General features: G+C 38.4%; 3 protein-coding genes across 3 annotated transcripts in view; 1 reads left to right on the top strand and 2 right to left on the bottom strand.

The window, feature by feature from the left end:
• LOC109040162 (complex I assembly factor ACAD9, mitochondrial) overlaps positions 1-1,978 on the bottom strand; it is a 16,356-nt gene extending 14,378 nt beyond the window's left edge. The window contains exon 1 of the mRNA XM_019055976.2: positions 1,360-1,978. Within this exon, the coding sequence (XP_018911521.2) occupies positions 1,360-1,654 (295 nt within the window). The 5' untranslated portion in view covers positions 1,655-1,978. The remainder of the gene's footprint in view (positions 1-1,359) is intronic.
• Positions 1,979-2,228: 250 nt separating this feature from the next.
• Positions 2,229-23,798, top strand: LOC109040161 (ATP-binding cassette sub-family F member 3). Its single transcript, XM_019055975.2, has 13 exons — positions 2,229-2,508; positions 4,043-4,148; positions 6,850-7,018; positions 8,413-8,627; positions 10,023-10,127; positions 10,637-10,795; positions 11,859-12,059; positions 15,195-15,360; positions 16,576-16,766; positions 18,082-18,256; positions 18,914-19,094; positions 20,798-21,018; positions 22,037-23,798. Exons 1-13 carry the CDS (start codon positions 2,436-2,438, stop codon positions 22,190-22,192), a joined length of 2,118 nt encoding a protein of 705 aa, XP_018911520.1. The 5' UTR covers positions 2,229-2,435; the 3' UTR covers positions 22,193-23,798.
• A 2,441-nt stretch (positions 23,799-26,239) lies between these two features.
• Positions 26,240-52,068, bottom strand: LOC109040163 (uncharacterized). The gene is made up of 3 exons (XM_019055977.2): positions 51,682-52,068; positions 30,339-30,472; positions 26,240-29,787 (listed from the first exon to the last, which is right to left on the bottom strand). Exons 1-3 carry the CDS (start codon positions 51,892-51,894, stop codon positions 29,661-29,663), a joined length of 474 nt encoding a protein of 157 aa, XP_018911522.1. The 5' UTR covers positions 51,895-52,068; the 3' UTR covers positions 26,240-29,660.
• Between the last annotated feature and the right edge of the window lie 20,021 nt (positions 52,069-72,089).

The raw sequence follows: 72,089 nt of genomic DNA, 5'->3' as shown, positions 1-72,089 counted from the left end.
CATAATGCAGAGTTTTAGAAAGTTAGCAAAAATTAGTCACGACTCACAATCTGAGTCTCAAGAGTCCTCTCACTGGCAAGAGGGTAAAAAATACAGGACAAGTCACAAAAGTTAGAAAATCATCTCCAATGCTGAGGAAAAGGGTTTCCATCAAAGATTTACCTCCTGCTACACTTTATCATTTTTAGCACTACTAAACAGGAGCTCATTCATCATACATGTTAAGACAAAGGTCCAATTATATCTACATCGACGCTCATTAGTGGTGCCATCTGAATGCATGTACCAACCTTTTGCTGCTCTGAGTGCTGATTTGGGGCTTATTAGAGCTTGAAATTCAATTTTTTCTGATGAGTCTAAATGGAAATTCTTCCTTGAGGGTTTGAAGGACTCTAAGTACAGGTAAGTATGGATTCTACATGGATGCATCATACTCCATATTGATACTTCCATTAAGGAGCCTTTTCAGAATGGGACAGTCAAACTGGATCTATTATAGATATTTCCAGGTGAAATTAATTCCACTGTTTGAAAAAGTATGGAGCCCATACTGAAAATGCATCTATGTAGAAAATCCATATTGATTCAATAACACTAACACTAACACTAAGTATGATGCTTGGGAATAAGAAATTAAGAATATTATTGAAAAACTTAAGGGCGCAAGTGGTGCGAATTCAATAAATTAACACTTTATGACAAATGTATAATCGATTTTAAAAGTAGAAAATTTTCACTGCGCAGGTTGGTTATTTAAAAATCCGTTCCCTCCATCAAAGATGAGTCGAAAGGTTTGTGATTTTGCTGATAGTTTTCCATTTCTCTTAGTTATCACTGCTTAACTAAGTAGGTATCACTGAATTTGGCTAGCTTACAGTGTTGCCTACAAGAATGGAGAGACTGTAACTGCGTTCCTGTGACGTCACTCTAGTAGGTGAAACGCGGCCGTGGTTTAACATGGGCTTTTGTGGGAGAACGCCTGATGTGTGTTCCTTTCATGCTGATATCTTCTCAGGGGTTGATCTGATACAAAAATTCTAAAGAACCTTTTTAAAAGAGGATACTATTTCACCTCAGAAAACTAACTGACCCATGTACAACATTGTCTGATAATTGAGGAAATGAGATCTTAAACCGAAAAATTGTTACTCCACTCAGATTCAAATGTGCTGCTCACGCAACTTTGGCTGATTGAGGGCCACTCTGATTGGTCCACGCAGCATCTGCCTCATTCATCAATGCACGATGACCCGGAGATGCTGGTTGTAAACTTTAATTACCTACTAGCTTGACGTAACAAAACTGACTAGTTACAGCCTCTCCATTCTCGTAGGCAACGCTTAAATGTCAGGCACATACCTTCTTTCGAAAAAAATCCCTCGACAGAAGGAAGAATCCCTTGAAGAGCCTGGTATCTCTCAGTTTCACCAACTTCTGGATAGTACAGGAATTCTGCATCAAAGTTACCCAGGAACACGTTTTTGAGGAAAGGAGGTTTCCGTGGTTTTTTACTTATCGCTGATATAGGATGATCTCTAAAGTCCTTCAGGATAAGCTTGTTAGGAACTGATTTCTGAGTCCGACTGATGGTGACACACACTCCATTTTGGCACTGGGAGGCACATCTGGATGTTATCAATTTTAAACTGAACATTGTTGTACAATCAGTAATAACTATACTGATATAAAATTATACTATGAAATGAACATAATTGAAACTTGATGGCTTGCAATGAGACGAAAAACTCATGGTACGACACCCCTGATTTACACTTTCGTTTCCTCTCCGTAAACAATTCTTGGGCAAAACATTAAATAAGTAAAACAAAATTCCGGCAAAAAATACACAAATTTAGACGCAACCAAAACTTATTTCTTAGTTACTTGACGCTTAAAAGTCGTCGGTCGGCGCGAGGCATGTGCGGATGCGAATCAAGGATGCGAAGGGTTAGGTTAGGGTGATGATGTTGTGCCCCTGCCCCTGCCACTCTGCCGACGCTGGTCCAGCAATGCATTGCAATGTTACAGTATTTCTTCTAAAATACTAAATTATTTTGAGGGAGAAAAAACTTGCATATGTTGGTTTGATTAAAGAAAAGAGTTTAAATTGCAAGTAAAAGGATTTATTTCGAAATACGACGTTTATTACTTCACTTCTTCAATTCTTTAATTTGCAAAATTCATATTTTACGTGGAAACAAGGCAACAGTGAATAGAATTGTTTTCTTTTAATATCTAGATTTTGAGGTTAGCTCCCATAACTCTCACACAAACACACTCCGTGCGCTACTAATATTTTTTTAAATAATTATTCTTATCTCCTCACTCTAATTTATATTAATACTCTGTGATTATCTAGGAAATTCATTTCGTCCTCAGTAGTTTTTTTCTGTGTCCATTTATTTATCCAGTTCAGTGTTCGATCGCTCAGCAGCATGGCAAACTGTGCAGAAATCATAAAATCTGAATTTCCACGCATTGATGATGATGTCTTCCAGTACATTGACGGTAAGATTGAATCATTTGTGACATATTATACCAGAAGTATGAGCATCTGCTTTAAGATGCTGTTTTAAGCACTGCCAGAGGAAATCACCAATCCTGATTCTGGGCTCCCACGCATCTACAGACTGCGAGTCGCAAGTTCTTAGAATTGATGGCAATTTAGTTGACTAATATATTAGATTTATGGTAGTTGTCTTTCCAATTTGAGGGTCACTTTACGGATGTCAAAGTCTTTTGAAATTTGAAGAAAGTAAGACCTGTGGAAGTAAGGTTCATAATGGTCAAATTTAATAGAAGCAAATCAAGGATTGCCGAGAGTATGGCATGGTTGAGCTGACCATGAGCAAGATAGAACCTATATGCTTCTCTTTTAAATGCTGATGAGTAGTGAGATGCAAAACCTTGTCAGATATGTTCCATTTCCTATCTTCATGAAATAGATGCTCAAGAAGAGAATGCGAAGTCTGATGGTAAAACTCAACAATGGAACAACCAGACCACATAGCTCAGTTAAAAAACACCGCAGACTTCTTGTCATACTTTATCTTTCAAATGGAGAACTATTCCATGTCAATTTTGAAAACTTCCGTGATTTTTCTTCTCAGTGTACGTAAAAAAAACTCTGTGGAAACGTCAATAAATGATATTGATTTGTTTTCCTTCAAGAGAATTTAATGGGAGTTGAGTCTTTCAAACATCGCATGTGAGCTAAATGGTCTGGCAGTTTCACCGCGGAATTGCATTTTGGGTTAGTGTGGTTTTGAGGCTCATGTTGCCGCAAACTTATGCAGTCACTCCTGAAGAACTAGTACTAGTGGTCATATGAGGTACAACGCTCCCCCAACCCCAAGTAGGATTTTTTTGCACTTAAATCTACCAATAATTATTTTCTAGGCTTTTCAAATTAGTGAACTGACGTATCTGCTCAGACTTAAATCATGATCCAACTTTTTCAGAACAATACAGCCACTTTTACAGGGAAACAGCTCATGTGGTAATTTTATTTGGCAAGTTCAACGAGTGAGCCGCCCCTCTTGGCAATTAATTTTCAAAATAATGATAATCAGAAGACAGCATCTTTGCCACTTTTGGCTTGCCACGGCGGCCATCCTGGATTTTGGAATTTTGATAATCTGACAAAAAATTCGAGTTTCTCGTCAAAAAGTACCCTTTGACACCAATTTTCACTAAAATCCGTCCAGAAATACTCCTAATACCTGAAATTTCTTGATTAATGCCAGGACGTCACACAACACGATCGAACCTTTTCAGCATGGTGTGCATAAACAACCTCGCATCCCCAATGCATTACTATAGGGAGAAACAACTCTTCTCCTTTTTGGGCTTCAACGGCATTTTTTTCTAAATTTGATTTTTTAGACATTTTTGGGTGGTTCTTAGCTTCGTTCTTGCCAAGTTTGAAGGAAATCGCTTTGACAGTTTTTTTGTAAAATGTTGATAAAATCTTAGTACGGTAGCTTTACATATTTAATAAGGGCCTATTCTTCTAAAATTAAACTCTGTTTTTGTTGAGCAGGCATACTGAGTAACTCAGATGATATTGATGATGGAGAGGAACTATATGATGCAATTGGTGCAGTTCTCCATGAAATTGCCGTAGAGAAATCAGAACAAGATATAAAGTAAGTGGCTCTCTTTTGACTCCCAGAATAGGTGAAAAATAGTTGTTTTTAAATTAATTGGGACTGCAACGAGTCCAGCCTGTTTTTAATGCTTTTTTTGTGTGGACAGAATGCAGGTCTGCAGGACTTCTGATGTACAAACTTTTTTATGTATGCCAAAGAACTTTTTGCATCTTTTGAGAAACTTTATTTAAATGTTTTAATCATTTCAGTTTCCTTATATTTCTTTAAGTGACTCTTATTGTCCGGTGCATATTTAACTGTTCAATAATTTTGATGATTTGTAATTGGTGTTTTACTCTCATATTTCCTTTCCATTAACTGTCCTATAATTCTCTTTTGAAGAATTTTATAGAAAAGCTCTTGAACGATTAATTCCCTCTTTCACTCCTCCTATGAATTTTCAAACCAAGGAGACTTAAAGTCCGAGGGAAAGTTCAGAGAGGTTGGCTGCGGTTCCGAGTCTGAGGCTTGGTCTGTCAAAACAAAGTGTACTCTTTAGAGTAATTACTGAGTATAATTAGGGCCGAATTTAGTGGGTAGCTACATGGACTGTGGCCCATGGCGGCAAATTTTGAAATTTTTTCAAATGTAGGTATCAAAAAAAAAAAAAAAAAAAAAATCGGATGTAGAAAAAAAATTTCAAACGAGGAAAGGCAACAAAATCTCTCATTTCCTGGGCGTTAAAGTATAATAATTTCTAATTTTTTCGTCTTTCGGTGATACAAGAGACAGCACCTTTCATTAGTCTAATTGAGAGAGAAACCAAAAACGCAATTTGGCCTGGAGCGACGCGGCGCAGAAAGCAATGATGACGAGGACTTGAGATGGAAAGGAGAAGCCCTCAGCGCGCCGGTCAGCATGAAACACTTATTAGCGCCTACAAGACTCCATGAATACTTCACGCATTGCGTGAAACGTAGTGCTGTCAGCAGCGGTTAGCGTGAAACGTAGTGCTGTCAGCAGCGGTTGGCGTAAAACGCATAGCGCCTACAAGACTACATGAATACTTCACGTATTGCGTCAAAAACAGTGCGGTCAGCAGCGGTCGGCGTGAAACGCATGCCTACATGACTGTAGGGACACTTCACGCATTGCGCCAAACGCAGCGCGGTCTGCGCGGTGGCAGAAATTAAAATTATTTAAACTCATTCATGTTTATCCTTTCATAATTTTTGCGTTCATTTCTCATGTATGAAAAGCCTTGTCCTCGCAGAGATAGGTTTACGGAACTTAACTTTCACGAGAAGTTCCGTGAAATTTTGCTAGTTTTGACCGGGCTTTCACAAAAAATGTGTCAAACACGAGTTAACACGTCTTATGCACCGCCCCTCCTCCTCCGGCACGTTCACTTAATGGTTTTTATTGTTGTTTCAAAACGAATAAAATGGGGGCGGCAAAATACATGCGGCAAGTAGGTAAATCCGGCCCTGAGTATAATTAGCTAAACAGTGAAAATTTTAACTCTAAAATGTAAATGTTTAAAGTAAAAAGTTAAAAGTAAAAAATCTCTCTCCTTCTGTCGGTATGTTGTAATATTTTCAAGTATTTCTGAAATAGATAATCTAAAAGTATAAGTAGGTACTGAAATTTTTCTCTCTGAAACAGCAATGGAAGGGTTTTTGCAAGCCTTAGAATGTATGTATTAAAAGGTATGTTAAAAAAAACCAGCTATTTTCTTTTTGTTTTTCTTGTTCTTGTAAAAACTATTTTATTCTTTCGTAAAAACTAGTCCAATTTTCATCTTTTTAATACGCTTACATTTGCCACGAGCATAGCTTACAATTAGCTTATTCAGGTGAAAATTTTGTGATCTTGTATGTTCTTATTCATTCGCTAGAAAATTTGCGTATGGACCACGATATTGAGGTAAATGATGCATAACTTTTAATGAGTTTACAAAACCGCTGCAAAAATCGCGTTTTTGCCGCGATATTATTACGGTCATTATCCCGGAATCGTGCACTTACTGCGCCACCGAGATGAAAGCCGCTTAATTTCCTTGGATTTCGAATCAGCCGGGAAATTCGCGCAATTTTCGCGATATTCAGATGAAATTCGCGTAATCCCTCACTTTTTAACAGCTGGGAATCAAGCGAGCAACTATTCGAACTCCGGAGTCGGTATGTGGTATCACGCGAAATTGAAGGAGAATCTTAGGTTTTCGCCTATCTCAAATTTCTGGCGCCGCCTTTACATGAATAGTATGTTCGCGTCGACGTAAAAGTCGCGTATTTCCCGCGATATTCAGGTGAAAATTGCGTGGTCCTTTCTGTTCTCGTATTCAACCGCCGGAAAATGTGCTTATAGACCGCGATATTGATGGGAATGACGCATGATTTTTAACGATTTCACAAAACCGCTGGAAAAATCGCGTTTTTTCTGCGATATTGCGGTCATTATCGCGGATTTCTATGATTCTTTTGATAAATCGCTGGAAAAATCGCGCATTTACTGCCGAATTTACCGTAATGAACAGCGCGTAATTTCTTTGGATTTAAAGTATCAACCGGGAAAATCGCGTAATTTTTGCAATGTTCAGATGAAATTCTGGCTAAGCTTTCGGCCAGTGTACCAGTGTAATTTTTTTTTAAGTTTTTGTAATCACCTGTAGATGACTAGATAAATAAATAAATAATAAATTTATGTGTTGCAAAATGTATTATTTTGGCTAATTTCTTTGTATGCTTTTATCTTCCAGAGACATTTGTGATAAGCTGTTGAATATCTTAAAACCAGAAATGTCTTTAAAAAATGGCACCAACAAAGTGCTCAATGCTCCTGTTCATCTGGGAACTATGGCTGCCAATCTCGAAACGAACATGGACGATATCAAAAGTATATGGGTCATGCAAAGGGATGATGTTCTGGTCAGTTATCATTGCTGTCATAATTAACATCAAGTAATACCAAATAAGAAACTAATGGTTGACCTTGGTGACTGGAAAAAAAGCACTAATGCTGAAGAATGGAGACTTTTGTTCAGGCTGATCAGTATAATGCTGAAACAGCTATCAAATCTACCTTAAGCCAATTTATTGGTCTTACTTACTTGTATCAGAATTTCCTCTTTTGAATTTTTTTATCCATTGTGATTGAAGCAAATGTATGTGCTTCAATGAAACGTTTTTTAAATTGTTTCTATGATTATGCGATGCTCTAATTGAAGAATTTAAAAAAAATTGACCCATAGTTTCCTCTCTGGAACATATATTAGCCATCAGAAATTTTAATACAAGTAAAGTCTAGTTAAATATAGTAGTTTGATAACTGATTGAAAATTATACATTCAAAGCCCGATAGAATGCTTATGTAAACTGAAAATCAAAAAATCCAACCTATTTATATAATTCCTGTTGCAAGAAACCAGTTTTCATTATTTTCTGTAAAATTTTATCCATCCATGAGGTAGGGTGTAAAACCTTGGGTTTTTCTTCTTCTTTTTTGTAGGCTAGAGGTTTTTAAAAAACTTATTTGATTGTTACAGGATGGTTCTCTTAAATTTTGAGTTGATTTATATCTCTTGAATGACATCAAACAAATGGATTTGTGCAAGATCCAGGAATTACCTTTGACATAGGTGCACATAGGAAAAATTTTAGCAAGAAATCCGTTTCTGAGTTTTAAAAAGCTTAAAACAACTTTCTTGGCTGAGGAAACAAAGTTTAAAGTTGAAGTTCATAAAAGAACGTCTCTAATTGAAGCCTATGTCAAATGGGATGACAACTCATGTTTTCAACCACCTTGAATGTAATGCAACATGGCCGCCGCACAATCAAAATCACTAACAAACGATCTCATTTCAAGAAAGACGCAAGATTTACTCCCAACAGTCATAATATTGCGAGCATGGTTAAGACATATAACCTCTTGTCACAATTGTGACCCAAAATAATTAAACACATGCGGGTGAAATGATACATGGCGGCCAAATTCTTCTTGTGATGAAACAAGTTTTTTGGTGTGATATTTTCCTGTTTGAAATGGGATTGGAGTTTTTGCAACTTTGAAAAGATGTTTCGCATCTAAATTTTGATAGAATTAAAAACAGAAAAATGCAGGCATTCTTATTTCTTATGCTCTTTCCAAAAATGAATTAAAAGAGAAAATTGGTGCTGCAGCTCTATTCTCATCCATTGACATAATTGTGTCCTCAAAGAAAAAAATTCATCCTCTACTTCAAGCAGTTGAATGGCAGTAGATTTTTCAGTCTACTTGCTTCACCTACCTCAAATTTCAATCATGTCTCCTCTTTAACTTCCAGAAAGTAGACGCCAAAAAATTAGAAAAAGCTGAGGCTAAGTTACAACAGAAACAAGGCAAACGGGATCAGGTGAAACCGACTATCATTCCAGTCAGAACAAATTCAGCAACAGCGTCTCAGGTGACAAACAAAAAGGAAGCACGAATGGAAGCAAGAGGCACCAATAGAGCAGCTGATATTCGAATTGAAAACTTTGATGTGGCTTTTGGTGATAGGTATTATATATTTCAATCGTAAGATTACTTAAGGAAACTGACAATGGAACTTCGATGGATGTAAAAAATTTGGAAGTAATCTAGGGAGTACAGATTAAGTTCCATTCAAAGGTAGCAAAGTTTCTTTCACCTACCTTTTATTTCTTACTCGCTCTCAACATCATTTTTATTTTTAATATTTTCTTTTTATTTTCATTTATTTTTTAGTGAAATAAAACAGATGACACCATTAGGCTGTTATCTTGTTCTCCTGCAACCACATGGTTTAAAGAGGTTAATTGGACTGCGCTTAGCAAAAAGGAATCAAGTCACATCAGCTATTGCCAAAAACTGGGCAATTTAATTTTTTGAAAGAGAATGTTTGTGCCGATTCCTTTCCTTTGAAAATTTTAAGGATTTGCTTCATACTATACAGAACATAACTATTTGCACAAAAATCCGCACAACTGTTTTCATGTAATTATTAGCAGTTAAATTGCTCGATTAAATTTTGCAATAGCTGATGTGGATTGCTTAATTTCTGCTCAACCTGGTTAAATTGAGACATCTTTAGCAGCTAGGACCGTCAATTGTTATGGTGTGGAGTCAAGAATTTCCAATACCTCTACCTACCATCAATAAATATAATTTATACGTGAAGAAAAAACACAAAATGTGGCTGGAATCCTGCAAGTAAGAGGATGGTAAAATGATGCTGGGTGCACACTATTCTGCAAGGAAATCACAAATCAAGGTTAAAATTAGCTTAGAGCCAAAAAATGAACTCTAATGAGAATGAGTATCAGTGCAAGAGAATGTTCACTCATGCAGGTGCACTGAAATACTAAGTTAATTTGAGCGTGGGTCTTTTCAGACATTATCAGTAGTTCACACTGGTCAATGAGCCCAACTTAGCATCCCGCAAATTCCTAAATGGCACCAAAGCGCTGTCATGAACATGATGCAAGGCATGACAGTAGAGTGCACTTTGCACCATCTGCAGTCGCTGTAGACATCTTCCAACACAAAACGAGGGAAAGCTGACAATATTGATAGTCAGGCAGCTAGAAATGCGGATACATCTAGATGCAAGTACTCACTTCTAAACAGGAAAGGTGAAGTTGTAGAAATGAGATCCGAGCATATACCATCTCTATTTGTGGTTACAGTGCTACTACTTGTTGAAACGTGTATTGAACTTTACAGAGTTGCCTTTCATGAGTTTTATGTCTCACATTTTTAGAGACATCATCAGCTTGGCTCCAGTGTATTTCTTAGATTTCTTATTCTGTTTTTTTTTTGCAACCTCTTAATTCCTGTCTGTACTACTAAAAATGTTTTTACTCCTCTCCAGCCACTCTCTTTGAATCCATCGGGTGAATTTTAATTTTTATATCTATTTATTTGTTTCCTCAGGGTTTTACTACAAGCTGCTGATTTAGTGTTGGCGTTTGGCAGACGATACGGTTTAGTTGGACGAAATGGTCTCGGTAAAACTACTTTGCTGAGGATGATATCAAGGTATTACTCAATCAACTTATAATGATAGAATCAGTCCCTCCGCTCGTCATATATCCATTAGGGAAAGTCTGCACTCCCTCCTTGAAAAATTACGTCATTCTTTGTCAGACCTTCTTTTCCTTTTTACTTTTGTAGTTAGCAGTTCTAGTCGACATTTTTATCAAAACTTTCAAAAAATTATCAGAAAAATCTGTGCCTCCCTCCGATTCTTGTCCAAGACTTAAGTGCAGACTCTCAACATCTTGCCTGTTGTAGCCAGACACTGTTATACTTACCAGAGCCCTTTCATTTTCCTTTAGCGTAATGTAATTTTGAATCACCTTTAATATTTTCCTTGAATTTCACCCATATTTTATGAAAGAATCCATGCTCCTCCTATTAAGTGGGCACAAATGGTGTAGTTTTAGACTTTGGTTCACATCCTACTTTAAAGAAAGTTCATCATTAATACTTAGAATCTTTCCAGATTTTGTCTGCTGAGATAATGTCTTGTGTATTTTTATTTTTAGCGGTCAGCTGAAGATAGCATCACACATATCTATTCTGCACGTGGAACAAGAAGTCACCGGTGATGACACTCCTGCCTTGGAAAGTGTTCTCGAGTGCGATACAGTGCGGCAAAGTTTATTACAGAGGGAAAAAGAACTCACAGCTTTGAGTAATAGTGGGTACGTTTTTTTCATTGAATTTTTCTCAGTTTTGTTTCGGTCGTGTTTGGCCAACCACCACCACCAGAATTTCAACATCCATCATCTGTAAAACTGTTCTATTGAATGAGTGCCTAAAACAAAACTTCAGTAGAAGCTATTTTCAACAAGGTTTTGGAGGCTGTCAAAAAAATTTGGAATCCAGCAAAAACTCACTCTGCGATAATTGGGTCCATCTGGTCTGTATTCTTGCTGCCTAATGCCGCATCGTGACAGCTAAATACCTGATTTCTTGGGATCGATTTGAATTTTATCGCAAGCAGTACTTAATTTTATGATAAGCGGAAGATATAAATTCGTTCTCATCAAATACAAAACGGTAAAACTAGTCCATGCAACAAGCTGTCATTTTTTTTAAAAACTGATGTAAAATATTGTTAATAAATTTTGGGTGAATACGGCAACGATGAGCGGTTAAAATCTCTCAGGCGTCATCGGTATTGTTACTTCTCGTGCCTAGGAAGCGGCGCCAGCATCTGTGATTTCACGCAAGACGTTAAAACAATAGCCAATCAAAGAACAATGCACCTGCTATGTCATCACATGTCAACGGATGATTGGTGCGCCGGCCAATTAATCGTGCATCGCTGGCTCATTAACATAACCTTTGACCTTCTGCTTATCTGATAAGATTGAAGTTCATGATTAACTCGTGTTATTTATCCTTTGGGTAGGTGCGATACATATATACTCGAAGATCATTTAATATTCATATTCATAGAAAATCTCGTTTGTATCGGAATTTTCCCTATTTGGGACCAAAATTCTCTCTGTTATAAACGGGTTTCCGATATAAGCGTTTCTGATGTATGCAGGATTATTTTACATTGTTCTTATGGGCGAAAAAACGGGGCCGCGCGAAAATTACGACATAGGCAGGATTCTGTTATAAACGTGTGTTGTTATGAGCAGTTTCCACTGCAAGTGACAGAGACTTGATACATTTTCTTGATATTCAGTTTCTTTTTCCTCAATTTTTACTCATGTATGGCTAATTCTTCATTAATGAAATTGATTCATCTAGGAGCACAGATGCAAACATCAGTGATGAACTGAGTGAAATTTATGCGCAGTTGCAAACAATCGAAGCCGACAAAGCGCCTGCCAAAGCTAGTGTTATTCTTGCTGGTCTTGGATTCAATCCCGAGATGCAGAGGAGAGCAACTAAAGAATTTTCCGGTGGATGGAGAATGAGGCTGGCATTGGCCAGAGCCCTCTTTTCAAGGTATTAATTTCATAGCATCAACTAATCTGAACCTTTTTTCCTTTTTTCCCTTTTTTCAGCTGACTAATTGTTTTTCAATTGCTACATCATAATTAACAAAACACATATTTATCTATAAATGCAATCTCCCTCTCGGTCTTGTACTGGTACTCATTAGAGCTCAACATGTTTTACTTTAATTGAAATTTTTGTCTTATTTAAGGCTTATTTACTTATACAAGGTGGCAAAATAGTGCTGGGTCCACACTATTTTGATGGGAAAACAAGGCCGAAAAGAGCCTCGCCAAAAAGTGGTGTTTTTTAGCCCCTTTTTTTATACCCGAGTTGGTCAACCGGACAGTGCTCAAATGAAAGCCTATGGTAAGGCAAACTTCCATGCAAAGTTTCAACTTGTAGTGACCCCTGGTTTAGGCTGTACAGCGTTGCCAATTTTCCAGTTTCATGTGCAAAAATCAAGGATATTGGACTATTAGTCCGGTGCATAAGTAGACTAGTACACCCAAGTTGGTCAACGGGACAAGGCTCAAACGAAAGCTTATGGTAAGGCAAACTTCCATGCAAAGTTTCAACTTGAAGTGAAACCTCGTTTAGGCTCTACAGCGTTGCCAATTTTTCATTTTTATGCGCTATACTCAAGGAATACTGGATTCATCATGGTTGAAGAGACTAGTATACCCGAGTTGGTCAACGAGACAAAGCTCAAACGAAAGCTTATGGTAAGGCAAACTTCCAGGAAAAGTTTCAACTTGAAGTGAAACCTCGTTTAGGCTGTACAGCGTCGCCAATTTTCCATTTTTATGCGCTATACTCAAGGAATTCGGGACTAATAGTCCAGTGCATCATAATTAAACAGACTAGTGCATTGGTCTACGAGCTGAGTACTACCCTGAGATTGAATAGAAGCTCAACTAAAGGCCATCGTGAACTTTTCGAAGCAGTGTTGCTAATTTATTATTAATTTTTTTAACATAAAATTAGAGTTTATTCGAGATTTTTGGCGGAAAACGTACCCTCATGGGCTATAACTTTGATGAGTATGGGCTGAACATTAAGACTCGATAGTAAATGAACGCTACAGACCGAGAAAATTAAATTCCGAACGCAATGTTGCCAAGTATATTTTAATTTCTTACAAAAATTAAAGATTTTCTCACGTGAATGCATCGATAACGTAATTTCCAAGGCATTCATGTCATTTTGATGACTGAATATCACCATGGCATAGTACATGATTTCTGTTCAAGGCAAAAATGGAAAGTTTAGAGTAACGTTGCCAAAATCTTTAATTTTTGTAAGAAATTAAAATATACTTGGCAACATTGCGTTCGGAATTCAATTTTCACCATTTGTAGCGTTCATTTACAATCGAGTCGTTATGTTAAGCCCATACTCATCAAAGTTATAGCCCATGAGGGTACGTTTTCCGCCAAAAATCTCGAAAAAACTCTAATTTTATGTTAAAAAAATTAATAATAAATTAGCATCACTGCTTCGAAAAGTTCACGATAGCCTTTAGTTGAGCTTCTATTCGATCTCAGGGTAGTACTCAGCTCGTAGACCAATGCACTAGTCTGTTTAAATATGATGCACTGGACTATTAGTCCCGAATTCCTTGAGTATAGCGCATAAAAATGGAAAATTGGCGACGCTGTACAGCCTAAACGAGGTTTCACTTCAAGTTGAAACTTTTCCTGGAAGTTTGCCTTACCATAAGCTTTCGTTTGAGCTTTGTCTCGTTGACCAACTCGGGTATACTAGTCTCTTCAACCATGATGAATCCAGTATTCCTTGAGTATAGCGCATAAAAATGAAAAATTGGCAACGCTGTACAGCCTAAACAAGGTTTCACTTCAAGTTGAAACTTTTCCTGGAAGTTTGCCTTACCATAAGCTTTCGTTTGAGTCCTGTCCCGTTGACCAACTCGGGTGTACCAGTCTGTTGAACCATGATGATTCAGTATTTCATGCGTATAGCGCATAAAAATGAAAAATTGGCAACGCTGTACAGCCTAAACGAGGTTTCACTTCAAGTTGAAACTTTGCATGGAAGTTTGCCTTACCATAAGCTTTCGTTTGAGCCTTGTCCCGTTGACCAACTTGGGTGTATTAGTCTACTTATGCACCGGACTAATAGTCCAATATCCTTGATTTTAGCACATGAAACTGGAAAATTGGCAACGCTGTACAGCCTAAACCAGGGGTCACTTCAAGTTGAAACTTTGCATGGAAGTTTGCCTTACCATAGGCTTTCATTTGAGCACTGTCCGGTTGACCAACTCGGGTATAAAAAAAAGGGGCTAAACTTGGCGAGGCTCTTTGCATTAGAGTCAAAACTTCGAGCTCCAATGAGTCCCAGTACAAGACAGGGGGTGGGGGGGGGGGGTTAATCAGCTCCGGCAGCTTGCATTGGAATATTAAGTTGAGGTCACGCCGAGAGATCTATAACGTTTGGGATCCTCTTAGGCTTCATCAGTAGATTACGTTTGATAGTGAGCCCAGCTCAGCCTCTCGCAAAATCGGAGACAACATCAAAACCCCGTCAGACCTTAAAAGACCCAAAATACTAAAGATCTCTTGGTGTGGCCTCAACTTAATATTCCCATGCAAGCTGCCTGAGGTGAACACTCTCCCCCTTCAGTGAAACTGATAAAGTCTAGTTTATTAAACAATATTGGAATTTTTTGAAGGGAGTCATCCCTTACATGTAATTTGAAAACCCTTAAATTTTGCATCATCTCGTTAGAAAATATGCAGTCCTTCGGAAGATTAATATTTTTCCTTTTGCCAAAAATACTTCAGAAGTGTCAAGAAGGGCCATCATTTATCTACTTCCCGCTGTGTAGGTAATTGGAAATTCATTGTTGTCGTTTCCAAACATTATCCGGAGATGGCTACCGCCTCCTATGATAAAGATGCAGGGAAAGGAAATTTCAATTTTCAAGGCATTCCTTTAAGCTCCTAAGTATTTATAAATCCTTAAAAGTACTTCAAAATTGTGAAAGGACTCATGATTTTCTTGAGTCTTTGAATTTACTAATTCAAATTCCTTTAAAATTCCTTGGTATTTTTCGAAATACGCATAAATCCTGTGTGATATCTTGCAAACCTTGCTGATCAAATTTCAATTTTCCTCCAGGCCTGATCTTTTATTACTTGATGAACCTACTAACATGTTGGACATGAAAGCTATCATTTGGTTGGAGAACTATTTGCAGAATTGGCCCACAACCTTGTTGGTCGTTTCTCACGACCGGAACTTCCTTGACACCGTACCAACAGATATTCTCCACTTACACTCTCAGGTAACTTCATTCATGATCAGAAATTGGGAAATAATTAAGGGTCTTGGGCTTTAACTTCATGAATTTTGAGTTTACATTGGCTTTGTGGCTCTTAGTGAGAGTCTCTGAGTCCATGCAGCTGGAGCCATTATTTACTCTCATCCCGTATGCTGTTTTAGTCAAAAGTGTTAAGTCGCCATGCTCAGAATTCTCAACCGTGGTTCAAAAAGTGTCATAACAGCAAAAATCAACACTAGCTGCATTGACTTTCAGGCGCCTTTTTGTGAAAAGGTACAATTTAAGTTTTAAAAAAGCTTTGGGAAAGAAAGTTAACATCAATATTTTTTAAAGTTCGATAAATAGTTCATACGCATTGATGTAAAACGTAATGTATGCAATGTACAACTGAAAAGAACCTTTTAACTTCTGTAATAATTCATTAAAATAAAGTGATTTGAAACTCAAATAAAATTTTAAAACTCGCTTGCGTGTAAAAATATTAAATTGCGGACGCGTTTCGCCGGCTCGCAATTTAATATTTTTACGTGCAAGTAAGTTTTAAAATTTTATTTGATCAATTATCTTGTGCGGGTTAATTGTCTAATCGTCTCCAAACGAATCTTGATTTAAAACTCATGAAAGTGTAAAAAGGTATTTTGATGTCTAAAAAAGAAACAAAAAATGTTTTTTTTTTTTTTTTTTTTTTTTTTTTTAGAATTGCCTCTTTGGAATAGACGAGTTTTTCAATTTCATTATAGAGAGTCAATGCTGTAAGGGAGGCTTCAGGTCCTGAGTAATGAAAAGTAATAAGTATGTAAATAAGGGAGCTTGCTTTAAAATTCAGCAAGCTGTGCTTATCCCTCATATGCCATTCTGAGTTCACTTGTGTATTCTGCCTCTTTCGTATTTTTTACTTTATAAAAGTTTTGAACATTTTAAAATTCTTTCAAAAAGCAAGCTTAAACTGTCCACTTATAAGTTCTACCCCAAAGTGGGAACAATTAAAATATATCTACAAGTAAATTAAATCCGGTCATGCTGTGCTATTCTTGGTTAATAGCACATAGCATCATCAAGACTTTAGGGAGCTTGGTTGTGTAGGAAAATAACAGCATTTTCATTTTCTTCCTCCTCGCTCTCAAGGGATTCACCATATACTTCTATAAAACATAATATTTTTATTTATTTTTTAACTATGAATTAAGAAAGTACCAGTATTTTGTCTGCTTTTTGTAGAGGTTGGAGTCATATCGAGGTAATTACGAAGCTTTTGAGAAAACCAAAACAGAGAAACTGAAGAATCAACAACGAGAAATTGAAGCACAACAGACGCACCGAGCGCATGTCCAAGAATTCATCGATAGGTTCCGATACAATGCAAACCGAGCATCCAGTGTGCAGAGTAAGATTAAAATGCTAGAAAAATTGTAAGTCCTCTTTCCAATTTTGTCTTTGTTCCTGTTTTTCAAACAAGCCACATTGTAACTGGAAAATAAGGTTAAAAGTTTTCAAAACAGGAGAAGCTCTAGTTTTATATTATTAAATAACTCCAAGCTTCCTTTCGCCAGCTTTGGTTTACTGGACCTGTTGAAATGCATGTAGGAACCCAAAGCAGGTGAGGGGAAGTTAAGAAATTTTTAACCTATATTTTTTAATCACATACAAGCCTATTCATACAAGCCATCATTAGGTCAGAAAAAAATTAAGTAAAGGTGACTACATTACAATAGAAGAAAAGATAAGTTGGAAGCTTCACTTCTCTGGAACTTGAGAGTAACTCTGAGAACCAACGTAAAATGTACAATGGGCCTGTTGCAAACTTTTGCCAGAGCAAAAATTACAGTTGTTGCTCATAGAAAGCTTCTCAAAAGTCACGATGAGCACATCGGCGAAGTCTGAAATGCACTCCTTACTTCACAATCCGTGCAAGAAATTTTCGTTTTTCTAAGCTTCCCGCTTCAAAAAGGATACCACGGCACATGTGAACATTTCGTTAGAGAAGTCATTCCATTCAACCCCTGCTCACAAGGATACCACGCAATATTCAACATAGCCGACGCCAATCCGCCAAAACAATGTGACAGGACGATTATTCTAACCACAGATGACAATCGGCGTGTTTAACATTCACATTTTTCTTGCTTTGATAGATATCCGCCTTGATTGACCTTGTGTTCTCCTCAACTTGTGTGCGGAAGCATCGGCTGTGTTGAGCAGGGATTGAATGGAATGACTCCTTTAATGAAATGTTCATCTGTGCCATAGTATCCTTTTTGAAGCTGGAAGCTTAAGAAATCGAAAATTTCTTACACAGATTGTGAAGTTAAGAGTGTACTACAGAGTTTGCCGATGCGCTCATCGTGATTTTTGAGACATTATCTATAAGAAACAACTCTTATTTTTGCTCTAGCAAAAGGTCGCAATTGGCCCATTACACATGGGGTTAGAGGAAACTGTAACAATAAGTGAATACAATATCGCCAATAGATATATGTAAAACAATAAGAATGAGTAACAAAAAAGAAAACACAGTCCAACAGGAGTTTTTCCGTGCCTTTTTAAAATCATATTTTAGTTTGTGTATTTTCCTAGCCTTCTTTACCCTCCAGATTCTTGATGTAGCATCTTCTAACATCTTGTTACACTCACACACTTATTTGTAACCAAGGCATATCCATTGTTCGTTTTGATGAGTAGTACTTTTTAATACATGTCTTTTTATTTTTACTTGTTTTCATTTAGACCTGAATTAAAACCAATAGAAAAAGAAATTGAAGTGGTGCTGAGGTTTCCTGAAACAGAGGCACTTTCTCCTCCAATTCTTCAATTAAATGAGGTCACTTTCTGTTACGATCCATCCAAACCTATTTTTAAAGATGTCAATTTAGGAGCAACTCTAGAGTCTAGGATATGTATAGTAAGCTTCTTTTGATTGATTTATTTATTTTTATCCTTTATTTAATATTTAGTATTTAATTTTTCCTTGAAGAAAATTAGATAAGTGTAAAAAGTTTCAAACATGTTTCTCACGATGCGGTGTTTTTGCATCACAGCAAAATTCTAAATTCATTTCTTGGAAAAATTTCCAAATTCACAGTGAAATGTACAATTGTATGTGCATTTTCCTAAGTTTTGAGCTCAAAGAATTAAAAAGCCCTTACCATTGCCTGAAAATTGTTTCATAACGCAAAATTTGCTGTCTTTGTTATGATACAACGTTTTTGAGATGGGATAATTTTTTCACTGAGAGAAAATCGTTTTTCAAGGTTATGTAAAAAAAAAAAAAATTTCTCTTAGTATTCTTGGCAAGTGCGCGTTGTGTAAATCTAAGTACGCAATTCATAGCGTGGCAATGGAAGGGTTAATAGTCAGGTATCGTTGTAGAAAGCGGCTGCAAGAAATTTGAATATGTAGCCTACCAATTGGAAAAACTTTAAAGTATATCTCCAAATGCAATTTGATTTTTCGCTGATCAGGGCAAAGTGGAAGTTTCATCGTACACTAGGTTTAAGATTCAAACTATTTCTTTGTGTTTGCAATGTAAATTACTCAACTGTAAATGTAAATTTTTCAGGTGGGTGACAATGGAGCTGGTAAAACAACACTGCTGAAAATCATCATGGGCATACTTAGTCCAACGTCAGGTTCAAGGCATGTCCACAGAAATCTCAAATTCGGTTATTTCAGTCAGCACCATGTAGATCAGTTGGAAATGAATGTCTCCTCTGTTGAACTTTTACAGTCAAGTTATCCAGGTTAGTGATGCTCAGTCTGGTAGCCCTCAATACTCAATACCCTTGTCCCAAGGTAAGTGGAACAAAGGTACGCTCCCCTGCTACAGACCAACCAAAATTGACAAAATGCTCTACCCTGTTCGTTCCATTTCAGTCTTAGCAGGAATTTTGAGAGAAAATGCTGATTTTGCAGTATCTGACTATTATTGGTTCAATGGTCCCCTGTCAGGAGAGATTGGACCGTTGAGAGCCGAATATCGACGGTGAAACTACCAAACCACGTATCTCGTTTGCGGTGTTTAAAAATCTACGCTCGCATTTTATTTTTTTGAAGTAGACCAAATCAATATCATTCCTTGAAATTTTCACAGAATTTTCTCCGCGCAAAGAGGAAAAATCACAGGAATTTTCAAGACTGGACGTTAAGTAGTTTTTCATTTAAAAAATAAAGTATGACAGGAAGTCTGCGACGTCGCAAACCGAGATACGTGGTTTGGTAGTTTCATCGTCGATATGCAAATTATTATTTTGTCTATGAGGAACCCAGGACAATCAGGGACCGAGGCTACAATTTTTTTAACCAATCACAGGGAGGCAGAATGCTAAAGCGTATCCGCTCTCAAGCAGGTTTTTGTGCACGCCCACTCTCCTTGGTTAGGCCTCACCCATTATTGGAGTAATAAAATACAGCTGTCAATGATGGGTAATTCAACTAACTAAATAAAATATAAGACTGAAGAATAGTACATAACATCTTATGACGGCTGTGCGAATATGGTTTTTTTTATGTTGAATCAAATATTTTGTATAAGTTTCGAATTCAAATCGAATCGAATATTTTTAGTTTTCACCTATTTTTGACCAAAACCAACCTCCATGTTGGTGGAATCAAAAATCGAAAGAATAATTTTTTTCTATCCAACATTCAAATTTTGAACAAAGAAATTACTAATATAGATAAAAAGATCAATAATAATCGATTTGCCTTAATTAAAGCTTTGGAGTTGTTTTCTTGTTTCCTTTAATTAAGGACGAGCAATTAATTGAACTGTCGCAGAACTGTAAAACTGCTGCCTACTGTCGATTACTGAAAATCAATTTTCTTCAGTTTTACTTCACATCAATGTTGATCTCGCAAAGACAGTCTAGCGATATTGTTAAGACCGGAATGCTGTGCAGGGCGGAGAAGGATAGGTTACGGAGGTTAGTGTATTCGCCCATTTGTACGCCATGTTGATAACTTATTAGGTGGAACTCGAGTGCCGCTAATTTTGAATTGACCCATCTAGTGCTTGTGCCGTGGTTGAAGCATGCCGCTGGATGAAGCAATGAACCGTTTGCCTTCGTGTACTTAACCTCAAAATAAGTCGTTTGAACTGCGTGCCAAATCGAGTTCCTTCTAGTACGTCATCAATGAGGCCGGATGTACGAATATTCGGTCTTTTTTGAGTTTTGATATTTTGTCTATGTGGTCAAATAATTCGATTATTCAAGGTTTCTAAGTTCGAGTTCGAATCAAAATCGGAAAAATGATTCGAACTCAAATATTCGAGATTTTCAAATATTCGCACAGCCCTAGCTATACCTAATTCCTACTAAAATTTCGTAATACTTAGTGTCTGTTTTTCTTTAATTACCTTTTATGATTAAATCTTTGGTAAACTAAATAATTAATATTGAAAAAAAGTATCAATGACCCTATTTTATTTTGTGTTTCATTATAGGTAAAACTGTGGAAGAGTACAGGCGTCAACTAGGTAGTTTTGGCATATCTGGGGATCTCGCATTACAGAGTGTGGGCAGTTTATCAGGAGGTCAAAAATCAAGAGTTGCCTTTGCCAGAATGTGCATGGGAAATCCCAACTTCCTAGTTCTTGACGAACCTACAAATCATTTAGACATAGAAACAATTGAAGCTCTTGGCAAGGCCATTGGTAAATACACGGTAAGTTCTCCTTAACCAGCAAAAATAGTTTGTTCTTATTGTCTTTAATGTACCTGAATACATACTGCTAAATACGTCTATATCTACTTTAATGGCCTGACCCTATTTGAATCCCTGCCCAGCAATTACCCTCGGCAATTGAAAATGGATGGCTCATATCGTCGTCCCTCTGACGTAAGGGCGTATCTCTATTTTCACATGAGCCCTAGAAAGCATCAAATTATATAAAAAACGGGGCTCATGTGGTAATCGAAATACGCCCTTACGTCAAAGGAGCGATGATATGATTCAAGTATTTTGAAGCAAAATGAACTGAACAATAGTGATGGCAATGGGAAAATTAATAATAAGAGGAAGGGTCTTATGATTGCAAGTAATTGAATTTTTACCCTTGTCTGTCTATATTTTAGTCTCCCATGATGATGTGCGATTTTTCGTATCAACCTTATTAACATTCACTATCTAAGAGAAACAATAAAACAACTCATAAAGTGTCAATGAAGACAAACGCTGAGAAAAGTTGTTCAAATGAATGAATAGGGAAACTTTTTTTTCCTAATGCTAAAAATCACCTCGTACTTTTTCTAGTTCTTATCATTCTATTTCAGTAATTCTAACAATGATTATAGTAGTAGTAGATGAGTTCCTAGGATGCAGCAGTTGATGAGTTAGATGAGTTTTAGCAAAATTAATATTATCATCAGCAGATTAGATTTTTAAGTGAATCTGTAGCAAATCATCCTGCCAACCTGTACAATAAATTCGTTGGATTTATCATGGAATTGTGTTCTGACATTGATAATCCTGGATTAGCCAAATTAATACTGTTGTTGTTGTTGTTGTTGTTGTTGTTGTTGTTGTTGTTGTTGTTGTTGTTGTTAAGGGAATTTTTCTGTCTCCGTTCAAAGTTTGATGCAGATATTTCCCTTTTGAAAACAAGACAACTGGCATCATCTGGTAATTATGATGTACAATTATCTCTTCAGTATTCTCAAAGTGTTTTTGATTTTTCTTTCAGGGCGGTGTGATTTTAGTTTCTCACGACGAAAGATTGATCAGGATGGTGTGTAAAGAACTATGGGTGTGTGGCGGAGGTTTTGTTAAAAGTATTGAAGGTGGATTTGATCAGTATAGGCAAATCGTGGAACGAGAACTTGCAGAAGCCTCCAAGTAAGAAATGCTTCCTGAATATTCGATTCTTCAACATCTCTTATCCATTTCGTTTTCAGAGAGCCTTTTTTTGTAATTTTTATACCTGCACTTTTATACAACATGTGAGCATCTGTAATTTTCATGATTCATACTCAATGTGTTGACTGCCCGATTTTTTTTGGCCATATATTCAGTTATGATGAAAGACAAAGGGTAAAACCTCTCTCAGAACTTTATCTTTATCATAATAGCATTCATTAAGATGAATGTCTTAGTGCGTTTGGTAACTGAGCAACAGAACTCCATAATGATTTTTATCTTTTAGAATATAGGATGGGGTAAAGAAAAATAGGCTCAATTTTAACTGGACTACATTTTGCGCAAAGAGAGTGCTACTTCCAACTCATACATCAAGACTCCTATCTCTACTGAGAAAATTATAGCTCTTGTGTTCTATCTTGAGTGAGTCAGAAATTATAGTTCCATTTTTCAAAATTCAGTCCAATTATTGTATGAAGCATTAATTTTTCCCCAACTGTGCCTGCTTGCTATGGTTGAAATAATGTTTGTTTTGATGCGATTTGTCAAGGCTCCACTAATTTAAAAGTCTCAAAAGAGAATAAACATGAATCCTTTGATACTCTTCTTTTTTGATTCTATTGTAACTTTACAAAAATATCATAAGGACAATACTTGTCATGACTGGTATTTAGTTTCATTTCCTACAAGGGAGTCAATTCATCGAGTGAAGATATACATTTGTAACAGAATAACTTTGCTTTCATCCTGCTCTTTGAATTATGATCCAGGATGAATAGCATCCGACTGATCAGAAAAAATTGCTTGATACCTTCAGTTATTTTTGAAATGAAGTATTTCGCCTCTAAAAAGTTTACGTCTGGTTACTTCCAATATCCTGGAGATCAGGGATTTTTATTATGCTTTACTCAGCGGAAAAAATGTGACTCTCAGGAGTAGTTGTAGTATGTGTATATGTTGTAGTGTGATGAATTGGACGTATTTCTGCCCAACAGAACTATGTGCATTCAGACATGAGCCCTGAGGCCAATGAGAATATATACATAACAGGGCTCATGTCATAATGCATATAGTTCCGTTTGGTAGAAATACGTCCAATTAGGCCTCATAGACCTCAAGATTTTTCCAAAATTTAGTGTGGTATGCAGTTAAATCATTTTAAAGTTATGATTGAGAAATGGTTTGAATTAATGCCAAACTGGATGAAGTTAAGCAGACAGAAATCAACTTGCTCAAAATTCCTAAGAAGGGAAATATGTTCTAAGTTCAAATTCTCCATCAAAGATGTAGATTCCAATTGTCAATTCAATGGTACAGGGTTCATTCTTGAATTTTTATTTGCCATTTTTTGATACTAGAAAATTTGGATGTATCTGAAGTCATGTTCTAAACAGCTCTTTACTCAATTTTTGGACTTGTAAGTAGGTACCTTTCTGCCTTTCGTGGTCTAAAATCCAAAAATTTCTGAGACATTGTTATTAAGCTTAAATTGTTCTCCCCAAGCAAAAATGTAAATAATTATTTTGTAAAAAGTGAGTATTTTTTAACTCAATCGTTGTGTAAAAACATATTAAATATTTTTTAGTCGAGTCGGTGCATCTTTATCTTTCTTCAAAATGGTTTAAAGTTTTATATTGAGTTTTGATCTTGAATGAAGAGATATTTGAGTTTTAGTCTGGGAGTGAAGTGCATATAAGTATGCATTAATACGACCTATTTTGAAAATCTAAAAGCTATTATCATTTTTCAACTCGGAAAGTAAACATGTGACATTGATTTATTTGGAAGGTCAACTCTTTTCTTTGAAGTCGCAACAATTTTGTGAAGTTTGTTAAAACTCAATCGTTCAACGGTGCTGTGTTGTTTTTTTCTGGTTGCCATCTCATGTTGCCTCTTTTATTCACGTATCTTCAAGGCCGTTATTAAGGTTTTGACCGGAGAAATGAGCGGTCCCTTTGCCCTTCAATTTCTGAATGAACATTTACCTCCAGATAAAGTCATTTGACCAAGTAAACCTAAAAATCCAAGAAATGAAAATCATCAATGTGTTGCTCCATTGGGGATTTGACTATGACCACATGGCTCCGTATTTTATATGAAGATTCTTCTAAAGCCCTCTTATCAGCATGCAACGCCGGAAACTTCAATAAGTGTTGATGAACATGGGGTTTTACACGTCTCATAGAAGTGAAATTCTCATCCATTCGAGCAAATGAAGACTCTTAATCAATCTTTCAAACTATACTCTCTCTCATCAGTCATATCTAAACAATATCTTTTAATCCTGAAGTTTTTTTTAGTTTGGTAAGCAATCATTGACAAATTAGAATGCAACTCAAATTACCATCAATTATCTCAGCATTAGTGCAATAATCCGTCACAGGGTTGGAAACTTAAAGGCTGAGTGGGAAGATTTAAGCCAGTGGCAAGGCTAGTCATCTTTGAAACAACAGTCTGACGGCTGTTTAGGCTTTAAATCTGCTAGTTGTGGATTAGAAGTCATTTAAATTGGAATATTTTCCCAACTGATGCTAACTGCTTCTAAAACTGTTGCAAGTAGGCTGCAGCTCATGCATAACTCATTTTTGGAAAATACCGTTGGATTGGGCACTGGGATGTACCCCTAATGTAGGGGCTGCTGCACTTGTATCCAAGATCTTAAGGTGATTCTAAGTGATTTAGAGATGAGATCTGCCACTGCGACTGCACTGCTATAACATCTGTAACTTTGAGGGGCAGAAATTATCATAATTCACAAATGAATAGGAGGAAACTGATCCACAACAAGTAGCAGCATTAATACCAAGTAGTATGACATCAAATTTGTGAGGATTCATGGACAATTCACATCAGAAACTATCATAACAAGGTCGCTTATTGATTCGATGTACAAGAGAGTGATAGCGTATTTGTAAAGAGTAGTTTCGGAGATGAATTTTCAATGAACCCCCACATTTGATGTCATACTTTCTATACTATAAGCTCCAAGACCTCCTAATTTTGCGAAACTGGTAACGCTTAGTTCCAGCGTTCTGCCGGGCCGATTTTCATGATTTTTGCGGCTATCGACGGGCAATTGTGTCTAGATAAGCCAACTCTTTTCAGATTTTCAAAATATGGCCCAGGTTTTTTTATATTACGTGGTAAAGTTGCGAATTCTCCCATTTAAACAATGTAAATTTATACTTTTTGTCATAGTTCGTTTGAGCGTTCTACCGGGCCGATTTCCATTATTTTTGCGTAAATCGACAGGTAATAGGCCCTAGATGAGCCCGCTCTAATCAGATTTTGGAAAAAGGACCCAGGTTTTTTTAAAATCACGTTATAAAAGTGAGTGAGTTTACAGAATGCTCCGGTGCTGCTACCGCTATGCGCGGGAGGATGCGCAGTGGTCAAGGAGGTTGCGCAGTAGCTGTGTAGCCTGCGCATCAGCTCTACACTTATCTCCACAAGATTCGCGCCTTGGTCCTCATGTAGAGCGGTGGCCGAGTCGTCTAGGATGTCGAGTGTGTCCACAATGAACTCAATGTGGGATCGTTCCCCGACTCATGAAATCTTAATTATTACCTGACTATCATTGTTCAGTGTCTTACTGCAATATTTCATCAATCAGTCATTCCAAAACGCGTCCTTTTAATTTTAAAGTAATTTTAAGTAAAGTTTATAATTAAAGTATACCTCATATCGTAATTTTTTAGGGGAAAAATAAAACTAACACTGATAGGAGGGTAAAAATAGGGCTGCGAAGCGGCCCATTGATGGCGCGGAGCGCCTTCAGGGGGTTGGGCCGCGTAGCGGCCAGGGGGCGTAGCCCCCTAGTTTAGTATTAATGCTGCTACCTGTCATGGATCAGTTTACTGCATTATCTTGCACATTACGATAATCATTGCATCTATAAGACACTGACTATGGAGCAGTGTGATGTAAAGATGGATCTCGATCCTAGATCACTTAGAATCACCATAAGTTCTAGTTGCAATAATCATTTGAAAAAATGTTGAAATGGAGAGGCGAAATGACAAGTAAAATGTTCGTTTTCAACAAAATGTGATATTTATTGGAACAGAAAAAGAAATGATAGGAAGAAACAAAACAATAAATTATTAAAAATTAGGTATGTTCCAAAAATTATATTTTTTGGGTAAAAACAAATAAATTAGAATTGTTTCAAATACTTCTTAAGATATGATACTATCAGCTAGATGGTGTCTAAACAACCTCGGTGGTGTAAAATACTAAAACTATAATAAATCTTTCTAAAATCTATGTGTGTGTATATACAAATGATCTTGTGGATCTCTTTCCTTTTCAAAATTATGCACCTTCAAGTAGAACTTGTCATTAAATTTTAAAACTTTCCCAGAATACAAATGCCAATAGAATCTCTGGTGTTCTTACAGAAGTGATTTAAGTACTCCTGAAATGAACTAAATTTGAAATACTACTACTTACTAATAATAATATTAAGTGTTTCTCAGTCAAAATAAGTACAAGTACAAAAAAAGTGGGGATTAGAAAATGATTCATGCCATCATTATCATTATCAAATAAGCAGTAGGGTATTGCATATTTTGATATATTGCATATTGATGGCCAAAGTGGGGAACCACATACCTCCGTTTAAGACGTTGCAGACCTCCTGTCATACTTTATTTTTTCTCTGGAAAACTAGTCGACATAATTTCTGGAAAACTTCCTTGACATTTTGCTCCGCTGGCAGAATATTCTGAATGAATTTCAAACTGCGAAGTTGGCTAATTAGGTGGTTTTCCACTTTGACCATCGATATCTAGTTATGAATAATGAATGGTTTTAATTTTCCTCTAGTTTTTGTATTTGGAAGTTTTAATTCTTTGTTTTATTTCAAGTATGTTTAATTTCTCCAAGGAAAATAAGAGCCAAATGAGATAATTTAGAAAAACAACTCAGTCATGTAACAAAATCTCACATCCATTACCTATTAAATCTTGAAAATTTTAGAAACTTCTTAGTTTTTGTCAATTTAACGGATCTGTGCAAATATTGAATTATCAACTGAGTGATGCATAAGTGTTAGAAGAGTACATTTTAATAATCAACAAAACGCACTAGAAATAAAATCAGGGGGTGGGGGCGTCTTTTTCTTCTTATTCTTATTTTTCAGTTACAAGTGTGAGAACATGAATCTCTTCTTCAGTAAAATCCTCTTCCCATTCAACAGCATTCAGTGGCTTTTATTTATGGTAGAATAGTTGGTTGCAATCCATGCATTATGTTTAAAAAAAAGCCTTAATGTTATTTGAGCAAAATCATTCTGTTTTATAGCTTTAGAGTTTCCTTGGGAAACTAATAGTTTGGATAATTTTTCGGCCTTAAATATTTTTCAACGGTGCGATTAATTGATTTGTTGAGCTTCACTTCACAATTAAATTTGTGTTTTGAATCCCTAAGATTCATATTAAATATGTTTTAAGAGTGTACAAAGTATTCAACTAAATGTAAAAGTATGAAATTTATCCCATAACAAAAAATCAAACAACAGATGGAATTAAGCAACCAGTAAAGATACAAATAAAGTTTGTGTTGAAACTTGAAAAAAACAAATACAAATCCAAGCTCTAGCTGTAAATCGCATTCACAAAATTTTGCAGGTAATTTGCTGGTTATCGTCGGCTTCTTACCAGAAATATTTCAACGACACAATAGTGAATTGATGAAGTCAAAGATAAAATTTACTTCCCAAATGAAGGTTATCCAATTTTTAAAAACTGAACTGTTTCGTAAAAAGCATAAAGTCGCCCGAGGGCTTGTTTTGCCTCTGTCTCTTCTTTCACTTCAACTGGAGAAAAGTTAGGAAGAGATCACTTTCCATGCTAAAGACAGTACTGGTTTTTAGTGCTAGAGATTTTTTCAAAGCTAATTTAAAGTGACTAGATATAAAAGTAAAAAACATAGTTGCGAACTTAAACTAAAGCAATAGTCTGATTTTGAAATGCTGTTTTTCCCTGTTTTTGGTTTTTGTTGCTAATTTCCTTCAATTTTTTAGCTATCAACACTTCCATGTTAACTAGAAAAATAAAGTCGAGAATCCATCTGTAGCAGCAGTTGGTTAAGGTAATAATAATTTAGGTTTGTGACTTTTAGTTTACGCTCAAATTAGAGTAAAAATAAATAATAATGGCGAAATGGACTACATTTTGCCTTAAGGAAATACTCAGTATTTCCGGCTCATCCATAAAAGCACCTAGGTACTTTCATAGGGAAACTTACAGCACTAGCGTTGTTTTGAAAATGAGTCAGAAATAGTAATACCTTACTGCAAAAAGTAATCCGAAGGTGTAAGTAAGAGAGCTGCATCCGATTCTCAGAGTATTGCTTTAAGTACCAATAATATTCAAATGGCCAGTGCACCACTTCACTGCAGAATGTAATGGTGTGTGATAAATTGTACAATAAACAGAGTCATGGTTTTTTTTTTCTTTTCTTTTTCAAAGCTACTTATGTTAGCCTTTAAATTAATACTACCAAAATTTGTCATGAATTACCTACATCATTTTTGCATGCAAATTCATTTCAGTGAAAAGCTTATTACTAGCACTTTTCATCAATGCCTGTAAATCAGTCAATGTATTTCACCGGGAAACTGTTAATTAACGAGACCGTAACTTTATCAATCAGAGTTTAGAATTATATGAGGACAGAAAGGAAACTCTGTGGGTGCGGTGCATGTTTCAATCAGTTTCATTGGCTCATACCTTATTCAACTTCCAGATGAAGAATTTATGCTGCAGGAATTATTGTGGCCTCTGTAAGAAAATAGCTTGCAATTAAAAATACCACTGAAGATAATTTGAATGTGGAAAATGAAATGGGATAAAATTTTACTGCACAATGCCTTCAAAGCATTATTAGCAACAAAGTACCTACCTATCTAATCTAGGAAATGGAATATCAAGTAGGTAGGAAGTTAAAAAGTGGCGTAAAAAATACGTGGGTGCGCTCTTTGGAGTACCGTAGAAAATGACCATACTTACATAAAAAAACCTGATATTTGCTAGAAATAAATTAAGTATTAAATAACTGTAGCTAAATTATTACTAAATGTGTCAAAAATAGAAAAAAAATTAGTCTACCAAAATTAATAATCTGCCATGCATAATTTAGTCATACAATTTCCTAAACTAATCTAAACTAACAATAAATTATTTTTACTCTGTATCTAGGTAAAGGAACTTATTTTTCATCAGGACTCACTTGCTCCTCGCTGTCGGATGAGGGCCTGCATGAGAGATGAATTAAACAAAATTATCTCTTCAATTCTACAAAATAAATAGAAGATTACACAGATAATGCACTTGCTCACATTAATCTGTGGATCCAACAAGTCAACCACTTTACTTAGTAAACGTGGCTAAACATTGGGTATGGATTTAAGTCTGAATTCTTATTCACCACCAAAGATTTAGGCTTGTCTAGACTTCCACCTCCAGATCCGTACTATTACTCCGAGGTTCCGGTATCCGGCACCTGTAGACATAGGCACTTGCTGATAGGTTGTCATCCGTTTGTTGGCATTTCTTGTCTTTTGGGCATTCGCACCTGGAAACAAAAAATTAATGGTGAATATTTCAGCATGTCAAGACATACTTATACAGCAATAAGAAATGTCGTAGGTACATTTTGCTACCTACACTTTTTGGACCACAAAGTTTGGAACATTTTTTTACAGGTCTTCGAGTTAAGAAGGATAAGTACCTGGGAAAAATGATAATAATGGTTTCAAACTTTCAACCACCTATAGGCAGGTATCTCATAATTTCATCACAAACTAAATTTTGCAAAGAAACGAGTCCTCAAGGGTGGGAGGGGGGGGGGATAGCGCCCATTTCCAGATTTTTTTTTTCTTTTTTTGATTTTTGAATAGATAATCAACGGCAATTTTCACAGACTGTACACCAAAATAGCCTTCACGATCGTAAGCTTCCTCAGAATTTTAAGTAGACTATGTGTAAACAATTTTCATTCAATAGAGGAAGCGAGTGTTTGTGTTCCGTTTTGCCCCCTTCTTTTGAATAGACGATTCCCCCCAAAAAGGTGCCTATGTAAGTATGCATAGTCGGATCTTAGAATGTTGTTTAACCATCACTTACGTGTTTTTCATGTAGTAATCCGTCCTCCTAGTGAAAGGAGTGTAGACTGCCCATCCGCAAGGTGTGCTGTGAAGACACTCTTTCACTGCCGGTTTTGTGTCGGTAGCGACTGTGGTATCGGCTGATATGGCCCGCTAAACAGAAGAGAAAAAGAAAATCCTCATTAGAATTGTTGATTCAACTTTAAATTGTTAGTTAAAATCCTTAAAAACTACAAGTAGAGCCTCGCGGAGCGATTTGCCTTCATTTTTTGGGGTAGGCCAAATCGCGTACATGAGGAACGCTATAGTTGCATGCTGAAAGGCTGCGGTGAATCTGATTGCCCATTAAGTTAGTTGCCTATTTACGTATCTCATTTAATTGGATGTATCAATGGTCTGAGTCATTATCGCCGGCTCGGAAACCGATCAAACAATAAGGATAAAGCGAAAATGAAAATAAGGCCACATTGATCGGCACGAAGCAATGTGCGATTCCGTTTTTTTAAAATGCGACCAAAAACGTGACTAAATAAGTAGTTGTGCGTTTTGTTAGAGATGGTGGTTTTCTGTTCCGACAAGACGCGTAGGCGGGAGTTCAATATATGGAAAACCTTTTCCGATATCCGATATCATGGCACGTGGCCAAACACATTGTAGCTATATTTTGATAAGAGGACCTCTGCTCTGGCTCAAGAAAAAAAGAATAAGGAGGGAAAATAATGATGAGAGTAAAACTGACGCGCGCAATCTACTATACCTACACGGAAATGGCAGCTCTGACTAGTGACTCGGTGGCGAAATGTGATTCTCACAAAAGTGGCAGCATTGGAATTCGTCTATTTAAATGTACGTAGAACAAAATACTGTGCATCGAGGCAGTCTCTCGTGTAGCACAGGATAATGAAAATATTAAAATAAGTGTGCAATTTAATGCAATAGAATTGCAGCTTTTTTCACCATGCAATTGATTACTTTTATATCATTTGGTCAGTAAATACCTATTACCTACATGCAAATAAATGCGATGCAACGTAAAAAAAATCGCAACTTTTATTTCAATTGTTTTAGCGATTTGGCAACACCGGATTTCTTCCCTTTAAACCTATGCTAATCGATTCTGTCGGAGCACCTGGCCCCTCCAAGAATCGATACATTTCCATAGGTTTAAGTATGTCGACGTCGAGAAAAGACAATGTATTGCCAATTTGCTGGATCCGCCAATGATTGCGATAACAAATAGGAGGAGCCCCTTCATTTAACGAACACGCAACAATACATACACAACACCCCGATTTACTAGCAATAGGTAATAGAGAACTTTTTCAGTAAAAGGGCGCATAAAGCTTGCAACAATGCTAAGATTGCGCAATTTTTTGTAGCGTTTGTGACAAATGAGATTCATTCCCAGTCAACTTACTTCCTTACGATAGTGAGGAAAAACTCTGAGCGGATCCAGGGAAAACTTCATAGCAGAAGCCAGAACTGCCGGAAAAGTTGGACCGAGTTCATCAGAAAGGAACCAATCCAGATTAAGTTGATATTGAGAAAAAGAGCTTTGAAGTTTTATTCCTGCATGGGGCTTGCAATGTAGAAAATAAACTTCAACCCCTCTTTCCACAAACTAATTTCTGTTTTTCGACTTCCAATTTTTGGCAGGAGAAAATATACGGCTAGTGGAACTTAAAAAAAATGTTTAACTTAATTTTTTCGAAAATGTGGGTTGGGTTGGTTCCTACAACTGGAGAACTACGTTGCACAATCTTAGCAGTATCGGAAGTCTCACACGCGCTTTTATCGAAAAAAAAAAATGCCTCGATTTTACCAATGTAATCACAATCTGTTGCAACATGTGTCACTTGTACAATCGATAATTTCCAATGGGTTCAAATGGAAGAAAACCAGAGCTGCCAATTAGCGAGAGTCGCCAGCGCTGATACGCGCATGGTGAATTTCTTTTTAATTAATTGATAATATTGAGGCACTGCCTCGTAAGGAAGTTAAAGATGAGACTTTCTTCCAACGATGGGAAATGCAGTTGGCACTAACGGCAAGTGCACGAAAATCATAACCTACGGTATGAATATCAAGAGATTTCTCACAAACACAATCATAATACGGCGTTGATGTTTACTCATGTTTTTTTATGTCATATCTCTTTACCCATTCATGAACCCGCGATCGCCTTTTCTTATCTTTATCTCAGTCATTCAAGAGTTCTTCCCCTCCGTGAGACTATCTCCTTTCACGTCTCATCAATAAGTCGTCATCGCTTATTTATTTTTCATATTTTCCCCTGTGTTTGCCTCTCGATCTTTGTGAGTTTAAGCGGAAGTAAGTACAAGAAGTTTTACAGTCGAAAATTCAGAGTTCACAGCGAAAACTTTAATAATAGATTCTTAACCATTTCTTCAAATGGGGGAAAAATCGATAATTGATCATTCACGCCTCGCCACTGGCTGGGGTGCAATGAGTATTGTTACATGACAGATCGAACGGAGGACGGAAGGGTATGTAGGCGATGACTTGAACCACGTCATATCAGAGTTAACCATGAATGAATTTTAAACTATCATTATTTTCGGTAATGGGCAGGTGAAATATTGATAGACAGCAATCATCGCAGCAGCTCGTCGGATCAGTTTTTGAGCAGCAAACAAAAGTTACTTTCCAATCCACGATGATCTTCCTCTTAGGGTGTTGCCTCAGCCGGAAGTTTATGAATTATTCGATGAAGCACTATCTGAAAGATGAAATTTAAATGTCCTGTCATCGCGGTAAAACGAAGCTCTAAGTTTTATTACGACTGAAGGGTGATCGGTCGTCGATCCTGCGACATCGGTGCGTGAATAATTTTCTATGCGGAAGTTTCCAGTTCTCATCAGGGTTGCCAACTTCGAGAGAATGACATTCTTTTCGAAAGCACATCACGCGCACGCAAATAAGTTGATTTTCCTATGAATTCTGGCACATCTACCTCATATTACATCGAAGAAAAAGCCATCAAAACGGGACCCGGGAGACAATACAGGAAATCGATCGCATCATTCACAGATCATCTTAGGAACTATGTTGGCATGGAAGTCCTGATCCGTTAAGAAGAGAGAAAAATTGCCTACTTTACATTGGTTCTTGAGGAAAAAACACAGGTTTTCCCTGAATTGGTTACGTTTACCCGCATGAGGTTATCGGTTTACTGTGCTCTGGCTCCGATAGAAATCATTCCATCATCGAAGGATCTCTCATAAATTATGTCATGCTCTTGGATTGGGGAAAGGGGCTCGCAACTAGGGTGCCAATATGACACAACCTCAAGTTTAAATTCTACCCCAAAATAAAAAAGTTAAAAAAAATGAAAATATTAATGTAAATTTATACATTTTTCCCGGTAAATTCGGTTTTTATCGAAGAAACTTGGCAACGTCTAAAGGCTTATGCGACTTTCTTCCTCAGCACGGCAGAATAGAACAGAGATATTTCAAGACTTACGAAACTTGCAACCCTGAGGTCAAAACGAATATCGACGGTTAGGTAGATTAGATTTGTATTCGGGGGAAGTTACCTAAGTACCATGTTTTAAAAACCGTGGAGGGTTGAATGGAGATGTTGCATGTGTGAGGAATTTGTAATTTGACTACTGAGTCTTATGTAATGGTTCGTGAGAAACACGATGGTGCCACTGGTTTTCTCTGAAATCAACTTCCAAGCTCAAAAAAAGCTCTCAAGTTGAGGTCAAAATGGAGGGGATATCCCACGCTATCCTGAGAGTCCACCTCTACATCAAAACAAACTCTCCATGCAAAGATAGGGAGCAAATACATTGACAGGGCTGCCACTTTATTTGGGGAATCTAAAATTGAAAACACGGCAACCCTGCTAATGTATTTGCTCCCTATCTTTGCATGGAGAGTCTGTCTTGATGTAGAGGTGGACTTTCAGGATAGCGTGGGATATCCCCTCCATTTTGACCTCAACTCGAGAGCTTTTTTTGAGCTTGGGAGTTGATTTCAGAGAAAACCAGTGGCACCATCGTGTTTCTTGCGAACTTTTACATATGAATCGATAAATACTTTGTGCAATTCTCGCTTGTTGATAATGGTCTCGGCTGACACCTATGGTTATGACTCAACTGACGGTGACTCCCTTTGGAACTGTACAATTCGTTTTTTAGTGAGTAAACTTCCATCAATTGAGTGATTAATTGAAATTATGAGCATTTTTTTCATGGTGATGCGTGGGTCAGGCGGTCAACCGTCTTAAATTTTGAGAGTCTCAATATAACATTTTTGGCAAATTCTGCCATTTAGGATTTTTGAATTTTAAAAATTTGAGTTGAGATTCAAGTTCCTCGTTAAAAAATACCCCACAGCCAATTTTCATACGTTAATGCGCCTTCAATTACATTTGATACGGTGCAATACTTTCGTGGTGGAATAGTTGCATTGGCGCCTACAGACCTAACAGGGATACTTCACGCATTGCGCAATGCGTGAAGTATCCCTGTTAGGTTCGTAGGCGCCAATGCAACTATTCCACCACGAAAGTATTGCACCGTATCAAATGTAATTGAAGGCGCACTAACGTATGAAAATTGACTGTTACCGTTCATCACTGTTTAGAGTCCCGATAGTCAAATCGCAGATTCCTCACACAAGCAACATCTCCATTCAGGAGTGACTTCCAAGGTTACGAATAAAAGCTGCCAACGCTCATATCGTTCATCACGGTCGGGGGGTATGAACGAGCAGCATTGACAAGTGCATCTCCGAGTGCGGGAGTGGCCCTTTACTTGAAATCGGGTTTTAGCCAGTTCGGCGATTTCCGTACGTCACGAACCAGATTGAGGATGGAGCTGGTTTATAATTGAATTAAATTGCACCGCAGCGAGGATTTCGAGCGACCGGATCACTGCCAGCCGGTGGACCTCTCTGCCGCGCTGAGGATAAACGCCGTATGAACCTCCAGACGTTGCCACATATCCTTCAATAAAATCTTAATTCACCAGGAAAATGTTGAATTTTTTTCCTCAATTTTTTCAGACGATTTTGCTCAAGATTTCGTTTAAAATGTCTGAAAATTTCAAGAAAAAACACGCATGATCGTTCTAAAAAATACATGTTTTATCCGGGGAAATTTGGCAACTCTCGAATGTTCATACGGCGTTTTTCCTTAGCACGGAAGCCCTGTCCCGACCGGCCTCTCACTTTTGACGGACCTGTCGGGAAGTTATACCCCGCCTCCCCCAACCGACTCTACCAACGATTATTCAGGAACGTCATTTCAACCTAAATTTAGGGTGGGGAGAGGGACAAATTTCAAAAAAAGGCTATGAAAATTAAATCCGATCGCCCCCAAAAAGGTCCAATCACAAATCTGCAATGCTAAGGATATGAACATTCGAGAGTCGCCAAACTTTCTCCGATAAAATGTTTATTTTTAGGGAGGGTTATGACTTTTTTCTCTTGGAATTTTCAAATCATTTAGATCTGTTTGTGATTCAAATTCTCCGAAAAATTGGAGGGAAAATGTTCACAGATTTCTCTGAAAACACGCATTGGCGCATTTTAACAGAGGATATGAGGCAATGTCTAAAAGGCTCATTCGGTGTTTTTCCCTAGCATGGCAGAAATGCGTGGGAGGAGATAGCCCGTCTCTCACCTGATCTCAGCAAAACGTGACACATTTTTTTTTTTTTTTTTTTTTTTTTTTTTTTTTTTTTTTTTTTTTTACGCAAAAATTCATAAAATGATCCGCAAGATTTCTACTTAGCATTGTGATTTTTCATTGGCAAGTTGATTTCGCCCTAAGCAGGAGCGAAGTAAAGGGATAGAGAGTGGAGCGAGCGCTCGGTTAATTTCCTGCACTGCTTCGCACATTAATATATTCAGTCGAGAGTTGGGTTCTCTAATTTCAAAGAACCTGTGGGCAATGCGCCTTAATTCGTTAAGTATGTGTGATGGTTGGCTTCCGCGGTTGGTCAAAGGGTCCTGGGATCGAATCCCTTTCCTTCGCTAATTTGCAATCTCCTCTCCTCTACGACGCACAGTGGATCGAATCAATTAGAGAGGTCGGACATAAAATTTTTGACTAAACCTGCAAATTTTGATGTTTATTTCGTCACATTTTAAATTGCAAGAGGTGCTTTTGAAAGAAAATTTCACGAGGAAACCAATGGAATCACTCAAACCTCAAAATTTTGTATGAACGGAGTTATGAGCTTTTAAAGTTTCCGAATTTTGTCCGACCTCCCCCATTGACTTGATCCATTGTGCGACGTGACTATGCTAAGTATGAAAGTCGTATGAGCCATCAGGCATCACCAAATTTCATTCGATCAATCATGAATTTTCAGGAAAATTTGTGAATATTTCTGTTCTGATTTCTCGGAGGATTTCGCTCGTTATTTGGACGTATTTCTGTCCAACGGAATTACGTGCATTATGACGTGAGCCCTATTATTCATATATTCATATGGGTCCCAGGGCTCATGTCTTAATGCACATAGTTTCGTTTGGCAGAAATACGTCCATTTGATCTAAAAAGTCAGAAATTTTCACAAAAAAAACATTCACAGCCTTTTTCAAAAATAATTATTTTCTGAGAAGAAATTTGGCAACAATCAGGCTTGTACGGCGTTTTCACTCAGCACGGCAGACTAACGCCATGGAGCCGCGACTCTCTCTAAAGGCTCCGATCTTTACATTGCGATAATCGCTATTAAACGCCAGTTCAATTTAGACTGAATTAACGATGGATTCGAATTCGATGAGTGATAATGGACCACTAGACAAGGTACGAATTTCAGCATTCTGATACATGTTTCTTAACCAAAATTTCACGTAAAACATGATACGCACAACGGAAATTATTGAAATCAACTTCTTACAAAGATATTTAATGATTCTTGATGCGTGAATTCAAACCACCCGCTCATGAAAACTCAATGCTCTACGTGAATCACATAGCGCGCTGAACGTGTATCATGACAATCTCTGCGATATAAAAATCTGGCAACCTCAATCGTGACGCTTTGGCTCAGCTATAGCAAATAGCTTATAGTTTGAACAACACATGATGGGAAATGAACATTGCTCGATAGAGAAGATTGCCGAAACCGTTGTAGTGGGCAATTTGACTCACGCAGAGCTTTGAGTTTCTTGTGAGCGGGCAGTTCAAATTACTCGTAACCAATGTGAAATAAAAACGTTAATACCTTCGTTAGGAGTTGGTTTTAGTAATTTTCATTGCGCGAGTCGTGTTCTACGTGAAATTCTGGTTAAGAAACATGTATCAGAATGCTTAAATTCGTACCTTGTCTAGTGGTCCATTCCCGCCTCAGAACGGGAAATTCAGGGCAGCGGAATCAACATGAGGACCAGTGGCGTGGCGCGCTTTGCGATATATCGATTGTTATACCATTTAAACCTATGGAAAAGGATCGATAAACAGGGTGTTCGCAGCGAACACCTGAATAATCGATTCTATACCATAGGTTTAAAGGGCAGAACAATCGATACATCGCTATTTACGCCACGTCACTGATGAGGACAGTAGGTCGTGGGAAGTTGCAAGGAGAGGTAGGATTACGTTAGCACCGACCGTTTTCTCCAAAATGTATGATGATCGACGATAATGTTACGAGCTAGATTTGTGCGCATTCTTAGTTTCAATTCGGCTGCTAATTAATTAGACATACATGTATTTCTGCCTACCAAATAATATTACTTGAGATTGGAAGTCACGTGAAATTGGACGATACCAAGAAGCATTTTTCAACGGTAAAATCTCGATATTTTGAAATTAAGTGGCGATTTTTCACGATATTTTGGCGATAAAATCGCTAGGATTATCATCGTTTGAGGGATAGTCCTCAACCCTGTCGCAATTTCATCTCTTTAAAATTGCATTCGATGAAATCGAATTTTATCTCAATTTTTCGCGATTTTTTATTTGATACTATTGCGTGCGATAAATTGCCGTCAATAAAATTTGGAATTTTTTGCAAATTTATGCGATGAAATCGCAATTTTCTATCCTACAACAATGCAATAAATCGACGACGATAGAATCGCGATACATTCTCCGATCAAATCTCAACTTATTGCGATCACTGTCACTCGGGATATGAAACGAATTTTCATCAACTCCTCAGAATGCCGGTTGGCAGTTGCAAATTTTACTCTTGTGGTGTACCGAAATGCTTTTTAAACCCTCTCACAAAATGCCATGTAGATATTTCAGAGGTAATTGCTCCAAGTTAAGTTTCCCAGCGGGTTCTCACGATTGTCATTCTGAAATCTCCCCGATCTTCTTATGAATTCATATGTTGTGGAGGGGGAACGACCATAAATACCATCGCCATCTGCTCAATTTGCGCAGTTAGAAAAACGCTGGAAAAAATCACGCCTAAGGAGAGTGTACCTTGTATACACAGTTGTCATTTTGACTGTTCGTTGACTTAACTCTCATCAAGAGACTGAGAGTCACTGAAATGAACCACGGCATATATTTAATAATCAGTCATAAGCTCAAGAAGTACACTTCGTCGCCTACCCGACATAAGGGCGTAACTACACTCTGCAATGAACCATGTCTTCCATATATTTCAATGCTTTTTCGGGCTCATCTCAATATATAGTTACGCCATCATATCAGCCAAATGTATCGCGCATATATACCTGTATAAAAATCAAAACCCACGATTAAAACGTGGTGAGTATTTCAAATATGGACTTAATCGGTCATATATTATCATCGGTGTTATAAGAGAAGCAAACTTTGAGTTTTTTTTTCTCATGCTAAATGTTATAATTTCTCTCCAAAAGATTCAATCTAATTGATCTGAGGAGAATTTTGAATAAGAACCCTCGATAAAATTTACCTTGGCGTGTCTTGCCTTGCCTTGGATTATGCTGAAAAATTTAAAGTTTTTGCAAATTTTTTCAATCAGTTCCCTTGGTTTTGAAAAATTTAGATCGTCGAGGGATTTCAGAGTTTTTCATTCTACGTGCATAGAATTTCAAGGCATTGAAGTGCGAAATGAAGGGAAATGTTCAAATGCGCAAGCTATTGTCCAGAGGAGGGGATGGAAAATACAAAATCTCTCAAAGCGGCAACCCTGTTTACACGTATGATAATGCGGCGCAAAAATTTCGACGCAATTTAATTTCAGCACTGCGACAAATGACATTCTATGCCGCGTGCGCTGACCCGCGCTAATTCAACAGCGCAGTTATCACTGAAGCCTGCCAGATCGCTCGACACCAAAAGGATCTTGAGTGAAATAAAAAAAAAAGAAAAAAAAATCCCTCATGAGCAGAAATGGGGAATACCTCAGTATCCAAAGAGAAAGAATAAAAGATAGAAGAATAATATAGTAATCATTAGTAAGAGAGAAGAATATATTTTAGGGTGCCTAAATTATCTGTACTAAGGTATAGCATAATATATTGCTTTGCAATTTAAAGCTTGAATGAAGGGAAAAATGAGAAACTAACTATTTCATCTAAAATTGTATAAATTAATATTTAAGTGAGAAATCTTAACTTAAATCAAAGGACAAGAGGACCCTTTAGAATTTTATAAACCAAAAAACTCAATTTATTTTTGTTTGTTGAATGGAGATGTTGCATGTGTGAGGAATTTGCGATTTGACTATTGGTTCTTATGTAAAAGTTTGCGAGAAACACGATGGTGCCACTGGTTTTCTCTGAAATCATCTCCCAAGCTCAAAAAAAGCTCTCAAGTTGAGGCCAAAATGGAGGGGGTATCCCACGCTCTACATCAATACAAACTCTCCATGCAAAGATAGGGAGCAAATACATTGACAGGGCTGCCACTTTATTTGAGGACTCCAAAACTGAAAACACGGCATCACTGCTAATGTATTTCCTCCCTATCTTTGCATGGAGAGTTTGTCTTGATGTAGAGGTGGACTCTCAGGATAGCGTGGGATATCCCCTCCATTTTGGCCTCAACTTGAGAGCTTTTTTTGAGCTTGGGAGTTGATTTCAGAGAAAACCAGTGGCACCGTCGTGTTTCTCGCGAACTTTTACACAAGAATCAACAGTCAAATTACAAATTCCTCACACATGCAACATCTCCATTGGGGAGATTTTTAAATAAATACAACTTTCAATAGAAGTCGCATCGTTGCCCGAGAGATTCGCCGAAGAGTCGGCAACGCCGTTAGCGTCGCGTCGCGTTGGTTTCGTGCAACGACGTAGCTGGAATTGCATAGCTCGTGTTTCGCAGGCGCGGCATCCGGAGGGTTATTCAACTGCTCTCGTCCGCTATCAGACTAATTTTTTTATGCGTTGCGGTGACGAGACGCGACCGAAATTTAAGACGCAGAAAGCAGGGACGGCCGAGATAAAGCGAAAAAAATTGCTCCACCGAGATCTATCGAGGCCGATATTCGTGGCCTCAACGCTGTGTTTACTCGCGCGTTTGTTTGACCGTTGATGTCATCCGCGCTCCTATGCGTAAGACGCTATTGTTTTGTCTCATTATCTTATTTTTCATGGAAAATCGAGAGGAAGCAACAAACAACCGGATTAGCTCCTCCTTTAATTAGTGTACCCGCTCTCGTTAATGTAATTGTGACGTCACTCTAGGGACTTTCCATTCGGAGCCGAATGAGGAGTCATGGATTCTATCGGTCTCATTTCCGACAAAAACATAATCTCCTACACATGTATCATAGTATTTAATTTGATATCATGTCGGTATCTCCTATCAAAAAGGAAAAAAAGACAAAACCAATAACCTCAACCTCGGCTTTTTCCTCCTCTTTTTCTTCTTCTTCTTCTCCTTCTTCTGCCTCATTTTCTTCTTCTTTCTTCAATCACTACAATCATTGAAATACAATTCAACGATGCACCGAAAGAATGAATGAATCGCTATGATGGCGTTGGATAAAAGGGCTTTTGGAGTAGGGACTTAAATTACTGTGCGTCGGTAACTTATTTGGCGGGAAAAATAGCAAATTTCAGTTATCGAGTTTAGAAGCTTGTTAGTAATCATTGGAACATTGTGTCAAAGATTGAATCGTAAGTAATATAATAAGCGTATAACATGAATCGCCTCTAATGATGTTGTCTCACTCTCCGGAGAAAATTTTGAAACACTGCAATAGTGATACGTAGTTTGGAAATTTTACAGTCGTTAGGCTGCTGCTTAAGCGGTCAAAATGTTTTGGCTGAACAATTGGCGGTGGAAAAAGGTTCAACGTAGTTAACGGCATATAATCTACTATACTGAATGAGTTTGAGGGGACACGGAGCCTTCTCCCTCCCAAGCAACCCGTAAGTAAGTATCCAGAGGATTCGAGGCAGTCAGGGGCCTATTCAAGTAATACTTGAATAATTTTGGCCGTATTTCTGACCCAACAGATATCCTCTCTCTTTCTTTTTGAATTACTTGAGACTAGCTCCCCAATTTTTCGCGGAATTCGGCAGTGAGCTTGGAAAAGAGCTGGTGAAATTATTAGTACTAGAAAATGTTATTTTTTAGAGGTGACATCCTTACGTACACTTCATTGCGCTTGATACCCCCTCCGTAAGGCAATCCTATACCCCCACCCCCCCTCCTGAAATAACATACGTAAAACTTGAACAGTTCCTTGCTTTAAATGGAGGTTAAGGTGGAGAGTTGATGGACAAATCGGCGGAAATCAGTGCTGCTATTTTATTAACCAAAGATTGCGAGGTTCACGGAATTATATCCGATTTTCCCAAGTCCCATAAAAATTCGATTTTTTCAAAAGTTCCGGGGAAAAAAATCCGGAATACTCCCGAATTTAGTTACGAAGACCGTCGAATTCGAAACAAAATCATTTTCGCAAAAGCTGAAAAATCCGGGAATTTTGGAGTTTCCGGGAAAATTCCGCAAAAGCTCAAAAATCCGGGAATTTCGGAGTTTCCGGGAAAAGTTCTACTTATTGAAGAAGTTCCGTAATTGGGAATTGATTCCGGGCAATGGCACCACTGGCGGAAATACCTCACGAAATATTTGAGCGCGACCTTCCTGAGACTCCGTTGGCGGAACCCAGGGCGAAAGATGGAAAAATTCGAGAGGAACTACCACCCCATTGGTGGAGCGAGGAGCGAGGGTGGTGAATGGAATTGCCTGTGGAATTCGACGAGACCATCGGTGGAAGGAGCCAAGTAGGTCAGAAGACACGCGAAATATAAACGACGAAGAACGGAGAGGAAATCATGAGGCGCGCTCCAAGCTCCAATCGCGGGCAAAATATTTACCTACTCCACGCCACGGCTCGTTCATTCATGTTATACTCTCTGCGGATGAGTCAGAGACACTACTCAAGCGTTGCCTCATTTACTCGCAGTCCCGAACAAAACCACGCATCCATCAATAGTTTCGGCGGGAAGTACGTTATTTTTGACACTCCGTTTATGGAGGGCGGGCGGAAGGGTGCGACGGTCAAGGGCACATCCACGAGGTTTCTAGTGTGGAAACGTGGCGGTTTTATAACCTTTCTCCTTCACTGAAAAACAAATCTCGGTGTATTTACTAAGAAAATTTTAATGGAATTTTTTGGTTCTTTTTTCGTGGCAGAAGAAGGGCGTAAAAATGAGGCGTGCCTGCCAACGGCAGTATGCTCTGATGCCCAGTCCGGGCCTGAACGACGTGATTCTAATGGTTTTCTTATTTAAATACGTGCTTTTACAAATGAGTCGGAAAATATATATTTCCTAATATTGCAAAATGAAGTTCAATTTTTATGTCTCCTTTTCGAGGAAGCTGAACTTAACCCAAATACACGGGGAATGTCCATGAGAACCGAGCTTATGTTAAAGTTCCTACACTGGAAAAAAACCACATTGGATCTAGAGTCCAGACTCTTAAAAACGTCGACAAGAAAAAATACTCTTGATTCAATCGGATTTTTGCTTAAATCAAGAACCAAGCCTCTTAATTTGAGTGGAATTTCTTTCGGTTTGAGCTTAAATCTGATCGAATCTAGAGTATTTTTTCTTGTCAATGATTTTAAGAGTCTGGACTCTAGATACAATGTGTTTTTTTTCCAGTGTATGGAAGTAGAGCAAGAGAAAGGATGCGCGTTGACGACGGCGCAGAGATACCACTATTTGTACTCGATGGATGTCCGTGTTGCGTCTGTAAAATTGAAGGCGCGACGGCGCGAGGCGTCAACTCGCGATGCTCCGCTCTATGCTGCCGACGAGGATTCACTCAGATTCGGGAGTTTGAAAAACGAGGCTCGATTGCGTCTCCCCTATCTCCAGCTGTGTTACTCACGTGGCCCTTAAAGCAGCACTATGAATAAGACAAACGGAAACAAAAATGATTTAGAAATAGAGTAGAAGAAAGGATGCGCGTTAATGACGGCGCAGAGATACAACTTTTCGTACTTGATGGATGTCCGTGTTGCGTCTGCAGAATTGAAGGCGCGATGGCGTGAGACGTGAACTCTCAATATTCCGCTGTATGCTGCTAACAAGATGTCGCTCGGATTCGGAAGAGAAGTTAGACAAGAGGCCCGAATACCTCTCTCTTGTCATTGGCTGTGTTATTACGCGATTTTATCTTTTTTTCAGGTTTTGGCCCATTCTTTTGTATGAATTTGCAGATCCATACCTAAAACCGGCCCTATGCAATCCACGGAGCACATTTTTTAAGGAGGCCTCGAGTCGATTTGACCCGGCTTCGGCATCGAATCAACAAATCTGATTGAATCAAGAGTATGTTTTCTTGTCAATGTTTTCAAGAGTCTGGACTCTAGATGCAATGTGTTTTTTTTCCAGTGTACTCGCAAAAGAACCAAATTTTTGGTGCTAAGAGACGCATCGACGACGAACGGCGGAATTCCCACTGTCTATCACGCGATCTTCAACTCCCTCGTCGAGTATTAGGCGAGTCGTTTTTGATTTTACCAGCGCTTACCTCATTCGAGGAGCCTTAGCTGATGTAATGCTGATATATCGTCGCAAAAGTTACTACGAATTTTACGATCGTTTCCCAATAATTCCATCGGAGTTTGTTTGGGTCAGCGCCGCGGTGTCTCCAAACAGCCCACCATGGCAACCGCAAAAATTCGGACGAAATTCTTGCGTGTAAACAGTGCTCGATTCCGCGAAACCGTCCACGAATCTCACATATTTGTGTGTAAACTATTTCAAAACCGCAGCGGAACTCAAAATTGAAAGATGCGGGAAGTTGTTGCGAGAGGAGTAAGTAATATAACACGGGTCACCGACAACATGATTTTTGGAGGCGGCGGGGGGGAAAATAAGACCAAGAAGTGGAATAGGAAGAAGAAGAAGAGGAAGAAGAAGTAGAATTTGGCGCGACGATCACGTACTCAATGGATGAACCGCTCTCGAAGTCTCGGAGGGTGATGCACTCAAGAAATGGACGGTCGATCCGACTTGAGTGTTCTACGAAATCGCACATAATCTAGAACACTCAAGAATGCGCTTGAAGAAACGCGTGGGCGTTGGTTGTTGCCCTCTATCATGTGAATCATAGGAGGCTTAGGAGAACAAACCCGAATTAATGAGGAAATCAAAAGGAACTAAATAAGGTCTCGATAAGTACGCGATCAAATTTCGGCACCAATTCCCATCCAAGTGTCGCGAGTCATCGGTCCCGAAATGTAAGTTCGCTTTATTTTCTGATGAAATCTTGGTAGAAATGTTGCGTGAAATACGTGCGGCCGAACCACAGAATATATGCCGAACATCCTCACAACTCGGGATGTTTCGGCGAAATTCTATCGAGTAGTAACTGCTTGGCCGGCAGTCCCCAAGAATTGAATAGAACGTATTTCTATCGAACGGAACTATGTGCATTAAGCCATGAGCCCTGACACCCATAAGAATACACGCATAGTAGGACTCACTTCATAATGCGCATAGTTCCGTTTGATAGAAATACGTCCAATAACAAGTCAGTCGACGAGGAAAACACCGTACGAGTATTCAAAGGCTGCCGAATTTTCGTTGCTGAAAAACTAAATTTTGTCAATGCGTTTTCTTCCTTGTCTTTGAATTTTTTGCGAAATTAAATCCATCGTTTAATATAGTCTGTCCGAAAACCTCGAAGGAAAATCCCTACAAATTTTCTCGAAAATGCATTTACTGTCAGACGACGTTTGGCAACTTCCCAATGCTCAGATGGCGTTTTTCCTTAGAACGGCAGAGATGATTCCAGAGAGACGGAATCTATTTAGACTGCCGAAATAGGACTATCTCAAGCGAGAGTGACTCAACCCATCTTAACTCCGTCCTCAGCCCTTATTGATCTTGAAAAAGTAATTGATTGTCGGCTGTGGCGTGGCGTGCACTGCGATAAATCGATTGATCTGCCATTTAAACCTATGGAAAAGGATCGATAAACAGGGTGTTCGCAACGAGCACCTTAAAAATCGATTATCTACCATAGCTTCGAATGGAGATATGTCGATTCTCGTCGATGATCGTCAGGAGGAGATGCGTGTCGAAAGTGAGACACATAACGGAGGGAAATTGATCGAATTCATTTCCAAGAACCCCGGAGGCCTCTATTGAAAAGGGTCCATTCATTCCGAGGCGGAATTCACTGATCAAAGGCGAGGCGCCACGCTATTGGCGGGAATTCCCTGAATGAATGAATGGCGCGGTGCGCTACGCAGAGCCACCGCCGCTCAGAGGTGCGACGCGGTGTCTGACGAGGAAGTTCTCCTGCTTTAACTCTACATTTGAAGTTTCAACAAGATAGATTTTCTGATTCGAGGAGTTAATTGTATCGGAAAGCTCCTTCAGATTACTTAAAAAATTGTTAGTAATCATGCAAAAAATTCAGTACTTTTTCAGTACCTCCAATTGACGAAATTCTAAGAATTTCTCGCTTAAAATGCGACAAAAATGACAAATAAATGAGAAAAATTCCGGACCTTCTTGCGGAATGTTCGTATTTTTTCAGTACTTCCAGACCGCCCTTAAAAAAATCAGTACTATCGTCGGACTTTCCGGAAATTCCAGACTTTTAGACACCCTGTTCAACCGGTCGTGCTTTTACCAGGGTGTCTAGTATTTTTTAGTTTTTAAAAATCCTAATATTTCCTGATTTTTTCTGATATTTTATAAAAAATTCCTGATTTTTTCATTTTGAAAATTCGTGATGTTTTCCTGACTTTTTGACGACTCCTGGCACAGTAGACAAAAAGCAGTAAGACTTCTCCGCTGAGGAGATTCGCGAAAGAAAATATTCCTGACAAAACGTCAGATTTTTCCGATTTTTCTGATTTTTTCCTGATCGGCCTACATTCCTGATATTTTCCAGTTTTCCCGGTTTTTCCTGATGCTAGACACCCTGTACACATAAGCCGTCGAGTGAGAGTGATAAAAATGGGAAGGAATTCGGGAGGGACGTGACAACAGCGGAGATGGGTCAGCGCACCGAAGACCGGGACCTGCGGCTAAGTTCTGATGAAATCGGACTCTCACCTTAACTCACATTCCGCCGGGATTGCATCAGCTGCCGACGAGGGCGCGGCGACCGCGGCGTGGTTTCGTGTCGTGCGGGCTGCCTAAATTTGTCGTGTGCCGCAGCCGGCAGGTGCCTCCTCCACTCACGCTCGCTCTCGCCTTTTCATTTGGACCCAGCCTTGGCGCCGGCGCCTCCGCTGCTGCCAGTTTCACTTACGGAATCCGCTTATTTCACTCCAATTCAAATCCAGTATTCGCTAGTCCGGCAACACTGCGCGCCGATCGCTTCCCGCCACTTTTCGTCTCGCCGACCACGTGCGTGCGGCCGTGCAACGCAAAAACGCCGTAAACGCCATTTTACATTTTTTTGAAAACAATGTATCATAGCAGAAAAACTCGTGTGCCTTGGGGCGATGTTTTCACAGAATTCCTTCGCAAATACTATCAAGAACTTAACCTGAAAATTTGAGGTGCATGGGTAAAACAGTTTTTATTTTATAAAGTGTTAACTTAAAAAAAAACTAGGAGAATCTTGATGGATTTACGGCGTTCTTGCGTAGTACGACAGCGTGGTATTTCGTTACAATATCCATATGCTATGCTGTGCTTTTAACGTGAAGACTGAATAGTATTCCGCCGTGGTAAGTAAAAAAGCCGTTAGGCATTTGAATGTTGCCAAAATTCCTTTCAAAAACTGCTTATTTGTGAAGAAAGTTAGGAATGTTTTTCCTTGAAATTTTCAGACCAACCAGATAAAATTACGCACGAAATTCACTGAAAATTCGAAAGGGAAATATTCACAAATTTTCCTGAAAATCCGTTATTTGTCGAAAGAAAATTTGGCAACGCCTGATGGCACGTACGGCATTTTTCCTTGACATGGCAATATCACACTCCGTCAAAAACTACCGATTTTCTGGAAGATATTTTTGAGAAAGAAATCTGAGTGGGAAAGAGAACTTTGATCGGATTAGCTCAAACTTCTCTCATGGATGCAAACTGGACAGAATCAAACAGGAAAGTACCGAATCACGAGAGACGATTTCCCTTCCGCGGGAAAATTCCGTTTCCGGACGATAAACATCCTCGACTTTTTGCAAATGCGCGGTGGAAGGGAATCTGAAAATTTTGGAGCAAGTTTGACCGTAAAATCTCAAAAATTAAAGGAGACATAGGTCCTCAAGAGTTCCGAGACAACGTATTTTAGGTTTTAGAAAAACGTGGTTTAAGTGTTAAAGTTGCGGACATTTTTCTCCCAAAAGAAAAGGTCCTTTCTCACAGATCCCGCCCCAAACGTTTTAGGAATAAATATGAGAAACCGAGCCAAAAGGACACAGGAAAATTGAGGAGATCACGACGCAAAAGTGTGGTTTTTAAAAAAAATTAAGACATTAGTGATTTCGATTTAAACTAGTCGTAAAAAGTATTCTGTGAAAAAATTGAAATCAAATTTATATGCATCAAAATGTGAGTTTGAACTTTTCCTCTGACATAGGCTCCATGTAATTTTGAGACTTCAAAAAGGTATTTCTCGCAATATCAAAAACCGGACTTTTGCATTTGATAGGTTCCCCGAAATCGAGGATTTTAGCCCATAGTAAGAGTTTAGTTAAATGCAGCATTGCACCCGCACAGCCCAAGGCACGTTGCTTTTCGTCTCTGTCACTGTCACATGGTGCGTTGTCGTGTCTATTTTTACTGCCAGACTACCAGACTATAACGCGTCTGCGGTTGTTACGCTACTCACGGTGTGGATTGATGAGAGAAAATTCACACCCAGAAGGAGAGGAGAAAGGGGACGGAAAACTCAAGTTATGACGTGATTTGAGATCATTGAGCAGGTTTAAACCGGAATTATAGGACACGATGTACAAAATTTTCGAAACTGACATGACATAATTCCCTCCGTCCGGCGCACAAAAAACAGAGCAGTTGCAAAATATTTCGCAGGTGTGAAAATACAGAACTTTTCCCTGAAAATAAAAGCTCTCTTGAGACATTGCATGCTGCATTAAAGGCCTGACCCACGTGTAGGAGGAAATATACCATAAATAAATGTCCGTTGCCTCGGTTTGTGCGAGTTTGTTGTTTTTGCGGTGAAATTCAAAAGTGCATTTCGTCTGAGTTGTGATGAAGCAGCAATCAAAAAAAAAATTGAAAAACCTCACGCAGAATAGGAAAGCAGCCTTATGATTTAAATATATGAATGTCCACAAATTAATGGTAGCCAAAATTTAAGACTTGAAAAATACGAATCCTATTTGCAGTCTAGAGAAGAATCTAAAACAATATCATTGATTTTTGTCCGCATTTCAATGCCGTTAAGGGTTCGGATTTTTTCTATTTATTTATTTACTTATTCATTTATTGACAAGACTGATACTTGAATAACTAGTAATAGCAAACGAATAAAAAAAGCAACACGTACAAATATTTGGAAATTTAAGCGTCTCTCTAACACGTATTGTGCTTGTGCAAGAGGTGTTTAATCTGTCTAGACAAGAATATCGATATTTTACGGGAAGGGGAGCAGACAGAGGGACCACGGTAGAACTTAAAACATACCCGTCCCACTTCAGACCGACCATTGATAAGCTATTAAAATAAATCTTGATGATAAGTCCAATTTGCACAGTATTATTTATATACCTCTCACGACCTAAGCAACCAATTTTCACTAACCGATAAGGAAATCATGACCCGACCACACAATAATTTGCAATTTGAAAGCTGTCAAGCACAGGTGATGTTTTCCATAAGTGGACATTACTTCAGTAGGAGAGAAGCACTCTTATGTTCAAGTGTAGCTTGCCTTATTATAAACCGAAAAAAATCACTAGTGACTGTTTTAAAATTGCCTCTATGTTGGGTTTATATTCTCTGCATAATGTAACCGTTATACCTTCCAGATGCAAGAAATGTAACACAAATAAAACTTGCTAATAATTATAAAAGAGCCCAACGGGAATAATTGAGAAGAAGAAAAATAAAAACCACATGGTGAGGAAAAATAATAATTACATTCCCTCGATAATATCTGCCAATGAATGCAACGACACGACGTGTTGCGAATTGTTTACTTGTAGCGCCTTGATGCAACTATTCGGGCTTAATGAACGTGCGTGGTGCGTTTTAAAAATTGAAGGCGCTCTGCAGCCTTTTTGTTAAAATCGAATATTAGACGAAAACTTTACGCGCAGGCTTGCACAAAATAGTGCCTACGGCTTCCCTGCCTCACACAGAAGGAAATGGTACGTCTCTTTATAAACATTTTAACTTTTGGAATGCACTATCTCGGCAAAGGAGCCAGGAGCCCACTTGAAATGGCCCATCTTTGGGTGGCCAGGAGCTCTAACACAGCTAAAGCGCCTTCAATTCTTGAAACGCAGCACGCACGTTCATTAAGCACGAATAGTTGCATGAAGGCGCAACAAGTAAGCGATGCGCAAAATTAAGGAAAACCTATCGATTTTTAACAACTTTTTTTTTAATTTCTATGATCATTTTGCATGTTTACTGATGTGTATGTTTTTAGCACAACAACCCCCTTCAGAGTCAATGTTATGATTATCTTTAAACATGGATGCGACTCATCATTGTACAATTGAATATTATTATTTTTCGAATGGTGTTGGTATCGTTTAATATCAGACGTACTATCATCAAAATGAAAACTATGATATTTTCTTCGAATAACGCTCAAAATTAATTGATACTTAGTAGCCGTGAGCGAGAATCACCGTAGTTTGAAGGAATTGAGACTTGAGAATGTTTTAAAATTATTATAAATTTTATTTCATGTACGTCACCTGTGGCGGAAAACAAATCAACGTGGCATCCGCGCCATTTCATGTCTAAGTGGGTCAAGTTTATATATTTGATTTTTTCTTCTTCTTTTTTATGTATGTTTTATCCGCATGTACAATGAATGAAAGCATGTTTAGCCGAGATGAATTTAGCATGACATTTAAATTAGTTCTCTCAGAGTAGATGAGTCATACTATTGGCTCGATTTGACCTAAAAATATGTGTGCCCTCCGAACGGCTAATGAACCGGAGACGATTCTTAAGTTAATCCATTGATATACCGAACATGATATTTTCGTCGTAAAATTTCAGAAACATGTATTACCTGAACACGATACTATTCTAGAAAAAGAAAATTGGTAAGCACTTATAATTCGTGTGCATTTTTAAGGAATGCTATGTAGACTCGAGTTACAGTGCATCACCTTCAAAGTAATGATCGTTGAAAATTATTGCTATCGAAAATTTGAATAAAAATATAAATTTTCATTTTGTTTCCCTTTAAGAACCAGAACTTTGATAGAGGATAGGTTAGATAATAATCCTTGGTGGATGCGCGATGGAAAAATTCCAATGGTTTGGAATCACTAAGCACACGATCAGTTTAGACACGGTAATACTTTCGCACACATTTCATTCGTTTGTTCATTGATTTATTTACATTTATTTGTTTCATTCAATTTTTTTTTATATTTAATGCCCCACTCAAAGCCCAGTTTACGTATTTTGCGAAGTTATCTCTCGTCCGTTTTTAAATAAACGGAACAGACTACATCCTGACTAAGGCGACTTTCATAAGCACGATGTAAAATCTAACACGACTTATAGTAACTTACTCAAAGTGTAGTAATATTTACCAGAAGTATGACTATAATAATAAAAAAAAAAAAATGAAAAATAAAAACGCGTGCAAGTGGACTAAGACGACTTTCTTAAGCACGGTGTAGAATCTAACACGTCTCATAGAAACCTACTCAAAGTATGGTAATATTTACCAGAGGGACGATAAAAAAAAAATGAATGAAAAATAAAAACGCGTGCAAGTAGACAGTAAATGCAAACTCTTGTTCGGGGAGAAGGCGATGGAAAAAAATGAATGAAACTCACGTTGATCCTTCTGAGGAGGAGTGCACTTTCGACAGGGATGGCGATGAGGCTGAAGGCCACGATGCAGATAAGGGCAGCGGCGACGGTCTGGCAGGCGGAACTGGAATTCCTGGTCCTGGCGTTCCCGCAGGAATGGCTGGCCGAGGCGGCGGTGGGTTTGCCGGCCTGGCAGGCGCTGGGAAGCTGGTAGCAGTCAGTCGAGGACTTTTCCATTTCGCGAACTTGGGCAGAGGTTGAACGGACGAGAGAGGAACGAGCGAACTCGGAAATCCGGAAGGCACTGAGGGCGCGAGAAACTGAGGAAGAAAGTAGGAGAGATTGCGCGGATAGCTAGCACTCGCAATGTGTACAAACACTGTGAGAGGACAGGACCATTACGTGGTTCTTATACCTTTACGCTTCCGACGGCTCCTCCGAGGGGAGGGGGAGGGGGAGGTACCCCAGCGCGCCGTGGTGGGGGGCGCCTGAGGGGAGTTTTATTTTATGTATTTCCAGTTGGTCGCGCTAGCCTTTACGGCGCGCATAGGTCGCTGCCTGGCGTTATGCACCGCGTCGCACCGCGTTCGGCCCTGTCCTGTCCCTCCCATGAGCTTGCTCTCAGTCGAGTGCACCGCTCCCTCCCGTGATATCCGAGTTTCCAGCATTTGCAAGTGTCTCAAAGTTTCAGCTTCCGACTTTAAATCGCTCGGCGGGGGATCCGAAAATCGAACATCTACCTAAAAAAAATAAAATTTTCTTTTTTCAACCGATTTTTCTAGTTTCACTGTAAGCTCTTCCAAATTTCTTCCAAATTTTCCTTGTGCAGTTTTGTTGTTAGGCAAAACGTTTTCACGGATCTGGCTGTTTCCTTGGAAAATTTAACACCACCTAGTGCGACGCACACAAAAAAAAAATAAGAATAATAATAATAACCAAACAATTTTAAAGTTTTAACCCCAATTTTGAGTTTTTTTACTCCAATGTTAAAGTTTTAATCCCAATTTTAAATTTTTTACTCCAATTTTAAAGTTTTAATCCCAATTTTAAATTTTTTACTCCAATTTTAAAGTTTTAATCCCAATTTTAAATCTTTAACTTGAATTCTTTTAAGGACTCTCCTTTGCAAAGAATTGCCGGGGGAGGACTAAATATCTACCGGCCTCGAGCTGTGAATTGAGATACGAGAACATAATAATAAAAAACTCATCGGCACAAATATTTTTATATCAACACCTATCTCTTAAGATACGCAGGGTCCAACTCTTAATTTTCGATTTTTGAGCGGTAGCAAGTGACCTAAAGTTCATATCTTCCAAAACTTAAAGTTTTAAGTAAGCCATCCAATAATCAAACATACAAGAAACCTCACTTTTTAAAACAGCATGAAATTCAAGATTTTAACACCTTCCTCTTTCTTGAAGCATGGTACCACTTGTGATTTTCGAGTTTGAAGCACTTGTAAATGTCTCAACATCCAATCCCTACAAACTTAAACGGAGTGTGCGCGGCAACTGTCCTTTAGTGAGGCACCAACGAATAAATGAATAATAAAATTAATAGAAAATTTTTCTTTCTCAAACTTCCCCAAGAGCATGAAAATTGAAAGTTCAGTGATATCCTCTCAAATCTCAAATTCATTCTAAGTGGCTCTACTCGTGATTTTCAAGTTTGAATCATGCGCATGTGCCTCAAAGTTTGTTCCTTTCAAAACTTTGCGAGGCATTTAAACATCAAATGTACAAAATTCCACCTTTTCAAGCTTTTCCAGCAGCGTGATCATCAGAAATTTTGGCATTTTCCTTTCAAAATAATGCATGGTTCCACCCTTGATTTCCTAGTGCGAATATCTGCAATTGTCTCGATTTTTATCTCTTCCAAGATTTAATTTTCTCATCAATGCATAAAAAATTCATACTTAGGAAACTTTGTTATCTCAAACTTTTCAAATAACATTAAAATCAAAGTTCAGCACCATTCTTGTTAATTAAGCCTAGTTCCAGCCGTGATTTCAGAGCTAAGCGTTTGCAAATGTCTCAAAGATTATTCCATCCACAACTTAATTTTTTTAGGAGCACCTACATAAAAAAAAAATCAAATGTACAGTAAACTAGACTTGCTTTTACATCTCAAAGAGAATGAAAATGAAAATCTCAGTATATCTCTGTCTTAGATTGACCATGGGCTCATTCCTGATAACCGTGTTTGCAACATCTGCGAGTGCCTCAAATTTTAATCTTTCCAAAAAATGATTGGTATTCTTAGTGAGGCAACCAAAAACTAACATCTCGACTTTTTTCTCTCAAATGAACCGTTCCACCCGTGATTTTTGAATTCGGAACACTTCAAGTGAATCAAAGTTTTATCTTTGCATAATTTAAAATCATTATTTTTCAAAAAACATGAAAATGTCTTTCTTCTCAAATGCAACACATAGAATCAAAAGAACGTAAATCCACTTTTGGACGAGGTTGAGTGACATTACCAAATAATAATTTTCAAAAAGAAAAAAAAAAATCAAAATTGAATTTTGGAATCACTCAAAGGGAAAAGGATGAATTCCATCAAAGTTTTGAAATTTTCAAATAATGAGCTGAAACTAAAAAATATGGACACATGCACTCATAAATGTGTGTCGGCATTTTCAAAATTCATTACTTTCCTTATAACCTGTGTTCCACAAAAAATATCTCAGGCTATACACCCGCAAAATGTCAATCAAAAGTGCATAAATCAATTAAAATTGTTAAATATCAACGTTTTCGGATCAAAAGTGCATGAACCCATCGTTAATGGTTGAATCACTAAAGAACTACCCTGCAAGCACACGCCCCTCAAATTTTCAGGACTGTTTCATTTAAATTTAAGCCTCTCCTTACCTTAATCCCCAGCTGTGGAAAATCCATCCACCGAAGACTGAATAGCAGTGTTTTGAGTTTATTTGAAAGTTTGAAAAAGTGGATTTGTGCAGTTTTGATCCTTCACGCTTAATGTAGTTTAAAATATCGCCAATTAGATTGCCTTAGACCAGAAAAAACGGCTTCGACTTTATTTTGCCTGAATGCGCATGTTTATCGGATTGTTTCAAAATTGCCGCGGCCATGCAGTCCATTTATGTGCGGATGCATGGATCATCAAGAAAAATCATCAAAAAATCATTGAATTTAGCTAGTCGTGAGAGGAAGTTATGAGTTTTGCTCGTAGGGAATTAACGGAAATTATCATTTTTTGTCTCCTCCGAAACGTTAAGGTGACCTACGACTTAGTGAAAAAATGTGTTTGTATTGTGTTTCAAGCAAGTTGAACAAAGTGGGCAAATGATTTAAATAATTTCGATCTCACCTTCAGTTTCATACGAGTATGCTAAATTGCAATTAAGATTTTCAGAAGATTTAAGATGTTCCCAAAATTGCGAAAAAATGGAAGGAAACCATAGGGTTCGATTTTTTATTCTAAACGAATTAGGAGGCCGCGGAAAATTCTTTCTTCAATGATAGGCCGTTGCAAACTTCGCGTAGTATTTTATTTTGATGAAAGAAAACCAAAATGTTTTAATCTACGTTATTTCGTGAGAAATTTCTTGCCTTTAAAAAATGAAAATCGGTGAAACATAGCACACCGTTGATTGTTTTGTGTCAATTGGTAGTTATTTTGTTGTCTGCAAAATTTGAGGAGTTTAACTTAAAAATATAATTTTTGTTGATTCGTCATTGAAATTTTTCACGTAATTTAGGTCCAAAAATACTTTAGGTTTTTCAAATTTTCACATGATAAAAAAGACGTTCATAGAGATTTGTGGATCTTCTTTGGAGAAATAACTCAACACGCAACTTCATATGAGTAGATACAATAAAGTAATATACCTATACACTCTCTCGTTCTCTCAGGTACATCTGTTTTGATTCCACCCCATGAAGGTATCTTTCCTTAATAGCCTCGTAATTTCAGAAAAAATTAAAGTAGCCTGAGCTAATTTCAACAAATGTAAATTCTCAATTTTTCTAGAATCCATTTTTTTTACTGGTTTCAATACATGTTCTCAGTTGTGCTTCGCGTTAAATTTAAGGCCACTCATTTTTGCAGCGCGCGCTGAATAATTTGGTGAGGAAACTGATTTTATATAATTCGAAATCGTGATTATGAGATTTCAGCTAAATGAGAGTTGCCAATAAGATAATTGAAGACTTCTCCATTCATCGGGAAGACTTTGAATCATACGAATGATTGAAATTGATTTTACAGTATTGATAAAGGGTTTTTTTTAGTTAGATTGTGAAGGTAATATAAGATAATTCTCCATAAAGCATGCTACTTGAAAGTATCTCATAATCGATATGTTTTGCAATAGAGCACCTTTATTGGTAAAAGAAGGGGGGGAAAACCCATCAAAATTTACTCAGAACTTATTTTAAAAGGTGGAACTTTGAAAATTCATGAAAGCCTGAAATTTATCGACCAATTAATGAGCGGCACTTTTTTTTAATTCAAAGTATTGAGGTGGCAATAATTTCTTCACACAGATGTGTGCTCTGTAATTGCTCTGTTATTCGGGTGCTAAAACTAACGACAACTCTCGTGCATTTCTGATGAGGGGAGAAAAGCGGAAGTGCCTTCAATTTTTGAGTATGCAACACGCACATCCTTGGACCACGAATAGTTGCATCAAGGCGCCACAATCAACTCAGTGTAGTCTTCGTAGGCTGATATCCTAACCGAATTATTCGTCGCCCTCGCGACGAAGAGGCGTATCAAGATTTTGACTACTTTTCAGGAGAGCAAAAATAAGATTTTGAAGAACTTAATTCCTTCGCCGCTACGTCCGTAATTAACGTATCTGATTTTTTTTTTCGCATTCAGCGCCGGAAAAAGATCAGGATTTTAAATATCACATTGAATTTGTAAAATTATGCCTAGCAGCCCTGATATCATTGAAATATTAGAAAAGGGTCCTGATACGCCCGTTGGCGGAACACTGAATTGGGCACCTCCGAGTAGAATCAAATAAGTTTTGCTCTACCATGTCTCCCGACTTTTTAGCCCTTCAAAATGGAAAAATCTGACCTTTTTTTTTAATTTGTTCAAAATTTTACGCTTAATCAGATCCCAACATCGTTTTAGGCAGTTTTTGCCATTTAATATCAGAATTTTGGCCCTAAACAGCTGAAATGTCCTGTACCGTAGCCTGTCTGCGACTCAAGTGCGCAACTTTAACGCTTCATAACCATCATCTTGCATCTAAATACTTCCACTTCTGCTGTAAATTCACACTCAACTTGTACCTAACTTATTATTTTCAGTTATATTCATCCAAATAAGTGAAAATATTGACCGTCTTTGCGTCAAGCAGCCTTGTCTGCGGAATTCGCGTCCTGTACCGTAGCCCCCTTTTTTCAGCATCATTTCGTCCGTTAGAGTGCAGCACTTATGAACTTTGTTTACTTTTTTTGCGTTATCGTGACTATCACACGCTGATGTCGAGCAGAGGAAAAAAACCCGCAATGAAACAGTAAATTTTGACCGTTTTTTATGAGTTTCTAGGTTTAACGACCATCTAGGATGTCCTTACCGTATACCTACCTTTTTAGTGCATAAAGCACTTCAAACTCTCGAATTTTGGTATTTTTTGATACGCTCTGATATCTTAACCTCAAATCCAGAATTTCAACCACATGCGTGAATATGCCCGAGCACCGTTGCCAATAATCACACGATTTGTCCGCACCGTAGCCGTCCGTACCGTTGCCCGTAGCCGTCCGGTACCGTAGCCCGTAGCTCACGCGCGATGCGGCCGGGTTTACGGTAAGTACGGACAAAATGCGAAAGTCATCCAAAAATCGGTGCGCTGTTTGATAGATCATCCCACTTTACTTTATTTTATCTATCACCAAAATTTGGAATTTAAAAAAAAAAGAGAGACGTATTTTTTTTTAGTACGACGCGACTTAGAAGAAGGAGGTTTTTTTTTCGATGATTGCATAAGGATCGCCATATTTTTATTTTTTTCATTTTTTCTTTTAGAACTTTGAGTCCTCTTTTTCGTCTGAAGTTCATAGCAATTTATTCGTTTATTATTTATTCGTTAATATCTAACTTATTTTTTTCTTATTGTCCTTTAAATATTTATTTAAGGTGATTTGTGACCACATTTTCGATAAATTTACCTTTTTGTTTTCTTTCTTATTTTGTAAAAGTGCACCTAAAACGTTCTAACGTTGTCAAGCTTGTTTTAAGAACTCAGCTTCTAAGATGTGTCCCTAATTATTTAATGCGTTTACTTTAAAATAAAAGCAGTTCATTATTTTTGAAAAACTGATTTACTTACTCTTTTTACCTTTATTGCCTGTAATTATTTATAAAAGTGGCACTTATAAGCTATGCTATAACTTAGCAGTTTATTCCCCAATGAATTTCAGTTCTTTATAATTCGGCCCTTGCATACAGTAATATTTACGAATGCCTCTTCGTCCTTACCGTAGCCCGTTTGTCCGTACCGTAACGTTATTGTCCTGTACCGTAGACCAGTAAAAAATTGTACAATTTGTAGCTTTAAAAAGAGCAAACCTGTAGAAATTCTTTAAAAAAGTTGTCTACCACATCTTCTAAGTTAGTTCTAAAGAAATTAATTAAAATTAAGCGTTTAATTACATTTCCTGGCTTTTTTAGGAGAAAAATGATGGCGCAAAATTCTAGAAATCGGACTTTAGAGCAATTTGGGGGGCTAAATTTTGAAAGTAAATACTTTGAAGGATATTTTGTTTTATTCTTCTACAAGAATATAGCTCTATGAGTGCAAAAAAACTTAAAACGGTATTATTATCGCACGTATTGATAGGAAAACTAGCCTGTTTAGTTGGTCTACGGTACGGACAAAAAATTTAACTTATTCCAGTGATAAAAGAGGCCAAAAAAAAAATTCTGTTGAAAACGAAGATTGACCACTATTAAAATCGACTTTCCAAGAGTATGAGGACTTCAGAAAACATGCTGAAGTTTTAAAATAACTAAAGTCACTTTTTTAAAAAACGATGGCTCCAAGAGCAAAACTTATTTGATTCTACTCCTCCGCTGCTCCGCCGCGTCCTCTCGGCGGGCGTATCATCTTGTTGCGCTATATCTTCCCCTATTTCATTCCTTACTTGTTAGTTGTTTCACTTAATTTCTTTTCTTTGAGTTTGATTTTTCTTCCGCGATTTTTCTAGGTGGTCAGTTCTGTATATTTACTATGGTTTAAGGTACATCCTTTTTGAGATTTCTAAAAGGTTATGAAAATGAAAAATATCAAGAGAGCGTATATTCAATCAGAATTTTCAAAAGCAGTGCCTTATTAATACTACTTTAAAGGAATCTATACTGAAGTAATAAACATAGGAGTATATATTTTATGTCCTTCTTGATAGTTTGACATACTTTAATTTACAGCTGTTTAAGTTAAAACAATGCCTTGATAATAAAATTTAAGAAAAACAAGAGGTTTAAATTCCAAGAGATGTGCCAATATTTCAATTTCATGGCAGACTATGACATTTCATTTTAAAAGATAAAGTAAAATAATTTGTTTCAATCGCCAAAGACGAAATAATGTTAACTGTTAAAATTGACTGCATTAGGATGCTTAATTGTATTTCTGACACGACGAGTCATATTTCATTAACTGCATTTACTTTTGATCAATAAGAGCTCGCAACTTGAAGTGTTTAAAAATAATGTTTTCCTTGCCACTCCAAATGTATTTTTGTCATCCTTAATCACTGAAAATTAATAATCTTACCAAAAGCTTTGATATGTTACATATTGAAATCTCATTATCTTAACAAAACAGCGGAAAGATTTTTTCTTTTATTCAATTGAAAACACTTCATTTTGCTTACTCTTGATGGCCAGGTGGTAAAAGCTGTGTCTGGACAATTAGAACAATGAAGTTAAATGTGAATAATGAATGTCTATTTAAACGATAAAGCAAGAGAATGCCTGAGAAATCAAAAAATCAAACATCGATAGTAATCGATTGTAATTACACTCATTATAATAAATTGTAGGCGAAAGAAAAAAAAAACCGAACATGATTACATTTGATACGTCGTCAAAAGAAAACAATTAGAGCTAACCAAGTGTTTATTGGCATGTAAATAGAAACTGAAAAAATCTTGACCTAGTTGAGAATCTTTTGACATTTACCGTCTATACACCCCCGGACAATTTAGATCTTTTCCCAGAATATCCTGTCAAACCAAAATTAAGAGGCGAAAAACCATCGAAATCAAAGAATCCCGACTGACAATACGAATCGTGTTTACCGAAACACCCGAAAAATTAGGTTTCCTGACCAATAACAATAAAGAGCTCTTTAGGCTGTAGCATTAAAACACGCCGACAAATATAAAAAATACCGCCAGATTGGTCTAATATCTATAGCAGGAATAACAAAATACTGAAACAATAACTGAGAAACCGATCAGTGAGTGACGGGCATATTGTGTCGCGCGAACCGAGTATCATTGAGGAGAGGTCAGGTAGTCGCGTTTGCTCTATGATGCGCCCGTTCGCCGTACCCAGAAAAGGTCTTTCATATGTTACGCCTATTTTTTTTTCCTCAATAACTCGGTTAATATTGAGAGTTGAGCTTTCAAACAAGACTCAATGGAAAAAGGAGCTTGAGGTGAAGAAGGATCCATTCATAACTCAAAATGTCCAATTTTGATGATACGCCCCTTCGTCGTGAGGGCGACGCGACGTTGGCCTTAGATACTCCGGCCTTTTGCCACTAACCGGGAATACCTTGCCTATATGACTGCTCTATTATTCGGTATTGCATTGCTACAGCTCATAAGTACCGTTCAAACCAAAGTAGCATGTCAGGATTATTATTGTATTTTCCGAAGGAAAAATACACTACTTGCATTTCTGATTTATCTTCAAAGGACAGAGCTCTCCAAAAAAATCAGTTCTCCAGAAAACTCTCGTATAGTGAGAACAACTGGGATCATTGATTTAGCAGCAAAAATACACGATAATATTTGTGTAGTATGATTCCAAGACTGACACGTCCGCACTTTTTCAGACAGCAAAACACCTATTTCCGGTCAAACGATCTGTTTCCTAAAAATCCCTATCATCAAAAAAAAAAACTCCTGAAGTGGTTCGCCGCGTTCAGAAAAATGTAAAAGTTTGACCAACGGGTATTAAATAGGGCAAACCCAGCGTAATCTGTGTATTTTTTGCTGCTGATTTTGAAAGTGACCTCAGATTTTCAGTGTACTACACGACGGAAATACACTACTGTTTTCTTTTATCACTTACCTTTGTATTTTATGGGAAATGGAGTGTATAATATTACTTCAGGGTTTTTTTGCAGCCAAAAAATCTTTTACAAAAATACAGCAAAAAAAAAATATTAAATTTTATGGCAATTTCAGCGTTATAGCTGACAATTTTTCATTTTTAAACGTCAATCCAAAAGGATACTATTTCTATGAAGTTTACAGTTTGTTTACCGTTTCATTCTTCATCCCTCATCGACCACTATCACAATTTCCGAGAGAAGAAAGTTTCACCAGATTTTGAAACCTAGACAAGCATCGATCTCAGATTCTTTCTCTCTCCCTCCCTGAATCAGAAGTGATCTCTAGCACTTTTTTAAAATTATGTCAAACTTGCATTCGAGGCAATTGACATTGTTTTCTTTGCTGCAACAATATATACGGGTAATCTTGTGCAACTTTTCCGTGTATTAAAATGTTCATCGTCGTTAAATGTTCTAAGCTGAAAATCGATGATATCGGTTTTATTCCTTTTTTGGGAAGTAAAAAGAATATCTTCTAAGACTTTTTGCAAGGGAAACAAGAGATGAAAATAATAATTAATGTTAACGATGATGGATTATCAAAGATGCCACGCATTTCTAAGAAACTTCAATTAACTTTCTACTGCCTCATTATTTTTTTTCCCCGCCGTGGCATGTGCTCAATTTTGCTGATGTTGTGATTTCCGATTCCAGGTACCAATGTTCGAGTTCAAGTGTCATTTGTTCCGTGCCTCGTACAAATCATAGATTACGTGATCATGCACCGCTGTGAAATGGTGGCGATGGAAGAAAAAACAGAAAGTAAAAAAGAACAAAAAAGAACAAAAAAAAGTAAACGGATGGATTCCTCCGTATGAGTCCTTGTGTCTTGACACAGCATTGAGCCGCATCTGATAATGGTGGGAAGTCCGAATCATATGATGAAATGTTTCACGAAATTTTATCTGAGAGCGTTGCCCTGCTCAGCAACTTACTGCCACGCTAAGTAAAAACGCCGTATGTGCCACCAGGCGTTGCCAAATTCCATTCGACGAATCACGAGTTTTCAGGAAAATATGTGAACATTTCTCTACCGATTTTTCATGGAATCTCGTTCGTAATTTGCTGTAAAAAGTCTGAAAATTGTGAGGGAAAATATTCATAACTTTCTACAAGAATACATATTTTCTAAGAGGAAATTTGGCAACGTTCGAATACTCATAGGTCGTTTTAACTATCACGGTAGAATAGGTAGCAACATTCGTCTCGAGTTGAAGTGGCTCCTGACACACTCACCTCGTAACACCGAGTGTTAGTCCGATCAAAATACTGTTGGATAGGTACATATATAGACTGACTGGAGTGGTGCCTGCAAACAAAGGCAATTGAAGTATGTAAACAATTGAACCCATTCGTAACAGCCCCCGGGAAAATGGACTCTAAGTCACAAAGGTGAACTTTTTAGCAACAATTTTTTTTGGGTCGAGTAAAAAATTAGAATTTCGGGAATTCGACAGGAAACAGTCTTTATATCTGAAAAAAATGCCTCAAAAATCTAAAAAAAAACTCAAATCGCTCCCATTGGGTTGAAGGTGAACTTGATTTCTCACACATATCACGCAAAATTGGAGTTTGTTACGGAGATAAGAGCATTCGGGTAAATGAATTGGCATTACCTAACTTTTTTGCGTCCCACACCAATTTACATAGAGCTGACTATATAGGTTTTTCCGGTCTTATACCAACAGGAGTGTGACGCAAAAAAGTTAGTTAACGCTAATCCGTCGTTTTACCCTACAAAAGAGCGTAACTATTTTTCAATATTACCCGATTTCTCCGCACAAATTGCATTTACACAGGGAGAATTGGGGGCATTTCTAACTATATATTTTATCGATTTTTTTTCTGATTTCATGAAAAAAATCAGAAACAGTTTGGATGAAAATCGCACGCTTACATTTTTGTAAAAAATTAAATCTTCTGATTTTTTTTGCAACGTTGGGATGGAATTACGTTCCTTCGTGCGGGAAACAGCGAATTATGACCTATAGTTGGACTACATTTTGCAATTCGGACATATAATTTCTGGTTCTGTTGAGAAACAACGCATGAACCATTGGTTTCCCTATGCACGTAAGTGTTATTACAGATGAGCCAGAAATTATAGTTCCGAATTGCAAAATGTGGTCTTGTGCTTCGATGGGAACGATAGTTGCATGTCTATAATCCCCAAATTTCACTTGAATTGCCAGTCGCTTCAAAATGCACGACATGGGAGGTTGGAGACGGTATATTTTCATACGGTATTCAATTTTTCTCTCTTTTTTCTCTCTCTCTTTTTTCGACAGAAAGTCATTATTGCCAACCTCGGTCAAGGCTGTGCACGGGCAGATGTTTGGCAGAGACGCGCGGAATTTTCAAAATTTCCCTCTATAGTCCACGCCCCAACTCTCAAAATTGAAGCGCCATAACTCGCAGTCATGGACAGGCCATGTTTACGCGGAAGCGATTCTTTCCGATGGAAATTTGTAAACTTTATAGTAGGCGTCTGGTCGGAGGCGAAAGACGGGAAACGCTGAGGAGTTGCGAAAATTCGCACTAGTGCAAACAAAGCAACGATCACGCCACGAGAGAAATGAACACCGGTGAACCGGTGGTGTGACTCCCTTTACCGGAGACGTCATCGTTTTCGGCGGGAATATTCCTCCGGAAAAATCACGTTCCGCGGTTGCATGTTTTCGATTCCCACCGGGTTGCCCTCGCAGAGGTCGATGCCATTGTTGGCAACAATTCCCGGCTACACACTCATCAGAATCCGACAAATAAGGATCGGATTATTTCACAAAGAGCGACGCCCTGAGAAAATACGCTTTGGACTGCTTAAATTTATTGCTAACTGCTATAGTTTCTCCGGTTGCAGCTACTACGTAGTGGATGTTGAGGTTGGTCAATACCCCGATTTGAGCTGACTCGTGTACAACTGTTCCAGTTTCACAGACTGCAATCGCAAGCTGCCTACCAAAGTTTTCTGAGTCCGAAATCCTATATCGTGTTATTCAGTGGCGAGGCGTGAATGATCGATCATCGATAATTCCCCATTTGAGCTGTGGTGAAGAATCGATATTAGGGTGTTCGCTAAGAACACCCTAATAATCGATCCGTTTACATAGGTTTAAATGGTAGATCAATCGATATATCGTAAAGCACGCCACGCCACTGGTATTATTTTGCGCGTCGAAATGCCCTAAATTCTCCCTGTGTAAATGCAATTTGTGCGGAGAAATCACACTCCTGTTGGTATGAGACCGAAACAAACCTAGTCAGCTCTATATAAATTAATGTTGGACGCAAAAAAGTTAGGTAATGCCAATTGACTTACCCGTATACTCTTATCTTCGAAACTAAATCCAATTTTGCGTGATATGAGTGAAAGTCAAGTTCGTCTTCAATCCGCTGGGGGAAATTTGAGTGGCTCAGGAGTTGGAATACTTGTAACAGGCTTTTTCGGTCAGCGTCATTTCCGGAGAACGAGTGCCTTTCGTAGTTTTCTCCAAACTTTTCATGACCATCGCAGCGAAAGAAATACGCATAAATGAGCAACCTTTTGCTAAAATGAGTAAAAAAAAAAAATAAAAATAAAACTATCAAATACGTGACAATTGTAATTATAAATCATTTTGGACAAACAAGGGGCTTTGAGGACAAAGCGCATAAGTGCAGTTTTTGAAAATAAATCGAGATACCTATCAATGATTTCAAGTAAAACTAGTCTTAAAACATATTCTGCGTAAAAGTCGCTCCTAAATTCCAATTTTTAAGCATCAGAAAGTCAGTCTAAACTTTTTTCCGCCTCAAGGATCTGTGTAATTTCGCAACTTCAAACACATATTTCCCGAAATAACAAAAACTGCACTTATGCGCCGTGTCCTCCAAGCCCCTAAATTTGAGCTGAAAGGTTGGCTGCCCTTTGGGGCCCTGTAAAGGCTCCCAAATTCCAATTTTTAAGCATCAGAAAATCAGTCTAAACTTTTTTCCGCCTCAAGGATCCGTGTAATTTCGCAACTTCAAACGCGTATCTCTCGAAATAACAAAAACTGCACTTATGCGCCTTGTCCTCCAAGCCCCTAAATTGGAGCTCAAAAGTTGGCTACCCTTTTGGGCCCTGTAAAGGCTCCATGATATGACCTACCCTCAAATTTCCGACTTGCCCTTTCTCTCCCAATATTGAATCCCAGACTCCAGGAGCATTCAAACTCTTCTGAGCCGGGGATTCGAGCCACTTCGATAACGACCAGTGGCGTGGCGTGAATTGCGATATCGATTGTTATGTAATTTAAACCTATGGTAAAGAATCGATTATTATGGTGTTCGCTGCGAACACCCTGTTAATCGATCCTTTTCCATAGGTTTAAATGACAGATCAATCGATATATCGCAAAGCACGCCACGCCACTGATAACGACGCAATTTTCGGGTCTTGACGTCACGCGGGTGCCTACTGCGTCGTGGAGTATTCAAAATTCGACAGCGAGCCAGCCAGAGTAACGAACTCCCGGAGAGACCCGACCTCTGGGAAGGGGGGGCGGGGGTCTGAAAGGCGGGAAGACTTGGGGAAGGGGTGAGGGGGAGCGGTTGCATCCAGGTTCAGGGGAGAGTGACGCAGGACCGCAGGCGGGAGCTGGAATCATGAATGATTCTAGAGCAGGTAGTGGTTGCATCATTTCGATTCATCCGAACACATGCGTGGATGCGTTCGGGTCCGCGTGATCAACGCCGCGCCGCACTCGGGGAAAGTTTTGAACCGTCGCTCGGCACAAGTAGAATTACCGCCGTGGTAAGGAAAAACGTTGTATGAACCTTCAAAAGTTGTCAAATTTCCTTCGATAAAACACGAATTTTTTGGTAAACTAATGAATATTTTCTTTCCAATAATTCAGATAATTTTGTTCGCAATTTCACCTAAAGTTCCTGAAAATTTCAAGGAAAAATATGTAAAACTTTCCTAAAAAATGAACAATTTATCTAAGGAAATTTGGCAACTCTCGAATGTTCATACGGCATTCTGCCTTAGCTAGGCAGAATACCAGGAAGAAAGTCCTTTTCATGTCCATAGCGCTGTCGCTGTCGCGTCGTAGCCTTCTTTGCTCATCTCGTCCCAAAACTGGGAGCGGAGCAGGGGCTACCATGAATGGTTGAAATTTGTCAACCAATCAGAGAGCAGGACTTGTTTTGTTAGTTAAAAGATTGAGGTGACAATACTTTTTCTAGATAGGCGCTCTAATAATATTCAAGTGCTACGAATGACAAGTCCCATGCATCTCTAAGTAGGCGAGAAAGTGGAAGTGCCTTCAATTTTTGAGCGTGCGACACGCACATCCGTGGAACACGAATAGTTGCATCAAGGCGCCTTAACCAACATGTAGATTGAGATACCAACCGAAGTAATGGTCTAAGATACTCTGACCTGGTGTTACTAACTGGCAATACTTTTTCGGAGGGGACACAACTGAAGGGCACTTCATTAAGGGGTCTAAGGGACACAAACGACATCCTATCAAGCAGTAATCTGTGGGACTTCGCTAGCTCCAATTGGAGGTTTGAGGAAGTTTCTTCGTTTCTATGGGGAACTCGGGGGTGATTTTCTGGAAATTTTTCAAAACTTGTGTCGTCTTGGATCAGTTTTGAGCTGTTCTCACCAGAAAATGGACGTATTTAAGCTAAAAGGAAGTATGTGCTTAGGGATTGCTTGTAGTATAGTTCTTTTTAGCATAAACACGACGGCTCTACAAAAAATCTGAAGATGAGGAATCCTGACCACGGAGCAGTCGCGATACGTCCTGAGGAAGGGGCCCAGCGAAGGTGGTTCCGAAACGCTTAGATTGAAAAAAATTGAAGTGAAAGTATTGACCTTTTTTAAAAATTGATTTGAACTGTTTGTTTTAAAATTTTATCATGAAAAATATGCCACACACATGTCAACAAAATCCCTCACATTTTCGAGAGGGCCACATAGATTTGCGGTTGAGGGGGGCAGCTCCCCCCTCAATCCCGATCCCATGCCTGTCGATGCTGAAGATAGATTTAATCCGGAAAAGCACGACGGCGGCCGAGTTAGCGACCCAGCGGCGGGGAAGGAGGCATTCCGAGCGGCACTCAACAGGTGCAGATTCAAGAATGAAGAGGCTCCGCCCCCCAGGCTCCCCTCTCCGGGGTCTCGTACGATGCGGCCGGAGCGTGGCGTGGCGCGTACGGCGCGGTGCCATGCCGCGGTCGCCGCCGCGCCGCGACGCGCCCGAAATGAGGCTGGCGCTTCAGCTTGGGCCTCGCTTCGGGTCCATTGTCTCGCCGCAGGCGTCTGCCAAGTCTCCTGCTCCCAACTTCACCTTTCGTCGCGTCCCATCACCGCCCAGGAATTCCGCCCTGTTGCCATCCCAAGCTCCACTTCATCTTTCGTCAGGTTTTTGCGAGTAGAGTCCCATTACACCCAGAGTTAAGACATCTCGATTATCAGCTGGCCGGGGCCGGCCATGATGTCACAAAAGTGTGCACCCAAACGAACGATATTGAGGGATAAGGATAAGGAATCCTATGTCGTAACTCTGAGTATAAAGGGACTCTATTTGCGAGCATAGTCATTTCAATGATATTCACATCAACCCTTACATGCCAGTGAGGATCCAGTGATGCTGACCCCCAAGAATACTTTAATTGGAAAGTCTACCTTAAAGACGTTTCACGAATACCAGGGCCGGGTTGGCTCACATCTGAAAGCTCATCGAAAGGTTAATACAAGAGCGGTTTTTTTTAAAAAAAGCATTGTGTGTCAAATCACAGAACTTTGTACCCTAAAAAGTTTTATAACTTCAAAAAGAGTCTAATGCAGTGGGTAAACTACGGTATACTAGATCCTCCCGTCTTCGGCTGGGTTGCTCACGTAGCCTTTGAAGCACCACTACCGATGACACAAAAGAAACCAACACAATATGCAAGTAGAGCAGGAGAAAGGATGCGCGTTGACGACGGCGCAGAGATACAACTATTCGTACTCGATGGATGTCCGTGTTGCGTCTGCAAAATTGAAGGCGCGCCGGGGCGAGGCGTCAACACGCGGTGCTCCGCGCTAAGCTACCGATGAGGATTCACTCAGATTCGGGAGAAATTTGAAAAATGAGGCGCGATTGCGTCTCCCCTATCTCCGGCTGTGTTGGTGTTTCTCACGTAGCCCTTGAAGCAGCACTATGAATAAGACAAACGGAAACAAAAATGATATGGGAATAGAGCAGAAGAAAGGACGCGCGTTGACGACGGCGCAGAGATACAACTATTCGTACTTGATGGATGTCCGTGTTGCGTCTGCAAAATTGAAGGCGCGACGGCGCGAGGCGTCAACTCGTGATGCTCCGCTCTATGCTTAGAGATCCTTAACGGTAGGACAGGGTGATGAAGAGAAATAGAAAAAAAGAGTGTGGAGTTGGAAATGGACTCACTGAGACAGGGAAAAATAAAGAGATAGGTAAAAACTATTAAATGTGTCAGAGATCTATAGCAGGATGTCCCATTCAACAATCATTTTGTCGGCAATGAGAATGTTTTTGCACGTAATCAAACGAATGGAGCGTAATTTCGTGAGATTGAACATTACAAAATATTATCAAAATTCCTTAACTGAAGACCTCTTTCGGATCGAATGCTGAATGCTAAGTCATTGCGAGCGAAGTACAGTCATTTTAATGATATATTCATTACTCTTAAATGCCGAAGCCGGGTCAAATCGACTCGAGGCCTCCTAAAAAAAATGTGCTCCGCGGATTGCATAGGGCCGATTTACATGAGTTTTAGATATGGATCTGCAAATTCATACAAAAGAATTGTCAGGAACCTGAAAAAAAAGACGATAAAATCGAGTATCAACACAGCCAATGACAAGAGAGACGTACTCGGGCCTCTTGTTTAACTTCTCTTCCGAATCCGAGCGACATCTTGTTAGCAGCATACAGCGGAATATTGAGAGTTCACGTCTCGCGCCATCTCGCCTTCAATTCTGCAGACACAACACGGACATCCATCAAGTACGAATAGTTGTATCTCTGCGCCATCATTAACGCGAATCCTTTCTTCTGCTCTATTTCAATATCATTTTCGTTTCCGTTTGTTTTATTCATAGTGCTGCTCCAAGGGCTACATGAGTAACACAACCGAGGATTGGAGAGACGCAATCGAGCCTCGTTGTCCAAATTTCTCCCGAATCTGAGTGAATCCTCGTCGGCAGCTTAGCGCGGAGCACCGCGAGTTGACGCCTCGCGCCGTCGCGCCTTCAATTTTGCAGACGCAACACGGACATCCATCAAGTACGAATAGTTGTATCTCTGCGCCGTCGTCAACGCGCATCCTTTCTCTTGCTCTACTTCCATATTGTGTTGGTTTCGTTTGTGTCATCTGTAGTGGTGCTTCAAAGGCCACGTGAGCAACCCAGCCGAAGACTGAGAAGATTTAGTACAGCGTGGTTTACCCACTGCATTAGACTCTTTTTGAAGTTATGAAACTTTTTAGGGTACTAAGTTCTGTGATTTGATACACAATTCACCAAAAATCGCTCTTGTATTAAAGTACTGCTAAATTTTTTTTGAAATTTCTGGCCTATTAGGACTGCCCGAACGAATGGCACTAATTCGAGAAATCATCGTTTTAAGTTTTTGTGATTTTACTTTCCCATATCCCATATGCCTCAACGTAAAAATTCTGATTTTTTTTGCGGAGGAAGTTAATGAATTCTGTACGGGTTTTCATCAGTCTTATTCAAAGTAGCACTGCATTTAAGTTTATCCGAATGTTTCTGGACCTATTTGAGCTATAACAGCTTCTATTCACCCATGCAGTTCATGATAGCTAGAATTTCTACTTCGTCCTATTATTTATGAAGCTATGCATTTATCCCCCTTTTTTTGAGATTTGAAAAAAGTTTAAGAACTTTTGATTTTCTTGCTGGAGGACGCTCAGAGTCGCTAGAGTCCTCTTATCGAAAACTGTAATTGAGAAATATGCTCAATGCTTCAAAGCTGAGTTTTTGACGGAAAGAGACCATTTTTTCGCGTGATGGCGATTAAGCGTAAGTTCGCACTTCCTTTAATCGAATGTCTGCTAGTGAGTGGAATATATTGTCATTCATTACTGTTTGATGATCCAGTTCGTTCCAATTTTTCTCATCCCACTCTTGAACATCTTGAGGTAAGGACACAGAATTCGGCAAACCAAAAAAAAAACCCAAAACTAAAATTTTCTAGCATTGTAGGCTCAGGTCTCTCTCGGAACTTTTTTCGGTCTATATAACTCCTGCTGCTCCGTTCACCGCTGTAATGTGAGCACCTTTCTTAACTCTTTACTTATTCTTCTCCCGTTCATTTATGAATTTTCCGCATATATTCTCAGACCTAATTGTTTTCTATTCTTATTTTGCTATCGATCAGAGGAGCGTATCTGCCTATGGTAGATTGGCCTTATGACCAGTCCGAGCCTGATTAAAATTTTCTGCTGGGGGGGGGGGGGTAATCGAAACTTTTAGAATCCTGAAGGTTTAAAAGCCTGGGACATTACTTATCATGGACCTAGAAGTGGCCGTTTCATGGGTAGAGCCTTTATAATTGATAGAAAATGCGACCAATTATCATTAATCTGGCATATTCGTTATCAGAAATCACCGACCGCCACATCGTGTCAGACAATCGATAATTTCTTTTTCAAGCAGCTTTTTAATTCGGTGTTTTAGACTTTTATTTTTTCGAGGAGGAATAAGCCAATTTTATAGCTTGAAATTTATGCGAAATATTATGCTGTCAAAGAAAAAAAATCAAGAAAGTTTTCAAGAAATTATGTTGACTCATAAAAAAATAGAGCACGGCAGGAGGACTGTAACGTCGCAAACGGAGGTACGTGGTTCTGAACTTTGGCAATCAGAACACTGGAAAAAAAACACATTGGATATAGAGTCCAGACTCTTAAAAACATCGACGAGAAAAAGTACCCTTGATTCAATCAGAAGCTAGTTTAATCAAGAACCGAGCCTCTTAATTTAAACGGATTTCGTTTTGATTCAAACGAAAATCCAATTGAATCAAGAGTATTTTTTCTTGTCAATGTTTCCAAGAGTCTGGACTCTAGATCCAATGTGTTTTTATCCAGTGAATGATAAAAATATCGATAGAAACTAAAAAAAAACAGACCAACATTCAAGGGAATCCAGATCAACAATCCGTCATTGTCTCTCAATCCCTTTGTTCCAAAGGTTTTTGGAGAATTCTGTCGATCAAATCACGGAACTTTGTACCCTAAAAAGTTTCATATCTACAAAAAGAGTCTAAAGGAGTGGGTAAACCACGGTATGCAACATCTTCCCCGTCTTCGCCTGGGTTGTTCACGTAGCCTTTGAAGCACCACTACCGATGACACAAACGAAGCCAACACAATATGGAAGTAGAGCAAGAGAAAGGATGCGCGTTGACGACGGCGCAGAGATACAACTATTCGTACTTGATGGATGTCCGTGTTGCGTCTGCAAAATTGAAGGCGCGACGGCGCGAGGCGTCAACTCGCGGTGCTCCGCGCTAAGCTGCCGACGAGGATTCACTCAGATTCGGAAGAAATTTGGACAACGAGGCTCGATTGCGTCTCTCCAATCCTCGGTTGTGTTACTCATGTAGCCCTTGAAGCAGCACTATGAATAAAACAAACGGAAACAAACATGATATTGAAGTAGAGCAGAAGAAAGGAATCGCGTTAATGACGGCGCAGAGATACAACTATTTCTTACTTGATGGATGTCCGTGTTGCATCTGCAAAATTGAAGGCGTGATGGTTTGTCAAATTGGGTTTGCTCGATAAAAACATATGTAATAATAAAAAATTGACAAATAGATAAATAAAAAAAAAAATGATTTATATTTGGCGAGACAGCCTGCCTTGATGTATAAAGTTTTTTTATTTGTTTATTTATTTATCACTTTTTTACTATTACATATGTTTTTATCGAGCAAACCCAATTTGACAAACTTGCGCGCGTCTCCATTGATTACAATTGATAGTCTCCCGCGAGAAGCCTGCACGATGAAGCCGTTCGATACCCTACGACTCTGTGAGTTGCAAACGGCTAATGTAGGTG

The sequence above is a fragment of the Bemisia tabaci genome, chromosome 2 (assembly GCF_918797505.1).
Source record: "Bemisia tabaci chromosome 2, PGI_BMITA_v3".
In the NCBI taxonomy this organism is placed as follows: Eukaryota; Metazoa; Arthropoda; class Insecta; order Hemiptera; family Aleyrodidae; genus Bemisia; species Bemisia tabaci.
Note: the sequence above shows the minus strand (reverse complement) of the source record. Positions and strands in the feature narration are given on the sequence as shown.

Bases quoted from the DNA above. Each gene is read 5' to 3' on its own strand.
- LOC109040161 (XM_019055975.2), top strand. From the start codon at position 2,436: ATGGCAAACTGTGCAGAAATCATAAAATCTGAATTTCCACGCATTGAT. The intron at 7,019-8,412 runs GTCAGTTATCAT...TTTAACTTCCAG, and splicing joins TGCAAAGGGATGATGTTCTG to AAAGTAGACGCCAAAAAATT. The intron at 15,361-16,575 runs GTAACTTCATTC...TGCTTTTTGTAG, and splicing joins TTCTCCACTTACACTCTCAG to AGGTTGGAGTCATATCGAGG.
- LOC109040163 (XM_019055977.2), bottom strand. From the start codon at position 51,894: ATGGAAAAGTCCTCGACTGACTGCTACCAGCTTCCCAGCGCCTGCCAG. The intron at 30,473-51,681 runs GTGAGTTTCATT...TCTTCTGTTTAG, and splicing joins TCCTCCTCAGAAGGATCAAC to CGGGCCATATCAGCCGATAC. The intron at 29,788-30,338 runs GTAAGTGATGGT...TTTTGTTTCCAG, and splicing joins GATTACTACATGAAAAACAC to GTGCGAATGCCCAAAAGACA.